At 46.1% G+C, this 72,089-nt stretch overlaps 4 non-coding genes across 4 annotated transcripts; 3 read left to right on the forward strand and 1 right to left on the reverse strand.

Annotated features, from left to right (window-relative positions):
* Positions 1-13,942: 13,942 nt before the first annotated feature.
* Positions 13,943-14,031, reverse strand: trnar-ucg (transfer RNA arginine (anticodon UCG)). Its single transcript is given in 2 exon segments — positions 13,943-13,978; positions 13,995-14,031. It is a non-coding gene; the product is annotated as a tRNA-Arg (tRNA).
* A 10,839-nt stretch (positions 14,032-24,870) lies between these two features.
* trnai-uau (transfer RNA isoleucine (anticodon UAU)) lies at positions 24,871-24,965 on the forward strand. The gene is made up of 2 exons: positions 24,871-24,908; positions 24,930-24,965. It is a non-coding gene; the product is annotated as a tRNA-Ile (tRNA).
* A 21,166-nt stretch (positions 24,966-46,131) lies between these two features.
* trnai-uau (transfer RNA isoleucine (anticodon UAU)) lies at positions 46,132-46,226 on the forward strand. Its single transcript has 2 exons — positions 46,132-46,169; positions 46,191-46,226. It is a non-coding gene; the product is annotated as a tRNA-Ile (tRNA).
* Positions 46,227-66,191: 19,965 nt separating this feature from the next.
* trnar-ucg (transfer RNA arginine (anticodon UCG)) lies at positions 66,192-66,281 on the forward strand. The gene is given in 2 exon segments: positions 66,192-66,228; positions 66,246-66,281. It is a non-coding gene; the product is annotated as a tRNA-Arg (tRNA).
* Positions 66,282-72,089: the final 5,808 nt, after the last annotated feature.

Below are 72,089 nucleotides of genomic sequence, written 5' to 3' on the forward strand. Positions count from 1 at the left end.
GCTGTTAACAGTTTCATTTTGTGTAACTATCCTGTCCTGGAATATTTTTTCATGAATGTGTTTTCAGTGATTGATGATGAGACAGCTCATCGTCTCAATGTTGCAAGGAAGCAGCGCAAAGTCCTCCCTCCCCAGTAAAAGGTTTCAGATCAACTGGGGTTCCAAAGTATTTATTGGTTATTACTGTATGAAATATTATTTCATTATGTGTGTATCTGACGCCGCTTCAGATGTCTGGTTACTGAACTGAGTTTGCTGCTGACTCTTTCACACATCTCCTTCTTTGTGTAGACTGAATCTGAATATTAATTGATCCCAATTCAGGCAAACTCATGGGTGCACAATGCAAAAAGTTTGTGTAATGGCCGGGAATCGAATCCAACTGACTTGCAAAAGAAGTGAGATTTCTCCTGCTTAAACACCAATGCCTGAACGGCAAAAAATTACATTTGTCGCTTTGGAAACCTGTCTGAAAGAATTTAAAGTCTGCCAGATCGCCTGTGATAACCGTACGCATTCTAATGTACACTCGTGCAGCAATGGTTGAATGGTTAAGCCGTGGGACTTGTAATCTAATGGGGTTTTCCTCGGGATTTTCGCATTCTCCTTGCATCGCAGCTGTTTGAGTTCAAACTGAATGATCACTTTTCCAACTCGAGGAGAGATGCTCCGCAACATGGACACTTTGAATTGAAAGCCCGATGGTCTCTTGCAAGATTTCAAAATACACGAAGGAATTGTTCCCAGCTCCATCTTAAATTCTGCTAATTCGCAAAAGTTGACATTTACACTCTTTTTTCCTGTACTTTAATCTCTCTATCTCTCCCGGTCTCAGTCTCTTGACTCTTTGTATTTTCCCCTGATGGACTTCTCAGGCTTCCTTGAACGGCCAAGGCTGATCGAACCTGCAAAACCAACAGAGAAGGGTAAAGAAAGAAAGACTGAGACGGTCGGAGAAGCAAAAGTGCATCCCAGATGATGAATTCGAAGCTCATGTCTCCACATTTATCTCTCTTCTCCCTCAACGTGAAAAATTACCATTTTAATTTTACTCATGGTTCAGTGTGTAACCTGCGGATACCGTGACAGATGACAATGCAGCTTTTGAGCAGTAAATTCTGCAAAGTTTTACTTGATAAAACAAGTCGTTCATTCAAAACGAATGTGGTAAAGAGAGCCTAATATTGGTGACTTGAAATAGTCCGTGCTCAACTTGACACTGCTGAACATCGGAATAGAAAACGAGATTGGATAAGCAGATATGGCCTGAAAGGCTGGCTGGTCGGCTGTGGCTGGTTGCGAATTGCACACTGGTTGCACGGCCCCATTCTTGGCGGCTGGTGTGTCGAGGGGAATAATCCTCGCTGCGGGCGGTTTTGCTGATCATTTATGCGAGAGGTCTCGGGTTCAAATCCCAATCGAGCGGTGTTCTGGCGCCACTTTTGTTGAAAATTCACTCATTTGCTTCTCACATCGTTTCAGCGATGCAGAAGGCAGGATTGACTTAATTCCAGAACCTGTTTCAGCTCTCGAGGACAGAATGACGAGGTTTCGTCAACGCAACACACGTGGAGAAAAAAGAAGTCTCAAGATGTTGTGCAGATTGAAGCTGAATATGAATTTATCCCAATTCACGCGATTTCATGAATACCGAATGAAAATGCCCCTGCATTGGGCGGTAATCGAACCCCAGCTTCCATGTGAGGCAGGCGAGAATTCGACCAATGAAACACCAATGGCCGAACGGCAGTTTGCTGCATGTGTTCAATTGGAAACAGACTGGAAGAACAGAGAGTCTCACAGGCGCGCAATACCTACGTGGGGCTCCAGTAACGCAATCGGTCAGCGCGCGGTACTGAAATAACAGTATTCGGTTCGAGCACTGCCGAGGTTGTTAGTTCGAGTCTCACGTGGAGCCTTTTTGCTTCTGAACATTTCCACCCGAGTTCAAGATTCAGCTGGTGTGTTCCATGAAGCATCTCCTTCTTCGTGTTCTCCTGTGGGCACTGAGGGTTCTCTGGTTGGCCGTATTACAATCGCAGGTGTGAATTTACTTGTAAATAGGCGGGAGAGGGGCGATTGGCGTCAAAATGAAATGGCAAAGGAGGCGGCACGAGATCTCTAAATTTAATGAACCGAACACACAATTCTTCTTTTCGTGAAACAGACATTCTTCTGTTTGAAATGTCGTGTAGGAAAATTCGGAAGGTTAATGTGTTGCCCGGTGTCACTGAGTAACGGGTGGAATTATTCCGCTTTCAGTTGTTGATCCTTTGACAGGTCGGGAGACCATTTCCAGCTCCCGTGTGGGACAAGTTCAGCTTTTGAGGCACTGGGTAAAGTGTTTTTTTAATTAGTGCGAACGAATGACAGGACATTTGGCACAAACAAGAAGAATTGTAAACTCACGAGTTTCCTCTCCATCATGTTCAACACAAACGAGGATTCTCCTCAAAACGTTACTGAGAATTTTGCAAAACGGACCCCATGTCGACGTTACTCAAGGGAAAAGACCAGCCATGAATCTGTATGATGGAGGAATAAACATCGGGCGGCCTGGAAAGCTCAGTCGGTGGAACATCAGACTTTTTAGCAAAGTAGTGATCTGAGGGTCCAGGCTTCAAGTCCCTGCTCAGGCTATCAATTTTTGAACAGCTGGCAAGTTCTGCCTTTCCAGCGGAATAATAACTGTGTGAGAGTCGATCCCTGCGATGTTTTGTCAATATGTTGACCATTGTTGAGCATTCTCAGAAAAGGGCTTTGTTCTTCTCTGATCATTATTTCACCAGAGACATTTGGACAGTAGAATATCAGTTGGAAAGCCCACTGATTGCCCGTTTGCACCACCCGTCCCTTGTCTGTACAGAGATTGCTTTGTGTCGAAACTGCTTCAAAGTGAGTCTCTTCCATAGTTACCTGGAAATGTTTGGATTGGTGCAGTTATCTGCAGCTTGTCAATTGGATGGTTAACACTGAGTTTAGTTGGGCTGATCTGATTTCTTTGCTCGAATAAATTAGGAACAGAGGAATCTCGGAACAGGAGTAGGCCATTCAGCCCCTCGTGCCTGCTCCGCCATTTGATAAGATCATGGCTGATCTGTGAACTAATTCCTTATACCTGCCTTTGGCACATATGCCTTAATACCTTTGTTTGCCAAAAAGCGATCTCTCTCAGATTTAAATTTAGCAATTGAGCGAGCATCAATTGGCTTTTGCAGAAGAGTGTTCCAAACCTCTACCACCCTTTGTGTGTAGAAATGATTTCTAATCTCATTCCTCAAAGGTCTTGCTCTAATTTTCATAATGTGCCCCTTACTCTGAAAATCCCCAACCAGCGGAAATAGTTTCTCTCTACCCACCCGGTTTGTTCCCCTAAATATCTTATAAACTTCGATCAAATCACGTCTTGACCTTCTAAACTCGAGAGAATACAACCTCAATTTGTGTAATCTCTCCTGGTAACTTAATCCTTGAAGTCCGGGTATCATTTTAGTAAACTTACCCTGCACTCCCTCCAAGGCCAATATGTCCTTCCGAAGGTGCGGTGCCCAGAACTGCTCACATTACTCCAGGTGCGGTCGAACCACGGCTTTGTGCAGCTGCAGAATAATTTCTGTCCGCTTGTACTCCAGTCCTCTCGATATGAAGGCCGGCATTCCATTAGCCTTCTTGATTATTTGCTGCACCTGTTTATGACACTTCAATGATCTGTGGACCTGAGCCCCGAAGTCCCTTTGGACATCCACTGTTTTTAACGTTTTACCATTTAGAAAGTAAGCTGTTCTATCCTTTTTTGATACAAAGTTGATGACGTCACATTTGCCTATATTGTATTCCATTTGCCACAGTTTTGTCCATTCATTTAATCTATCAATATCCCTTTGTAATTTTATGTTTTCATCTATACTGCTAACAATGCCATCACTCTTTGTGTCATCGGCAAACGCAGATATGAGACTTTCCATGCCTTCATTTAAGTCGTTGATAAATATTGTGAATTGTTGAAGCCCGAAGACAGATCCCTGCGGGACTCCACAAGTCACATCCTGCCAATGTGAGTACCTCCCCATTATCCCTACTCTCTGTCGCCTTTCGCTCAGCCAACTTCCGAACCAAGTCCGTATTTTTCCCTCGATTCCTTGGGCTTCTATCCAAACTAACAGTCTCTTATGTGGGACTTTATCAAATGCCTTCTGGAAGTCCATATAAATAACATCCATTGACACTCCCCATCTGGTCCAGGGGATTTGTCACTCTTTATTGCTATTATTTTCTTCATTACTGTTATTTTACTTATATTAATTTCATTGAGTCCCGGTCCCCGATTCAATATTAATTTTCTTGGGATTTCCAGGATGCTATCCTCTTTTTCTACTGTAAATACTGACGCAAAATAATTAATCAACAGGTCCGCATTTTCCCATTGTCAATGATCTTATCCCCACTTTCAGTTTTTAAGGGGCCAACACTGCTCCTGACCAGCCTCTTTTAACGAATATCACTCTAAAAGTTCTTTGTATTGGTTTTGATATCCCTTGCAAGTTTCTTTTCATTCTCTTTTTTGTAGCTCTTACGATCTGTTTTGTGACCCTGTGTTGATCTTTGTATCTTTCCCATTCGCTAGGATCTGTGCCATTTGTTGCTTTTTTTGTGTGACCTTTCCTTATGTCTTATACTGTCCCTTACCTCTTTAGTTGTCCATGGCTGGTTTGTTTTGGCAAGTAGAGTTGTTGCCCCTCAGGGGTATAAACTGATTCTGTATCACGTTAAATGTTTCTTAAAACATTTCCCATTGATCATCAGTCGTTTTACAGATTTGCCCAGTTTACTGTGGACAGTCTCTGATTCTCCTGCCCTTCTGTGTCACGCTGTGATCCTTCCCCGCTGTGATTCTCGCGCGCTCTCACTTGTTTGATGTCGAGTTGTCGGGGTTTATCCTCCAATATGACCCTTGCGATCCGTCAGCAAACACTGGGTCGCTGTCCGTCAGATCAATGGAACCAATTACAACCTCGACTCCAAGCTGAAGTCACTCAGCCCTCATCGGCGGCTATGAAGGGGTTGAGAAGCATGGGATAGGGGATGAGGTGAGTCTGTCAGTAACGCCTCTGTGTGACAAACTGTATCTCCACTGATGTTAATTCTTCTCACTCAGGAAACCGCTCTCCCCCCAGAGCCCTGTATCTCCACTGATGTTAATCCCGCACTTTCACTCACGGAACCCAGCGCCCTGTGATACTGACTGTATCTCGACTGATGTTAATCACACTGCCTCTCAGTAACCCCTCACCGCCAGCACCCCGTGTTACTGACTTTTTCTATTCTGATTTTAATCCCTCTCCCTCACACTGTCAGTCAGGAAACCCTCTCCCCCAGCGCCTTGTGTTACAGACTGTATCTCTACTGATGTTAATCCCCCTCTATCACCCTGTCACTCAGTAACCCCTCTCCCCCCAGCGCCCTGTGTTACTGACTGTATCTCCACTAATGTTAATTGCTCTCCCTCACACTGTCACTCAGTAACCCCTCGCCACCCAGCGCCCTGTGTTACTGACTGTATCTCGACTGACATTGATCCCTCTCCCTCACACTTTCTCTCAGTAAACTACCTCCCCCCAGCGCCCTGTGTTACTGACTGTATCTCCACTGATTTTAATCCCTCTCCCTCACACTGTCACTCACGTTCCACTCTCAGCCCAGAGCCCTGTGTTACTGACTGTCTCTCTACTGATGTTAATCGCTCTCCCTCAAACTCTCAATCAGTATCCCCTCGCCAACTTTACTCTCTTCTGACTCCCCGCTCAGGTTACCATCCCCCTGTCACTCTCGTTTAAACCCTCGCCAACAGCAGTAGCAACTCCCCCTGCGAGGCTATGAGTCCCGGATCTGTTGAGGTGCAACCCGTCCGGCTTGTACAGTTCCCACCTTCCCCAGAATCGGTTCCAATTCCTCAGGAATCTAAATCCCTCTCTCCTGAACCAACCATCCAGTCACGCATTCACCTGATCTATTCTCCCATTCCTATACTCACTAACACGTGGCACTGGGGGTATTCCTGAGATTACTACCCTTGAGGTCCTGGTTTTTAACTTAATTCCTAACTCCTTATATTCAGATTGCAGGACCTCATCCCTCTTTTTACCTATGTCGTTGGTACCGATATGGACCACGACCTCTGGCTGTTCACCCTCCCCCTTCAGAATGTCCTGCAGCCGCTCAGTGACATCCATGACCCTGGCACCAGGGAGGCAACATACCATCATGGAATCACGTTTGCGGCCGCAGAAACGCCTCTCCGCTCCCCTAACTATCGAATCCCCGATCACTATTGCTCTCTTGACCTTTCTCCTCCTCCCCTTTACAGCTGAGTCACCCATGATGCTTTGGACTTGGCTCTGTCTGCACTCCCCAGAGGAACCCTTTCCCCCACCAGTACCGAGATCTGAACACTGGTTGAAGATTGTGATGCCCTCAGGGGACTCCTGCACTCGCTGCCTGGTCGTCCTTTTCTGTCTGGCCCTCACCCAGTCCCCCTCTGCCTGCACTCTCTTAATCTGCGGGGTGACCACCTCCTGAAACGTGCTGTGCACGAAATTCTCAGCCTCGCGGATGCACTGCAGTGACGTCAGCTGCTGCTCAAGGTCCGAAACCCGGAGCTCGAGCTCCACCAGCTGACGACACTTCCTGCACATGTGCTTGTCCAGGACACGGGAAGCGTCCTGGAGTTCCCACATGGCACAGGTCGTGCATTCGACAGGTTTGAGCTGCCCTGCCATGCCTTAATTTATTAGATTAACGTAAACAAAGGAAAAACCTTAAATCCGGCTTTTTTTGGTTATATTACTCCAGTTAAGTAGTTTAAGCTTTAATTTTAATGAGCTTCCAGGAGTTTTACACTTCATGCTTTTCATTCAATTTTATCCAATTCGCGAAATCAGAGAGAAAAACGAAGACTCGCCAACCAATCACCGACCTGCTGTCCTGTGACGTCACTCCTTGTTTTTTTTCACCGATTGCCTCTGTGCCGCTCGGAGTGCGGGTCGGCCTTCGAGTCTGGGCCTTGAGCAGTCTCCGAGTCCTGCGCTCTCTCCCAGGTCTGTTTGAACTGATGTGTCGGAACATTTTAATTTATTTGCTCGAATAAATCAGATACTTTTTAACCCCAACCCACTCCTTGCAGACACTTCCAGCATCATCTACGCGGGTGGTAGAATGCAGAGACATTCAGCGCTCCAAATCAATCCGTGCCGCCTCTTACCGAAACTCGTGAACAATGTTAACCATTTCAGCCTCTCAGATGCCGATGTTTCCAATTTCATCTTGTGCAGCAAGAACCCCTGGTGATTTTACAGTCACTGAAGTTCGCTTCACTTTCCCCAAAGTTTGGTCTAAAATAGAACAACGAAAAATAAAGGAAAAGTGAGCGTTTCTTCATTGGTGGCGAAGCAAAATCGCTGCTTTCATTCCTTCCACCGCTGGTCTTCCTGCGGGCGATGAACCTTTTTCACTGCGCTATTTTTATCACATGACCAGGGACTGGAAACGAGTTGAATGTGAAAGTGGGAGCAACAAACTGAACCAAGCGGATAGGTGGGGCGGGATATTGCAAAACAAACAGCGAAGCCACCAGGAGCAGGTCAGCTTTAAAACAAAAACAAAAGAAATAGGAGCAGGAGGAGGCCTTACGGCCCCGCGAGCCTGCTCCGCCATTCAATAAGATCATGGCTGATCTTCGACCTCAACTCTATTTTCCCGCCCGATCCCCATGTTCTTTACACGACATTTCAAACAGAAGAATGCCTGTTTCACGAAAAGAAGAATTGTCTGTTCGGTTCTTCAGATTTAAAGATCTCGTGCCGCCTCCTTTGCCATTTCATGCTGTCGCAAATCGCCCCAATCTCCCGCCTATTAACAACTAAACTCACACCTGCTATTTCAATACGGCCGGCCAGAGGACCCAACGTGCCCACATGAGAACAGTAAGAAGGAGATGCTTAATGGAACAGACCAGCTGTACCTTGAACTCCGGTGGAAATATTCAGAAGCAAAAGGTTAAAATGCTCCAGGGGAGGATCGAATTCAACACTTCGGCATTCCTCGAGCCTGATACTATTATATAATACCGCGTGCTGACCGATTGCGCTGCGAAAGCCGCGTGGTATTAATACTCTCATTAAACACCCTCATTTTCGGTCTCGAAGGTTGTATGTTTTTTCAGACAGGTTTCCAAGTGGACACATGCAGCCATTTGCCGTTCGGCTATTGGTGTTTTCGTGGTCGAATTCTTGCCTGCCACACAGGAAGCGGGGGTTCGATTCCCACCAAATGCAGCAGCATTTTCTGCATTCATGACATCGCGTGAATTGGGATAAATTCATATTTAGCTTCAATCTGCAAAACATCTTGAGACTTTTTCTTTTCTCCAGGTGTGTTGCGTTCACTTAACCTCGGCTTCTATACGCAAAGGGTGGGAGACGTTTGAAACGCACTTCTGCAGATGGTATTTGATGGTAGCTCACTTGTGAATGTTAAATCTGAGATTGATAGATTTCTGTGAACCAAGGGTATTGAGGGATATTGGGCTAAGCCGGGTATATGGATTTAGGTCACAGGTCCATATCTAAATGCCACTGCCACTTGCTGCCTCCTGATATGCGCCACCTTCACCTGCAAGAAACCGGGACGTGTGTCTGGGTGATGTGCCTGTCATTGTTAAATAGCTGCCAGTGTGTGTGGCCTATGAGTTGTGGGTGGACGGCTTGCAACAGTGGTCATGTGTAAGAGTGAGAGGAAGCGTCTGGTTACAAGAGTTGAGTACTGATGGAAAGAGTTTGTTGGTATGTGGGGAATGGGGGTGTATTGCATGGTACAGTTGGTAGGAGATGCCACTTGTGAGTTGCCCTCACTCAACTTGACCGCTCATGTCAAAGCAATGAACTTCTCCCTGCACTGCATCCATGTTCATGATGATGTGCGCCTGGCATTGACTACATCCCCCGCTGCTCCCACTGCCTATTGGATAAATGTCTGGAGGACCTCTTTCCCGCACCCACCCCTGCGGATATAGCATGCTCCTCCTTCTGTTCAACTCCTGCACCACAGTCTCTCAGCATCAGCAGAGAACCTTGGTGCATGGAACCTCCAGATCTGGTACCAATTCAGATCGGCATGTTGGTGAGGTCTGGCGTGCAGATTGGAGGATGTGGGATTGAGCAGTGTATATCTTTTATACAATGTTTTAACATAACTCATCAGTGTGCAAACATAGGGATGGAACCTGCATCTGTGTTTTACATGTGCAATGTCTGATCTCCGTTCAGACTCCGTTTTTACAGTGGACTGTCATTTTAAGCAAATAACAGGTACCAGCTGCCTTTCAGCGATTTCCAAGAAACATCCTCCCTTTAAGAGATTGAGCTCCCCCGGGCGGTGGAAAGTGTGAATTGCAATGATTCCACGTGCAAGGCCCGGAATGGAACACTGAATGCAGGTGCGTTTTAGAGCCAGCAGGATCTTGCGTCCTGCGTGCCCAAGGCTCATTGGGCGCGGAGGAACAGCGCATCACGCTCCCGGCGCCCCAAAACGGCACTGATCCAATTTTTCCCCCAATGTTTCCTGTGTGCGCCAGTCGACAGGATTCGGATAAGGTACCTGGCACATGGGGCCACAGGAAGAAAGATTCCATTTATATTGCGCTCTTCACCAACTCGGACGTTCCAAAGCGCTTTACAGACAACGAACCACTCTTTGGAGTGCAGTCACTGCTGATATGTCGGAAACGAGGCAGCCAATTTGCACACAGCAAGATCCCAAACACAGCGATGTGACAATGACCAGATAATGTGTTATAGTGATGTTACTGGAGCGATAGATATTGATCAGGGTAGCAGGGAGAACGAATTATCCTTAAAGGTGAAGACAAGGTGATTGTATCAGTTCGAGTTTGGACCTTTGTAATGTTTTTCTTTCCTCATTTTTATCTTCTTCAGATTCCAACTGATCAGAAAACTGACAACTGAACTCTCAATGAATTTTCGATAAATCTGTCACTCAAAATAAATAATGTTAGAAATAAAGAAATAACCGGATTGAGACGGTTCACTTCACTTCACTGAAACGTCGAATTCCGGTTTAACCGGCGCGGCGCAGTCACAGCAGCTCATCGCTGATCTGCACCTCAACTCCATTTAGCGAAATAGAAACTGGAAAACTCATGTTTCGAGACGAGTTTACTAATTTCCTGAAAAATGAATATCACGAAACCAGCAAAATATTCCCTGCCCTGATTAAACACACAGCAAGGGATGTGTTGAATATCTCGCAAGAAACCCGCGAGTTTATTATTACACGGATAGAATACCGTGCTCGATATTAACATTAACACTGAGCGCCAGGTCTGGATCTGACCCGTTTACCCCGTGGTGCGGGACCCCGTCCGAGTTTATATTTACCAAAAAAAGAAAATCAGTAAATAATATATCTCACCCAGCAGAATTGGAGATTGTTCGTATTTTACAGGACAGGATGAGGCCACTCGGCCCGTCTTGCTTGGATAGTAAATTCTGTTCACATTCTCCGCTCGGTGTTGTTCTCCTTGCTTATTTTTAGTTTACCGATTTGTCTTTTGTTGTATTTGCCCTCATTCTGCAAGAGAGAAAACAATAAATGAACAACATCAGCAATGTGGACGAAGAGAATGATACAAGCAGAGTCTTAACCACCCAGGGTTTAAGGTCATTTGGTGAAGCAATTTATTGTCGGCCGCGTGGCCTAATGGATAAGGCGTTTGACTTCGGTATTAATCGCGTGGTCATCAAACGATTGCAGGTTCGAGTCCTCTCACGGTCATTTGATTTGTTGGGTGCAAATGTGTCCGACGTGTGCCCAAGCCGTTTTGCACCCGACCGTCTCGAACAGTCGGATTGAACGGAAATCCGTAAATTGCTTTGCTTTCAGAAATTGACTCCACATTTTCAACATTGTCGATCTGGGTGCACGGGCAGGACACAGTGCAAAAGTGACTTTATTTCTACTGTTTGGATTCAGAAATGTGCTCTGTCGGTTTGGGTCCGAATACCATCCGTGCTGTTATTGTATTGAACTTTTGTTGCGGCGCAACGTAAGTTTTGTACAATCAAAATGGGCTTGAAAGCTACTAATACCAATCCGACACCGGTGTTTTCAGTCTGTATCCCTGGATTGTTTCTATTTTGTTGAAATGGAGAGGGACAACTTGCCTCATCAAGTAAGTCTTTCTAAAATTTAAATGCTCTGAAGCAACATTGCCGTTTGTGTGAGACCAGACGCACCAGGTGGACGAGCGCTCATAAACATTTCCGAATGTAAAACACACACACATTAAACTATTGTGCAGTATTTGTCGGAGGTCACCCACAGGAGGAGGTCAGGGCCTGGTGTATCACAGACATTACTCACCAACATTTTGTGGGAAGAGATGATAAATGTAATAGGATAAGACCAGATAGTCTGGAGAGAGTGTGGGAATACAACATGAATGAATAGAGCCAGATATAAGATGTACTGACAGGGGATAAGGAAGAGAAGAACATGACTGATGCCCATTGTTTACCATTCAGAGACCGATGATCAAAAGATAGATGTTGTTGCGCAGACATATTGAGGGAGAAGGCGCAACAAAATAGCTTGGAAAATGTATCAATACCATAACGTTAGAAAATAATTCAACTTATGTGGGCGCCGTGGCTCGGTGGTTAAAGCACCTGCCTTGCAAACAAAGGAGTGTTGGGTTCAAATCCCTAACAGTGCCTTTCGCCAAACTCCACCACTCTAATATTTGGGGACTTGTGGCAGAGTTGTCCCGGAGCCTCATAAACCACAAACCGAACGCTGCCATACTCACAGAATCATCGCTTTCAGCTGATGTCCCAGACTCTTCCATCACCCGCACTGGGTGGACCCTGTCCCACAGACAAGACAGCGATGGTCCTACAGTCATATACTCCGAGGAGGGAGAGGCCCTGCGCGTTCTCAACTCAGACTCTGGACTCCAACATGGCATCGGCCCGAAGGTGGGGAAGGGGTGGAGAAAGACAGCCGATCTCTGGCAGAGGGGAGGGTGGAGTCTGGATCGTCTGTGTGGGAGGTTGGGGGTGAGCGCATTCACCGTCTGTGGGGGAGAAGCCACTGTGTCAGAGGTAAGGGGCGGGGGGCGAGTCTGGATTATCGGAGGAAGCCAGGGTAAACGATGGGTGGGGACTGAGGGCCGTGAGAGCGGGCCAGTGTGATAAATGGGGGAATCAGACCTCCGGCCCCCGTGCATCAGTGCGATTTGTGTCTCTCCGCTCCCTGTGATTCTCCCCCGACCCGTATCTCTCTTGCTGCAACATTCACCGTTCGATAATGCCGCACGCCGTGAATGCATCATTGTGGCTCGAGGTCCCAGCAATTGCAGGACTGCAATGATCGTGAAATAATTCTCGTCTGTCTTAAAGTTGGACCTTGTTCTACTGCGGGTACCAAAAGCCTTCGCTCTGTCCACTTATCCAAGTTAAATGAGGCCATGTCGGTGGATGTTAATAGAAGCGCAGCGAATTCTCCCGCTCTCTTGTCCAACATTCCTGACTCGCGAACTGAAGGGTCCAAGTTCAAGGGATTGAAACCAAAGCCCTCACGGCATTCCTCAGTCACCCATCGGCACTCACACTTCGATGGCATCCACTGTCCGATCATTGAAAAACACGTCCCTCCTCCGCTTGGCTCCGCCCTTTGTGGGAATGGGAATTGGAAGGTTTCGACCGACTGAATGAAGTGTCCCTGGAACAGAATGAACAGCATTCCCTGTGTCTCGGGGTTTCAGTGACGGATTCTTGTCTGTCTGTCTGTCACAGGGCTGATCAGAACAGTGCATCGTCTTTTGCAGAAACCGAGAGAGAACAGGAACGGAGAAGGAAACAAACTGCGGACTGGATTCCAATTGCGCTCCCGCGGTTATTGTTAACTTAAGGCACCGTGGAATGGGATCAACAGGCAGATTGTTGGGGATTTAAATGTTCGGGATTTAAACCCAGGCTTTCTCCCATGTTCCCAAATACTGATCGAATAATCGGGAGATGGTAAAATGCAGGAGATGCAGGAGGGACCGAAGTCCTTCAATCTCGGCAGCAGTTACTGGGAACCGAGCCATGGGTGGGATTCGAGTTCAAAACGGGAGACTGTTAACAATGAGACAGATCCTGGGCTCAAATCTGGACGGGAGCTCCCTCCAGATTTAATTTTTCTTGATGAAGAACGGGTGGAGGAATTAAATTTAACAGAAAAAATGTACAGACTTGGTGTAAATCTCATAACTGGACAGGTTCAAGATTGTTAAAAAGTTTTTAAATTAGATTTCTTCCCGATGGTTAATGTTAACCCTTTATGTTCCACCTCCCTTATCATTTGCTGTTCCCGTTAATCTTTCATTCGCTGTAAACCCCAGAGGCAGCAAGGAAGGACAGAAAGATCTCTCTCCGATCCGTCCTCTCGACTCGACCTTTATCCCATTACAGCAGGTGAAAAATTCCAATTATCCGTCTATATTTAAACAAAATATAAACAATCTCGGGACACAGCCTTAAAGCTCCGGTGTCGGATTGATAATAATAGCATTCAAGCCCATTTTGATTGCACAAAACTTACGGAGGGCCGCAACACAAGTTCAATACAATAACGACACGGATGGGGTTCGGGCAAATACATACAGAGCACAATGGATCAGCCGACCATTTCTGAATCCAAACAGCAGAAATAAAGTCACTTTTACACTTTGTCCTGCCCGTGCACCCAGATCGACAATATTGAAAATGTCGAGTCAACTTCTGCAAGCAAAGGGATTTACGGATTTCCGTTCCATCAGGTCAGTTCCTGCAAGAAACGGTCCGGTGCGAAACAGTTGCGGCGCACATTGGAACAAGTGTAAAAACGACCGCGGCAGGAATCGAACCTGCAATCTTCTGATAACTTCACGATCAACATCGAAGTCAGACGCCTTATCCATTAGGCCACGCGGCCGCTGTTACAGCGGTTCAGCAAAAGATCTTAAACCGGGGCAGGTGTGGTGAAGACACTACTTGCTTCTTTCTCTGTTGTCCATTTGTTGTTTTCTCTCGCAGCAAGTTGGCTCTGCTGTTTCCGAATTATCAGGATACGACAACTGAACTTCCACTGGGTCTCCAAGAAACCTACAATCAGAATAAACAAATCTTTGATCAAAATGTTTTGCCTCCAAAGCGAATCACTTCCGCACTCAGTCTGCAAAATAGAGAGAGGGGAAATAAAATAAAAGACAAATCGGTAAACTGAAAATGTGCACGGAGAACAACATCGAGCGGAGAATGTGAACAGAATTTACTATCCAAGCCCGACGGGCCGAGTGGCCTCATCCTGTCCTGTAAAATACGAACAATCCCCAATTCTGCTGGGTGAGATTATTATTTTCTGATTTTCTTTTTTTGGCAAATATAAGAGCGGACGGGGTCCCGCACCACGGGGTAAACGGGTCAGATCCAGACCTGGCGCTCAGTGTTCGTGTTCATATTGAGCACGGTATTCTATCCGTGTAAAAATACAATCGCGGGTTTCTTGCTTGATATTCGACAAATTCCCTTGTTGTGTGTTTAATCAGCGGAGCGAATGTTTTGCGAGTTTCGTGATCTTCATTTTCAGGAAATTAGTAAATTCGTCTCGAAACATGAGTTTTCCAGTTTCAATTTCGCTAAATGGAGTTGAGGTGCAGATCAGCGATGAGCTGTTGTGATTCCGCCGCGCCGGTTTAATAGGAATTCGACGTTTCAGTGAAGTGAAGTGAACCGTCTCAATCCGGTTTATTTCTTTATTTATAACATTGTTTATTTTGAGTGACAGATTTATCGAAAATTCTGTGAGAGTTCCGTTGTCAGTTTTCTGATCAGTTGGAATCTGAAGAAGATAAAAATAAGGAAAGAAAAACATTACAAAGGTCAAAACTCGAACTGATACAATCACCTTGTCTCCGTCTTTAAAGGTGATTAGTTCTCCCCGGAGATCTGTTCAATCTTTATCCCTTCAGCCACATCACGAGAACACATTATCTGCTCATTATCACATCGCTGTGTTTGGGATCATGCTGGGCGCAAATTGGGTGCCTCGTTTCCTGCATGACAGCAGTGATTACACTTCAAAATGTGTTTTATTGTCTGTAAAGCGCTTTGGGACGTCTGAGGTGGTGAAGGGCGCTATCTAAATGCAATCCATTTTCCTGTTGCCCAATGTGACAGGTACCATATTGGAATCGTGTCGACTGGCGTATGCAGGAAATTTTCGGGGAAAATTGGATAAAGGCCTTATTTCGGCGCAGGTAGCGTGACGCCCTGTTTCCCCGCGCACAATGACCTGGCGCAGGCAGGACGCAAGATTCGACTGTCCCGAAGACTCACCTGCATTCAGCGTTCCATTCCGGGCCTTGCACGTGGGATCAATGCAATATGCGCTTTCCACCACCAGGGGAGCTCAATCTCTTAAAGGGAGGATGTTTCTTCGAAATCTGTCAAAGGTCGCTGGTACCTGTTATTTGCTGAAAATAACAGTCTACTGTCTGCACGGAGTCTGAACTGAGATGAGACATCACACAGGTAAAACACAGATGCAGGTTCCATCCTTCTGTTCACACGCTGATGAGTTATGTTAAAACATTGAATAAAGGATGTACACAACTAAATCCCACATCCTCCAATCTGCACGCCAGTCCTCACCAATTTGTCGATCTCAGTTGGTACCAAGCCTGGAGAGTGCATGCAACAAGCTTCTCTGCTGATGCTGAGAGACCTTGTTGCAAGAGGTGGGCAGAAGGAGGGACATCCCATATTTGCAGAGGTTGGGCGGTGGGGGTGGGCAAGAGGCCCTCCAGACATATATCCAAAAGGCAGCGGGGGACGAAGTCATTGCCAGGCGCACAGTAGCATGGACTTCGATGCAGTGCAGGAGGAAGTTCAATGCTTTGACATTAGTGGTCAAGGTGAGTGAGGTCAACTCTCAAATGATGTCACCTACCAATTGCACCACGCACGACATCCCCATCACCCAGATACCAACAAACTCTTTCCATCAGTACTCAACTCTTCAAACCAGAGACTTCCTCTCACCCTTACACGTTATCACTGTTGCAAGCCGCCCACCAACAACTCACAGGTCACACACACTGGCAGCTATCAGCCATCACACAGACACAGGTCCCGCTTTCTTGCAGGTGAAAGTGGCGCATATCAGGAGGAGCAAGTGGCAGCGGCATTTAGCCCGTCGAACCGGTTCCACCAGTCATCGTGGAGCTGTGACCGAGCTCTATATATCCGTCTTAGCCTCATATCCCGCAATAACATTGGTTCACAGAAATCTATTAATATCAGATTTAACATTTACAAGTGAGTTAGCATCAATTACCTTCTATAGAAGAATGTTCCAATCGTCTCATTCTTTCCTTGCAGAAGCCGAGGTTAAGTGGATACAACACACCTGGAAAAAAGAAAATGTCTCATGATGTTGTGAAGATTGAAGCTGAATATGAATTTATCCCATTTCACGCGATGTCATGAATGCAGAATGAAAATGCTCCTGAAATTGGGCGGTAATCAAACCCCAGCTTTCTGTGTGGCAGGCAAGAATGAGACCACGAAAACATCAATTCCCAAGCGGCAGTTGGCTGCATGTGGCCTCTTGGAAACCTGTCTGAAAGAACATACAATCTTACAAGTCGAAATTGAGGCTGTTTGATGAGAATTCAGCAACTATGCGGTTCCAGTGGTGCAATCGGTGAGCGTGTGGTACTTAAGTAACAGTAATTCGGTTCTAAAAATGCTGAGGTTATGAGTTCGAGTCTCACGTGGAGCAGTTGAACCTTTTGCATCTGAATATTTCCACCGGACTTCAAGGTCCAGCAGGTCTGTTCCATTCGGCATCTCCTTCTTCGTGTTCTCAGGTGGGCACTTTGGTTCCTCTGGCCGGCCGGATTACAAAGCAGCTGTGAGTTTAGTTGTGAATAGGCGGAAGAGAGGGGCGATTGGCGACAGCATGAAATGGGAAAGGAGGCGAGACGAGATCTGAAAATCTAAAAAAACGAACGCACAATTCTTCTTTTAGTGAAACAGGCATTCTTCTGTTTGAAGTGCCGTGTGGGAATATGGGGATCGGGCGGGAAAATAGAGTCGAGGTCGAAGATCAGCCATGAATGGCGAAACAGGCTCGAGGGGCCGGAAGGCCGACTCCTGATCCAATTTATTTTGTTCTTTTGAAACAGCTGAGCCGCTCCTCGTTCCTTGGCTGTTTGATCAGCAATATCCCTCCCCGCCTATCCGCTTGATCCAGTTTGTCGCTCCCACTTTCACATTGAACTTGTTTCACTTTCTGGTCATGTGATAAAAATAGCGGAGTGCAGAAGGTTCATAACCCGCAGGAAGATCAACGGTGGAAGGAATGAAAGCAGCGATTTTGCTTCGACAACAAAGAAGAAACGCTCACTTTTCCTTCATTTTTCGTTGTTCTCTCTGAGAGCAAACTTTGGGGAAAGTGAAGCGAACTTCGGTGACTGTAAAATCACCAGGGGTTCTTGCTGCACAAGATGAAATTGGCGACATCGGCATCTGAGAGGCTGAAATGGTTAACATTGTTCCCGAGTTTCGGTAATAGGCGGCGCGGATTGATTTGGAGCGCTGAATGTCTCTGCATTCTGCCGCCCACGTAGATGATGCTGGAAGTGTCTGCAAGGAGTGGGTGGGGGTTAAAAAGTATTTAATTTTTTCGAGCAAAGAAATCAGATCCGCCCATCTAAACTCAGTGTTCACCATCCAATTGACACGCTACAGATAAATGCACCAATCCAATCATTTCCAGGTAAATATGGAAGAGAATCACTTTGAAGCAGTTCAAACACGAAGCAATCTCTGTACAAACAAGGGACGGGTGGTGTGAACGGGCAATCAGTGGACTTTCCAACTGATCATCTGCAGTCCGAATGTTTCTGGTAAAAATGGTGATCAGAGAAGAACAAAGTCCTTTTCTGTAAATGCTCACCAAAAGTCAACATATTGACACACATCGCAGGCATCGTCTCTCCCGCAATTGTTCCTCCGCTGGAAAAGCAGAACTTCCCAACTGTTTTAAACTTAACAGCCTGAAAAGGGACTTGCATCCTGGATCCTCAGATCACTACTTTGCTTAAAAGTCGAATGCTTTACCGACTGAGCTACCCAGGCTTACAGTTTTATGCGTCTCCATCATAAAGATTCATGGTAGGTGTCTAAATTATCTCCATGGGCGTCGAACAAGAGTGAGGTTCCGTTTTATAAAATTCTCAGTCATGTCTTGAGGAAAATCCTTGTTTGTTTTGAACCTGATGTGAGAAACATGGAGAGGTAACTCGTGAGTTTACAATTCTTCTTGTTTGTGCCAAATGTCTTGTCATTCGTGAGCACCAATGAAAAAAAACACTTTTCCCAGTGCCTCAAAAGCTAAACCTGTCCCACACGGGAGCTGGAAAAGGTCTCTCGCCCTGTGAGAGGATCAACAACTGAAAGCGGAATAATTCCACCCGTTACTCAGTGACACCGGGTAACACATTAAACTTCCGAATTTTCCGACACAACACTTCAAACAGAAGAATGTCTGTTTCACGAAAAGAAGAATTGTGTGTTCGGTTCTTTAGATTTAAAGATCTCGTGCCGCCTCCTTTGCCATTTCATGCTGTCGCCAATCGCCCCCTCTCCCGCCGATGAACAAATAAGGTCACACCTGCTATTGCAATACGGCCGGCCAGAGGACCAGAAGTGCCCACATGAGAACACGAAGAAGGAGATGCTTCATGGAACAGACCAGCTGTGTCTTCAACTCGGGTGGAAGTGTTCAGAAGCAAAAGGTTCAACTGCTCCACGTGAGGGTCGAATGCACAACCTCGGCGTTTACTGGAGCCTAATACTGTTATTTAAGTACTGGGCGCTAACCGATTGCACCATGAACACGGCGTACGATTTATTGCCACCAAACTCCGTCATTTTGGGCCTGTGAGATTGCATGTTCTTTCTGACAGGTTTCCAAGTGGAAACATGCAGCCAACTGCCGTTCGGCCATTGGTGTTTTCGTGGTCAAATTCCTACCTGTCACACAGGAAGCAGAGGTTTGATTACCGCCCAATGCAGGAGCATTTTCATTCTGCATTCATGACATAGCGTGAATTGGGATAAATTCACAATCAGCTTCAATCTGCACACCATCTTGGGACATTTTCTTTTCTCCACGTGTGTTGTGTTGACGAAACCTTGGTATTTTGTCCTCTGGAGCTGAAACTTGCTTTGGAATTCAGTCAATTCTGCCTTCTGTATCGCTGAAAAAATGTGCGAAGCAAATGAGTGAATATTCACCGTAAGTTGCGAAACAGCCGTGCTGGATTAGGATTTAAACCCGGGACCTCTCGCCCAAACAATCATTAAAACCGCCGTAAGCGATAATTATACCCCAAGACCAAACTGCCGCCACGAACAAGGCCGTGCAGCCAGTATACAATTCGCAGCCACCCACAGCCGACCAGCCAGCCTTTCAATCTCTTCTGTTCATCCAATCTCGTGTTTTATTCCGATGTCCAGCAATGTCAAGTTGAGCACTAACTATTTCAAGTCACCAATATTGGACGAGCTTTACCACATTCGTTTTGAATGACCGACTTATATTATCAATTAAAGCTTTGCAGAATTTACTCCTCGAAAGCTACATTGTCATCTGTCTCGTCATCCGCAGGTTATACACTGAACCATAAGTAAAATAAAATTGCTAACTTTTCACTGTGAGGGGGAAGAGAGATAAATGTGGATACATTAGCTCCGAATTCATCAGCTGGGATGCACTTTTGCTTTTCCGACCGTCTCAGTCTTTCTTTCTTTACCCTTCTCTGTTGGTTTTGCAGGTTCGATCAGCATTGGCCGTTCAAGGAAGCCTGAGAAGTCCACCAGAAGAAAATACAAAGATTCAAGAGACTGAGACAGGGAGATTAAAGTATAGGAAAAAAGAGTGCAATTGTCAACTTTTGCGAATTAGCAGAATTTAAGATGGAGCTGGGAACAATTCCTTCATGTATTTTGAAATCCTGCAAGAGAACATTAGATTTCCAACTGAAAGTGCCCGCGTTGCGGAGAATCTTTCCGAGAGTTTGAAAGACGATTATTTCGCTTGAACCCAAACACTTCCGATGCAAGGAAGATATGAACATGCCTCGGAAAAGTCGATTAAATTATTAGCCGAAAGCCTTAACCATTCAGCCATTTCTATACGGTTATGCATCAGAATGCAAACGGTTATCACAGGCGATCTGGCAGACTGTAAATTCTTTCAGACAGTTTTCCAAAGCGATATATGTAACGTGCTGCCGTTTAGAAATTGAGGGTTAAGTGGTGGAAATCTCGCTTTCTTTGCGATTCAGTAGGTTTCGTTTCCCAGCCATTCCGGAAACTTTTAGCATGAAGCACCCATGAGATTGCCTGAATTGGGATCAATTCAAATTCAGATTCCGTCCACACACCTTTTTGAGACATTTTCTTTTCTGCTTGTATGTTGCGTCGATGAACACTTTGCATTCTGTCCTTTGGTTCTCAAACATGCTCTGAATGTAAGTCAATTCTGCCATCGGGAACGCTGACAGGATGTGAGAAACCAATTGGTGATTTTTGATTAAAATTGTGACACAGAGGGGGCTCGTCTGGCATTTGAACCAAATGCTCGTCTGGCATTTGAGACTCTCCCATTTAAATCTCCATCTACGGGCTGAGTCTGAATAAATCCGTCAGCTTGTGATTCTTTGCGAGATAGCGGGAGATGTTGAGAAATGTGCTGAAGATTTCCGTGGATTCATTAATAGTGCACATTCTCACAAAGATTAGAATATGGACTTTCACACAGACGTTCAACAATTTTTATTTATTGATCACAGCCTGCTGGAGGGAGGAACGCATTGGGACATCCGGGTTTGTTGGAAAGACTGTGCTTGTGCGGGGAGCAAAGGGCCAAATGGCCGAGCGGACCTTTTTGTTCCCCGAGTCCATCACAGCCTCAGACTGACGAAAGGAAGCAGAGGTTCGTGAAAAAATGGGCGAAGAGCAGTTATTGAGTAGATTTTGTGGGCCGGAGGGTGAGTTAGCAAGGTCACTTTTCCCAGTTCTGTCACTTCCTTTGCTGTTTACATACCGTTCGTTTATTTAATGTTGAAATCAGTAGAGCCGAAATTAAAATTGCCTCTTCTCTCCGCGATATTGAATGACCCGCCGTGTGTTTTTGTATTGTATATTTTAGTTTAAAGCTCGGTTTTATCATAAACCGATGGACGTCAAAGTCTGCCGTGGATGGAGGACGGGTTGATTTTCTTGAAGGGGCAAATCTCACTGGGCAGGAAAAAGGACCTCCAGCCGAATGCACAGAAATAACTCCGTAAGTGAATAAAAATGACAATGTTCTAAGTGCAATTTAAACCCACATCTACAGAAGAAATCGTGAACTAAACACCGCGTTTTAGATCGCTCGACCACCTGAGCCAATACTGGAGACAGCCTTCCTGACTGAAATCTGTGTGTGGGAGTTAGTCGTGTATCGATCCCCTTCCGTGCGACGAGGCCCGGCAGGCGGCTGGCAGACACGGCTCGGAATGGGACTCGCTTCACTCCGGCATCAGCGGCTGGTTTAGAAACCGCTCTGGCTGCTGCTCTTACTCGGCCACCCAAACTCTGGGTACTCCGCAGAGGTCGGTCCTGATTTCACTCTTCTGGATCCGGCTCCAACTCTTTACTGTTGACGGGAGCGCGTCTGGTACCAAGTGAGTCAGAACCGTGTGCAAATCACGACACGAGTACATCGACTCGGGGACTGGCGATTGGTTTTATATTGGGTCATTCTTTAACGTATAGGCTGTTCAAAGTTTGTGTAATAGTAATTACCATGATTATTTCCAGCTCCTCCTGCTCACTGGTGCTCGGTGCTTCACCCTGTGATTTACACTCAGTCTCACCAGACACATCCTCTCGAGAGCGTGCATCTGGGCTGTTGATGGAAACGGTGAATCGGGTGCAGCAACAGACGCTTCGGAGTTACCAAGCTTACTGTCATATCCTTACTTCTTTAAATGGTGGGAGACCTTACAATTAACAACAACTTACATTTATATCGGGCCTTTAACACAATAAACTGTCCCAAGGCGCTTCACAGGAGCGTAATCCGATAACATTTGACACAGATCCACAAAAGGAGATATTCGAAAAGGTGAAATAAAACTGAGTGAAAAAAAGGTCGGTTGCAATGAGCGTCATAAAGGAGGAGAGAGAGGCGAAGGGGTTTAAGTCGGGTATTCCAGAGAATCAGGGCCAGGCAGCTGAAGGCAAGACCGCCAATGGTGGAGCCATTAAAATCAGGAGTGCAAAAGGGGCCATAATTTGAGGAACACCATGATCTCGGAGGGTTGTAGGGCTGGGGGTGGTTTCATCAATAGGGAGAGGCGAGGCCACGGAGGGATGTGAACACAAGGATGAGGATTTTAACGTCGAGACATTGGCGAACTGGGAACCAATGTAGGTGAGCGAGCACGGGGGTGATGGACAGTTGAAAAGCGAAGCAACGTGTGCAGGATTGGAGGGACAGTGTGACTCGGGATAATGGGTCTTCGGCAGTGACAACATCTCTTGAGCATTAAGTTATTAAGCAGCTGGAAGAGGCGGGGAGATGAGATATTTGTTTCTATTTATCCTGTCATCTGCAAAATCCATCGTCTCTCAGTGACCTTGCAAACTGACCCACCTCCCTTCAAAATCTACTCAGTAACGACACCTTCGCCCATTTTTTCACGAACCGCCCCTTCCTTTCGTCAGTCTGAGGCTGTGATGGACTCGGGACCGAACAGGTCCCCTCGGCCATTTGGCCCGTTGCTCCCCGCACAAGCACAGTCTTTGCAACAAACCCGGAGCCGCTCCTCCCTCAAGCAGCGTGTGATCAACAAATAAAAAGGGTTTAAAGTCTCTGTGAAAGTCCATTATCTAATGTATGTGAGAATGTGCACTATTAATAAATCGAGGGAAATCTTCAGCTCATTTCTCAACATCTCCCGCTCTCTCGCAAAGAATCACAAACTGACGGATTTATTCAGACTCAGCCCGTCGATGGAGATTGAAATGGGAGAGTGTTCAATGACAGACGAGCATCAGGTTCAAATGCCAGGTGATCTCCCTCTGTGTCACGATTTTAGTCAAAAATCAGCAATTGGTTTCTCACATCGTTTCAGCGTTGCCGATGGCAGAATTGATTCATATTCAGAGCATGTTTGAAAACCAAATGACAGAATGCAAAGTGTTCATCGACGCAACATCCGGGCAGAAAAGAAAATGTCTCAAAATGGTGTGTGGACGGAATCTGAATATTAATTGATCCCAATTCAGGCAATCTCATGGGTGCACAATGCAAAAAGTTTCTGTAATGGCCGGGATTCGAATCCAACTGACTTGAAAACAAGTGAGATTTCTCCTGCTTAAACACCAATGCCTAAACGGCAAAACTTTACATTTGTAGCTTTGGATACCTGTCTGAAAGAATTTAAAGTCTGCCAGATCGCCTGTGATAACCGTACGCATTCTAATGTACACTCGTGCAGCAATGGTTGAATGGTTAAGACGTGAGACTTGTAATCTAATGGGGTTTTTCTCGGGATTTTCGCCTTCTCCTTGCATCGCAGCTGTTTGAGTTCAAATTAAATGATCACTTTTCCAACTCGAGGAGAGATACTCCGCAACATGGACACTTTGAATTGAAAGCCCGATGGTCTCTTGCAAGATTTCAATATACACGAAGGAATTGTTCCCAGCTCCATCTTAAATTCTGCTAATTCGCAAAAGTTGACATTTACACTATTTTTTCCTGTACTTTAATCTCTCTATCTCTCCCTGTCTCAGTCTCTTGCCTCTTTGTATTTTCCCCTGATGGACTTCTCAGGCTTCCTTGAACGGCCAAGGCTGATCGAACCTGCAAAACCAACAGAGAAGGGTAAAGAAAGAAAGACTGAGACGGTAGGAGAAGCAAAAGTGCATCCCAGATGATGAATTCGAAGCTAATGTGAATGCAGCTTTAGAGCAGTAAATTCTGCAAAGTTTTACTTGATAAAACAAGTCGTTCATTCACAACGAATGTGGTAAAGAGAGCCTAATATTGTTGACTTGAAATAGTTCGTGCTCAACTTGACACTGCTGAACATCGGAATAGAAAACGAGATTGGATAAACAGAAGTGGCCTGAAAGGCTGGCTGGTCGGCTGTGGGTGGTTGCGAATTGCACGCTGGTTGCACGACCCAATTCGTGGCGGCTGGCATGTCGTGGGGAAGAATCCTCGCTGCGGGCGGTTTTGCTGATCATTTATGCGAGAGGTCCCGGGTTCAAATCCCAATCGAGCGGTGTTCTGGCGCCACTTTTGTTGAAAATTCACTCATTTGCTTCTCACATCGTTTCAGCGATGCAGAAGGCAGGATTGACTTAATTCCAGAGCCTGTTTCAGCTCTCGAGGACAGAATAACGAGGTTTCGTCAACGCAACACACGTGGAGAAAAAAGAAGTCTCAAGATGTTGTGCAGATTGAAGCTGAATATGAATTTATCCCAATTCACTCGATTTCATGAATACCGAATGAAAATGCTCCTGCATTGGGCGGTAATCGAACCCCAGCTTCCTGTGAGGCAGGCGAGAATTCGACCAATGAAACACCAATGGCCGAACGGCAGTTTGCTGCATGTGTTCACTTGGAAACAGACTGCAAGAACAGAGAGTCTCAACGGCCGCAAATGAGGCTGTTTGCTGCGCGACTTACCGACGTGGGGCTCCAGTAGCGCAATCGGTCAGCGCGCGGTACTTATATAACAGTATCCGGCTCGAGCAATGCCGAGGTTGTGAATTCGAGCTTCACCTGGAGCAGTTTTACTTTTTGCTTCTGAACATTTCCACCCGAGTTCAAGATTCAGCTGGTGTGTTCCATGAAGCATCTCCTTCTTCGTGTTCTCCTGTGGGCACTGAGGGTTCTCTGGCCGGCCGTATTACAATAGCAGGTGTGAGTTTAATTGTTTATAGGCGGGAGAGGGGCGATTGGCGTCAAAATGAAAAGGCAAAGGAGACGGCACGAGATCTATAAATTTAATGAACCGAACACACAATTCTTCTTTTCGTGAAACAGACATTCTTCTGTTTCAAATGTCGTGTAGGAAAATTCGGAAGGTTAATGTATTGCCCGGTGTCACTGAGTAACGGGTGGAATTATTCCGCTTTCAGTTGTTGTTCCTTTGACAGGTCGGGAGAACTTTTCCTGCTCCCGTGTGGGACAAGATCAGCTTTTGAGGCATTGGGCAAAGTGTTTTTTTAATGACTGCGAACGAATGACAGGAGATTTGGCAGAAACATGGAGAATTGTAAACTCACGAGTTTCCTCTCCAAGTTTCTCACATCAGGTTCAACACAAACAAGGATTCTCCTCAAAACGTTACTGAGAATTTTGCAAAATGGACCCCATATCGACGTCCTCAAGGGGAAATTCAGAGACCAACCATGAATCTGCATGGTGGAAGAATAAACATCGGGCGGCCTGGAAAGCTCAGTTTGTAGAACATCAGACTTTTTAGCAAAGTAGTGATCTGAGGGTCCAGGGTGCAAGTTCCTGCTCAGGCTATCAATTTTAGAACAGCTGGCAAGTTCTGCCTTTCCAGCGGAATAATAACTGTGGGAGAGTCGATTCCTGCGATGTTTTGTCAATATGTTGACCATTGTTGAGCATTCTCAGAAAAGGGCTTTGTTCTTCTCTGATCACTATTTTTACCAGAAACATTTGGACAGGAGAATATCAGTTGGAGAGACCACTGATTGCCCGATTACACCACCCGTCCCTTGTATGTGCAGAGATTGCTTTGTGTCGAAACTGCTTCAAAGTGAGTCTCTTCCAGAGTTAACTGGAAATGTTTGGATTGGTGCAGTTATCTGCAGCTTGTTAATTGGATGGTGAACAGTGAGTTTAGTTGGGCTGATCTGATTCCTTTGCTCGAATAAATTAGGAACACAGGAATCTCGGAACAGGAGTGGGCCATTCAGCCTCTTGTGCCTGCTCCGCCATTTGATTAGATCATGGCTGACCTGTGATCTAACTCCATACACCTGCCTTTGGCACATATGCCTGAATACCTTTGGTTGCCAAAAAGCTCTCTCTCTCAGATTTAAATTTAGCAATTGAGCGAGCATAAATTGACTTTTGCAGAAGAGAGTTCCAAACTTCTACCACCCTTTGTGTGCAGAAATGATTTCTAATCTCATTCCTCAATGGTCTGGCTCTAATTTTTAGAATGTGCCCCCGACTCCGAGAATCCCCAACCAGCGGAAATAGTTTCTCTCTATCCACCCTATTTGTTCCACTTAACATCTTATGAAATTCGATCAGATCACGCCTTAACGATCTAAACTCGAAATAATACAACACCAATTTGTGTAATCTCTCCTCGTAACTTAATCCTTGAATTCCGGGTGCCATTCTAGTAAACTTACGCTGCACTCCCTCCATGGCCAATATGTCCTTCCGAATGTGAGTTGCCCAGAACTGCTCACAGTACCCCAGGTGCGGTCGAACCCGGGTTTTGTATAGCTGCAGCATAACTTCTGTCCCCATGTATTCTAGTCCTCGAGATATAAAGGCCAGCATTCCATTCGCCTTCTTGATTATTTTCTGCACCTGTTAATAACACTTCAATGATCGATGGACCTGAACCCCTAAGTCCCTTTGGACATCCACTGTTTTTAACTTTTTACCATTTAGAAAGTAACCTGTTCTATCCTTTTTTGATCCAAAGTGGATGACCTCACATTTGCCGATATTGAATTCCATTTGCCACAGTTTTGTCCATTCATTTAATCTATCAATATCCATTTGTAATTTTATGTTTTCATCAATACTGTTTACAATGCCACCACTCTTTGTGTCATCGGCAAAAGCAGATATGAGACTTTCCATGCCTTTATTTAAGTCGTTAATAAATATTGTGAATAATTGAAGCCCCAAGACAGATCCCTGCGGGACTCCACAAGTCACATCCTGCCAATGTGAGTACCAACCCATTATCCCTGCTCTCTGTCGCCTTTCGCTCACCCAACTTCCTAACCAAGTCCGTATTTTTCCCTCGAATCCATGGGCTTCTATCTAAGCTAACAGTCTCTTATGTGGGACTTTATCAAATGCCTTCTGGAAGTCCATATAAATAACATCCATTGACAATCCCCTGTCCACTGCTTTCGTCACCTCTTCAAAAAATGCAATCAGCTTTTTCAGGCACGACCGACATTTCACAAATCCATGCTGGCCCTCTTTGATTAACTGAAAATTCTCGAGGTGTTCAGTCACCCCATACATAAGTCTAGACTCCAGCATTTTCCTCACAACAGATGTTAGGCCAACTGGTCGACTATTCCCTGGTTTCCCGTTCTCTCCTTTCTTAAAAAGCGCAGTGACATGTGCAATTTTCCAAAGGTAGATGGACAGTTCCTGAATCTAGAGAACTTTGAAAGATTATAGTTAGGGCATCTGCAATGTGCTCACCTCCTTCCTTTAAAACCCTGGGATGGAAACCTCCTGGTCCTGGGGATTTGTCACTCTTCAGTGCTATTATTTTCTTCATTACTGTTATTTTAGTTATATTAATTTTATTGAGTCCCTGTCCCCGATTCAATATTAGTTTTCTTGGGATTTCCAGGATGCTATCCTCTTTTTCTACTGTAAATACTGACGCAAAGTAATTGTTCAACACGTCCGCATTTTCCCATTGTCAATGATCTTATCCCCACTTTCAGTTTTTAAGGGGCCAACACTGCTCCTGACCATCCTCTTTTACCTAATATAACGATAAAAGTTCTTCGTATTTGTTTAGATATCCCTTGCAAGTTTCTTTTCGTACTCTCTTTTTTTGCTCTTACTATCTGTTTTGTGAACTTTTGTTGATCTTTGCGTCTTTCCCATTCGCCAGGATCTGTGCCATTTTATGCTTTTTTGTATGCCCTTTCCTTATGTCTCATACTGTCCCTTACCTCTTTAGTTGTCCAGGGCTGGTTTGTTTTGGCAAGTAGAGTTGTTGCCCCTCAGGAGAATAAACTGATTCTGTATCACGTTAAATGTTTCTTTAAACATTTCCCACTGATCATCAGTCGTTTTACCCATTAACAGAGTTGCCCAGTTTACTGTGGACAGTCTCTGTCTCATCACATTGAAGTCGGCCTTACCCAAATGTAGAATCTTAGCAGGTGATTCACTTTTTTCCCTTTCAAATATTACCTTGAACTCGATCCTGTTATGATCGCTTTTGGATAGATGTTCACGCACAGTCAAGCTGTTAACTCAATCTGGTTCATTTCTCATTACAAAATCTAGTATGGCTTGCCCCCTTGTTGCCTCTCGGACATACTGCTGTAGAAAACTATCCCGGACATACTCATTGAATTCACTACCTTTCTGACAGTTGCTGGTCTGATTTTACCAATCTATGTGAAGGTTAAAATCCACCATTAAGACCACTATGCCTTTGTTAAACGCTTGCCTAATCTCTGCATTTATACAATCTAGCACTTCAGAGCTGCTGCCAGGGGTCCGATACACAACTCCCACTTTAGTCTTAGATCCTTGCCTATTTCTCAATTAAACCCATAAGATCTCTTTTGGCTGTATACCCCTCGTTATATCCTCCTTTATCATTAAAGTGATTTTATCTTTAATCACTATGGCTTACTCCTCCACCTCCTCCATTTTCCCTACCTCGCCTGTAGACCTTACAACCTGTTATATTTAGTTCCAAATCCTGACCATCCTGCAGCCATATCTCAGTAATAGCTATCATGTCATACCCTCCAATTTGAATTTGTGCCTGTAGTTCATTTAATTTATTCCTTATACTCCGTGCGTTCGTATATAAAACTCTTAGTTGGGCCACACCCGAGCCTGACGTTCAGCTTTGATGCTTGGTTAATCGCTTTACACCTTCTAGTTTTCACTTTATCTGTAGTGTCTAAAATACACTTTATTTCTTCTGCTCCACGCTTTCCCTTTCACTTGTTCTTGAACAACTATTTGTACTTTTTTTAATGTAAATTTCCCCTGGGTCCTCCACTCTCTTGCTTCTCTCAACTTTACTCTCTTCTGCCTCCCCGCTCAGGTTCCCATCCCCCAGCCACTCGAGTTTCAACCCTCGCCAACAGCAGTAGCAACTCCCCCTCAAGACGATTAGTCCTGGGTCTGTTGAGGGGGAACCCGGTCGGCTTGTACAGTTCCCACCTTCCCCAGAATGAGTCTCAATTCCTCAGGAATCTAAATTCCCCCTCTCCTGAACCAACCCTCCAGCCACGCATTCTCCTGATCTATTCTCCCATTCCTGTACTCATGAACACGTGGCACTGGGGGTAATCCTGAGATTACTACCCTTGAGGTCCTGCTTTTTAATTTATTTCCTAACTCCTCATATTCAGCTGCAGGACCTCATCCCTTTTTTTTTACCTGTGTCGTTGTTACCGATATGGACCACGATCTCTGGTTGTTCACACTCGCCCTTAAGAATGTCCTGCAGCCGCTCAGTGACATCCATGACCCTGGCACCAGGGACGCAACATACCATCCTGGAATCACGTTTGCGGCCGCAGAAACGCATGACTGCTCCCCTAACTATCGAATCCCCGATCACGATTGCTCTCTTGACCTTTCTCCTCCCCCCCCACTTTACAGCTGAGCCACCCATTATGCTTTGGACTTGGCTCTGTCTGCACTCCCAAGAGGAACCCTTTCCCCCACCAGTACCCAGATCTGAATACTGGTTGAAGATTGAGATGCCCTCAGGGGACTCCTGCACCAGCTGCCTGGTCGTCCTTTTCTGTCTGTCGGTCACCCAGTCCCCCTCTGCCTGCACTCTCTTAATCTGCGTGGTGACCACTTCCTGAAACGTGCTGTCCACGAAATTCTCAGCCTCGCGGATGCACTGCAGTGACGTCAGCTGCTGCTCAAGGTCCGAAACCCGGAGCTCGAGCTCCACCAGCTGACGACACTTCCTGCACATGTGCTTGTCCAGGACACGGGAAGCGTCCTGGAGTTCCCACATGGCACAGGTCGTGCATTCGACAGGTTTGAGCTGCCCTGCCAAGCCTTAATTTATTAGATGAACTTAAACAAAGCAAAAACAAATTAAGCCTTAAATACGGTTATTTTTGATTATATTACTCTAGTTAAGTAGTTTAAGCTTTAATTTTAATGAGCTTCCAGGAGTTTTACATTTCAAGCTTTTCATTCAATTTTTTCCCAATTCCCTCAATCAGAGGAAAAAAACGAAGACTCGCCAGCCATTCACCGACCTGCTGTCCTGACGTCACTCCTTGTTTTTTTTCACCGATTGCCTCTGTGCCGCTCCGAGTGCGGGTCGGCCTTCGAGTCTGGGCCTTGAGCAGTCTCCGAGTCCTGCGCTCTCTCCCCGGTCTGTTTGAAGTGATGTGTCAGAAAATTGGATTACTTTGCTCGAATAAATTAGATACTTTTTAACCCCCTCCCACTCCATGCAGACACTTCCAGCATCATCTCCGTGGGCGGTAGAATGCAGAGACATTCAGCGCCACAAATCAATCCGTGCTGCCTCTTCCCGAGACTCTGGAACAATGTTGACCAGTTCAGCCTCTCAGATGCCGATGTTTCCAATTTCATCTTGTGCAGCCAGAACCCCTGGTGATTTTACAGTCACTGAAGTTCGCTTCACTTTCCCCAAAGTTTGCTCCAAGAGAGATCAACGAAAAATAAAGGAAAAGTCAGCGTTTCTTCATTGGTGGCGAAGCAAAATCGCTGCTTTCATTCCTTCCACCGCTGGTCTTCCTGCGGGCGATGAACCTTCTGCACTCCGCTATTTTTATCACATGACCAGGGACTGGAAACGAGTTGAATGTGAAAGTGGGAGCAACAAACTGGATCAAGCGGATAGGTGGGGCGGGATATTGGAAAACAAACAGCGAAGCCACGAGGAGCAGGTCAGCTGTTACAAAAAAAACCAACGAAATAGGAGCAGGAGGAGGCCTTACGGCCCCTCGAGCCTAATCCGCCATTCAATAAGATCATGGCGGATCTTCGACCTCAACTCTGTTTTCCGCCCGATCCCCATATTATTTACACGACATTTCAAACAGAAGAATGTATTTTTCACGAAAAGAAGAATTGTCTGTTCAGTTCTTCAGTTTTAAAGATCTCGGGCCGCCTCCTTTGCCATTTCATGCTGTCGCAAATCGCTTCGCTCTCCCGCCTAATAACAACTCAACTCACACCTGCTATTTCAATACGATCGGCCAGAGGACCCAAAGTGCCCACATGAGAACAGTAAGAAGGAGAAGCTTAATGGAACAGACCAGCTGTGCCTTGAACTCCGGTGGAAATATTCAGAAGCAAAAGGTTAAAATGCTCCAGGGGAGGATCGAATTCAACACTTCGGCATTCCTCGAGCCTGATACTATTATATAATACCGCGTGCTGACCGATTGCGCTGCTAAGGCCGCGTGATATTAATACTCTCATTAAACAGCCTCATTTTCGGCCTCGAAGTTTGGATGTTTTTTCAGACAGGTTTCCAAGTGGACACATGCAGCCGATTGCCGTTCGGCAATTGGTGTTTTAGTGGTCGAATTCTTGCCTGCCACACGGGAAGCGGGGGTTCATTGCCGCCAAATGCAGGAACATTTTCTGCATTCATGACATCGAGTGAATTGGGATAAATTCATATTTAGCTTCAATCTGCAAAACTTCTTGAGACTTTTTCTTTTCTCCAGCTGTGTTGCGTTCACATAATCTCGGTTTCTATACGCAAAGGGTGGGAGACGTTTGGAACGCACTTCTGCAGAAGGTATTTGATGGTCACTCACTTGTGAATGTTAAATCTGCGATTGATAGATTTCTGTGAACCAAGGGTAATAAGGGATATAGGGCTAAAACCGGGTGTATGAAGTTAAGTCACAGGTCCATATCTAAATGCCACTGCCACTTGCTGCCTCCTGATTTGCGCCACCTTCACCTGCAAGAAAGCGGGACGTGTATCTGTGTGATGTGCCTGTCATGGTTAAAAAGCTGCCAGTGTGTGTGACCTATGAGTTGTGGGTGGGCGGCTTGCAACAGTGGTAATGTGTAAGAGTGAGAGGAAGCCTCTGGTTACAAGAGTTGAGTACTGATGTAAAGAGTTTGTTGGTATGTGGGAGATGGGGGTGTATTGCATGGTGCAGTTGGTAGGTGATGCCACTTGAGAGTTGCCCTCACTTACCTTCACCACTCATGTCAAAGCATTGAACTTCTTCCTGCACTGCATCCATGTTCATGATGATGTGCGCCTGGCATTGACTTCGTCCCCCGCTGCCTCCAACTGCCTTTTGGATATATATCTGGAGGGCCACTTGCCCGCACCCACCCCTGCGGATATAGCATGCTCCTCCTTCTGTTCAACTCCTGCACCACAGTCTCTCAGCATCAGCAGAGAACTTTGGTGCATGCACCCTCCAGGCCTGGTACCAACTCAGATCGGCAGATTGCTGAGGTCTGGCGTGCAGATTGGAGGATGTGGGATTTAGTCGTGTGTAACTTTTATTCAATGTTTTAACATAACTCATCGGTGTGCAAACATCGGGATGGAACCTGCATCTGTGTTTTACGTATGCAATGTCTGATCTCCGTTCAGACTCCGTTTAGACAGTAGACTGTTATTTTAAGCAAATAACAGGTACCAGCTACCTTTAAACGATTTCCAAGAAACATCCTCCCTTTAAGAGATTGATCTCCCCCGGGCGGTGGAAAGTGTGAATTGCAAAGATTCCACGTGCAAGGCCCGGAATGGAACGCTGATTTCAGGTGAGTCATCGGGCCAGCCGGATCTTCCGTCCTGCTTGCCCAAGGGTCATTGGGCGCGGACTAACAGCGCATCACGCTACCTGCGCCCCAAAACGGCCCTTGTCCAATTTTTCCACCAATGTTTCCTGTTTGCGCCAGTCGACAGGATTCGGATATGGTACCTGGCACATGGGGCCACAGGAAGAAAGATTGCATTTCGATTGCGCTCTTCACCACCTCGGACGTCCCAAAGCGCTTAACAGACAACGAACCTCTCTTTGAAGTGTAGTCACTGCTGATATGTCGGAAACGAGGCAGTCAATTTGCACACAGCAAGATCCCAAACACAGCGAAGTGACAATGACCAGATAATGTGTTTTCGTGATGTGACTGGAGGGATAAATATTGAACAGGTTAGTCGGGAGAACTAATTACAATTAAAGGGGAAGACAAGGTGATTGTATCAGTTCGAGTTTGCACCTTTGTAATGATTTTCTTTCCTTATTTTTATCTTCTTCAGTTTCGAACTGATCAGAAAACAGACAACTGATCTCTCAATGAATTTTCGATCAATCTGTCACTCAAAATAAACAATGTTAGAAATAAAGAAATAAACCGGATTGAGACGGTTCACTTCACTTCACTGAAACGTCTAATTCCGGTTAAACCGGCGCGGCGGAGTCACAGCAGCTCATCGCTGATCTGCACCTCAACTCCATTTAGCGAAATAGAAACTGGAAAACTCATGTTTCGAGACGAGTTTACTAATTTCCTGAAAAATGAATATCACGAAACCAGCAAAATATTCCCTGCCCTGATTAAACACACAGCAAGGGGATGTGTCGAATATCTCGCAAGAAACCCGCGAATTTATTATTACACGGATAGAATACCGTGCTCGATATCAACATTAACACTGAGCGCCAGGTCTGGATCTGACCCGTTTAGCCCGTGGTGCGGGACCCCGTCCGCGTTTATATCTACCAAAATTAGAAAATCAGTAAATAATAAATCTCACCCAGAAGAATTGGAGATTGTTCGTATTTTACATGACAGGATGAGGCCACTCGGCCCGTCTTGCTTGGATAGTAAATTCTGTTCGCATTCTCCGCTCGGTGTTGTTCTCCTTGCATATTTTTAGTTTACCGATTTGTCTTTTGTTGTATTTCCCCTCACTCTGCAAGAGAGAAAACAATAAATGAACAACATCAACAATGTGAAAGGAAGAGAATGATACAAGCAGAGTCTTAACCACCCAGGGTTTAAGGTCATTTGGTGAAGCAATTGATCGTTGGCCGCGTGGCCTAATGGATAAGGCGTCTGATTTTGGTTTTCATCGCGTGGTTATCAGACGATTATAGGTTCGAGTCGTTCCGCAGTCGTTTTACTCGTTGGGTGCAAATGTGTCCGACGTGCGCCCAAACTGTTTTGCACCCGACCGTTTCTCACAGTCGGATGGAACGGAAATCCGTAAATTACTTTGCTTTCAGAAATTGACTCCACATTTTCAAAATTGTCGATCTGGGTGCACGGGCAGGACACAGTGTAAAAATGACTTGATTTCTACTGTTTGGATTGAGAAATGGTCGGCGAATCCATTGTGCTCTGTCTGTTTAGGTCCGAATACCATCCGTGTCGTTATTGTGTTGAACTTTTGTTACGGCCCTCCGTAAGTTTTGTACAATCAAAATGGGCTTGAAAACTATTAATATCAATCCGACAACGGTGTTTGAAGTCTGTGTCCCTGCATTGTTTCTATTTTGTTGAAATGGAGAGGGACAACTTGCCTCATCAAGTAAGTCTTTCTAAAATTTAAATGCTCTGAAGCAACATTGCCGTTTGTGTGAGAATAGATGCACCAGGTAGACGAGCGCTAATACACATTTCCGAATGTAAAACACAAACATATTCAACTATTGTGCAGTATTTGTCGGAGGTCACCCACAGGAGGAGGTCAGGGCCTGGTGTATCACAGACATTACTCACCAACATTTTGTGGGAAGAGATGAGAAATGTAATCGGATAAGACCAGATAGTCTGGAGAGAGTGTGGGAATACAACAGGATGAATAGAGCGAGATATAAGATGTACTGACAGGGGATAAGGAAGAGAAGATCATGACTGTTACCCATGGTTTCCATGCAGAGACTGATGATCAAAAGATAGATGTTGTTGCGCAGACATCTTGAGGGAGAAGGCGCAAAAAAGAGCTTGGAAAATGTATCAACACCATAATGTTAGGAAATCACTAAAATCATGTGGGCGTTGTGGTTCAGTGGTTAAAGTACCTGCTTTGCAAACAAAGGGTTTTCGGTTCAAATCCAAGCAGTGCTTTTCGCGTCATGTTAAAAACCGGCATTGCTTTTCACTTCATCCTTCAATCTAACATTTCGTGACTTGTGGCAGAGTTGTCCCGTTGCCTAATAAACCACCAGCAGAACAAAACCATGCTCACAGAATCAAAGCTTTCAGCTCGTGTCCCAGACTCTTCCAATTACCAGCACTGGGTCGATCTTGTCCCACCGACAAAACAGACCCACCAGCGATGGTCGAACAGTCATATACTTCGAGGAGGGAGAGACCCTGCGCGTTTTCAACACAGACTCTGGACCCCAACATGGCATCGGCCCGAAGATCGGGGGAGAGAAAAACAGCTTATCTCTCGGATAGGGGAGGGTATCGTCTGTGTGGGAAGTTGGGGGTGAGCGCATCGACCGTCTGTGTGGGAGGAGCAGCTGTGTCAGAACTAAGAGGCGGGGGGCGAGTCTGGACTGTCTGAGGAAACCATGGTAAACGGTGGGGGAATTAGACCTCCTGCCCCCATGCATCACAGCGATTAGTGTCCCTCTACCACCTCTGTATCACCGTGATTCTCCTCTCAGTGTCCCTGCCATCACTGTGATTCTCCCCGTCAGTATCCATCTCCATCACTGTGTTGATCCCTCAGTATCACTGTAATTCTTCTCCTCACGAACCCTCAGTATCACTGTAATTCTTCTCCTCACGATCCCTCGGTATCACTGTAATTCTTCTCCTCACGATCCCTCAGTATCACTGTAATTCTTCTCCTCACGATCCCTCAGTATCACTGTAATTCTTCTCCTCACGATCCCTCAGTATCACTGTAATTCTTCTCCTCACGAACCCTCAGTATCACTGTAATTCTTCTCCTCACGATCCCTCAGTATCACTGTAATTCTTCTCCTCACGAACCCTCAGTATCACTGTAATTCTTCTCCTCACGATCCCTCAGTATCACTGTAATTCTTCTCCTCACGATCCCTCAGTATCACTGTAATTCTTCTCCTCACGATCCCTCAGTATCACTGTAATTCTTCTCCTCACGAACCCTCAGTATCACTGTAATTCTTCTCCTCACGAGCCCTCAGTATCACTGTAATTCTTCTCCTCACGATCCCTCCGTCTCCCCCTCAGTGTCCGTGTATCATTGTGATTCGCCCCCCTCAGTATCACTGTGATTCTCCCTCCCCTGTGGACATGCATAAAAGGATACTTGACCATATTAACTGACTAGCTATTTCAATTAAACTCACAGAATAAAGTTTCTCACGAAAACACACAGAAGCACAATTGTGTAATTAATTTGAGTTTTCTCATGCTGATACCTGTCCTCCCTTCAGATCGAGAGGTAGCTGACTGACAGGAATAAATGACCATATATCCTTGAGACTAGCTACAGATTTACTGATAATAAAGACAGTTTCTTAGGGAAAAAGCACTTTCCCAGGCCTTTGTTCAAGATGGCTATGGGAACGCGAGGGTGGGTTCCCTATTTTGATTGACCAACTACCTGAGCCAATAAAGAATATCCGTGTCCGCCCATATTCTGTGACAGGTGGGCGTTGTTACTGAGCTGTTTCAACGTGAGCTGTTTCCTGAACTCGGCGAAGATGTATCCTCAACCATTGTCTTGAGGTGCTCTTCCACTTGCACAATTAAAATAATAAATTCTCTCTTGTACTACTTTGTTAGGGTGTTAATGCATTGTTTTCAATAAGTAATATTAACTTTCCACAGTTTCATGGAGGTCCCACCGTGATCGCTTGTGATCCCCGGTAAGTACGGACACAGGTTGTCTGAGCAAGCCGCAGACGCACTGCGATTAGTAAATGTAAGCATTAACTGACGTGACTCACTCTTCTGTTTGCCTTTAGGAATCGAAAGGCGATCATAGGAAATGTGTTTTTTGACAAGGGGAAATAAAAGTTAAAAAAAGGAACTTGTCAGATTACTCGATATTGTCAGCTGCGGTGTTGTAGTCACAGGCTGAGAGAGAACAATATCGGAGTAGATCTCTGAAACCGGTAAAGTAACTCGAGTGAGGTTGAGGCTGCTCTATATAGCCGACAGACAGTCACTGCTAGAAAGGCGCCAGAAAAAAAAGGTAACAAAGTTACATACTTTTAGAGTAAAATTAAGATTCGGAACTGAGTGAAATTGTAATTTGAACAAGTCTGTACTGGCGACAAGCGCAGACTGGTGTTAATGTCGCGTAGTTTTAAGGTGTACAAGAATCTTGTGTAAGTCAGCTGATCCAACCAATTGCAGACGTTTCTCTCACGCACCTTGCCTGAGCTGGTTATTAAGAGGGTTTTAACCCCACGTGAAGGCCAGGAGCCTGAAGTAGGTGCAGAGAACACATGACGTCTTGTCCAATCGGCTGAATCATCAAGTATAGAATTGCGATAGTTCAGATAGGTATTGATTATGATGTCCAATCGCAATTCCGGGTGACGATCCGGAGGGGTAAAGGGGTGTCCAACGTGTGAGTGTTTGTCTGGTACCGACGGAGGAGTAGCGACCCTCAGTCAATTCAAAGTATAAGTGTTTGTCTGATCAGAGAATAAGTGTTTGTTTGTTTAAAGTTTAAAGTGTAAACGTGTGTCGGTTTAAAGTATAAGTCTTGTGTCGTTCCGATAAAGTATAAGATTGGATCCTTGGGAGTCACAGAGTGATCGACACGGACAAGGGTGGTGGTTTTATCTCAAACACCTCGCCTGAGCCTGAATTAAGAGGAAGCCAAATTGCCAAGTAGCTGAAAAAAAAGGTGTTTAAATTTGCTGAGCGTCTAGCAGAGTAGAATGAAATATGGAAACTTTATCTCAGAGGGAGAAGTGTCAAATTACTGCTACCACGAGAGCCAGTTAATGTTAACCCCTTTCATTCCAAGAAGCCAGACTGTCATGCCACCTTATCAGCCAAGAGCAGTTCAAACAGATAGGAATGACCCAGTCGGTTGAGAACTGTCTGAGGCTTCCCCAGAACACAGGTGAACATGAGGTAACAGTTGGGATAGGCAATGCGATTTAAATTGACCCAATTACTCGGGAATGCCAAAGGCTACAACTTGACTGATATATAAGTTTCCGCACAAACAATGCTGCAGTGAAAAATTGACAACAAAGGTGAATGTAAAACAAATCGTTTGAAGAGAAAGCATAGTTTGGAAAATTGGAAGTCCATTACTTGGGCTATGTATTGACACAGGGTACGAAACGCCTACCAGAAGATAGGAAATTGACAATTTTAAATTTACCCCGCCCACAGTACGTTAAGGAAGTTCGACAAGTTCTGGGACTATTCAACTACTGCCGCAATTTTATTTTGAACTATTCACGAATAGAAGCTCCAATACAAGATCTGACCAAAGGGGGGAGACCTTCCCTGACAAATTAAGGGAAGGCGAATGGACCCCACAGTGTGAGGAAGCTTTTATCCAACTCGCATTGAGAGTGTAATGTATGATAACGTGCAACATGAGCTTGTACCGGTAGTACTAGATTTAAACGATCCGGCCCCACCCACATGGTGTTCCAAGAAAACTCAACAATTATATCAACACCTCCTAACTCAAGTGTTAATACAAGGCGCGACATGGAATGGAGGTGGACATCGCAAAAGAGATAGACAGATGTGGAGACCTAAATGGTCTGTGATAAACGATACAGCAACTGCTTTTAATACGGGTGACTCAGTTGTTAACACCATTGATTTGGCAACATTAGATCAAAAGGTTAGAGATTTAGGGTCTCGCATTAAAGATATATTACAAAAAATAAATGAAAATACAGATAAGGAATTGTCTCAGGATCAAACGCTGACCATATATTTGCAAAAGATAGCTACAGTGCTAGAAACACATGCCCAAACCATTAATAAATTAATAAAAGAGGAATATAACGTATCTCAGCAGGCGGCTGCTAATGACATCTGCAGTACATATGGTAACTGGATTGTGGAACAGACACGAGAGAACCTAGCCCAGGTCCAGGCAGGTGAAGTACCCTTTTGGATAACGAATCAACAACTGACGGTGAACCTGACCCGCGGGCATGATGGAGGTGGTACCTCCAAGCGGCTGTTAGCAAACAAGAACATCACCCCTTGCTAATTCAGGGCAATGGTGTGGGTGTACCTCACTCAAGTGGAATTAAAACCTGACGGAGGAGGGCTCCTAGGGTTGGTACTAATAATACCGGTGATGGCACCCGAAACCCAGGGACGAGAGGTGTGCCAAGTACAGAATATTGGGGTAGTGAAGGACGGAATGCACATATTCCATCACAATATGTTACCATATGCTGTAAAAATTAAAGGGAATTTGGCTGGAACAAAATTAGAGGGATGTGTTACTAGACATGCGATCACTGTTTGTCCACACAGTATTGGACACAGCCCAGAAGCACAGTGTGGGTTTAACAATACCGGTACCAATCAGGATATTAACAGCACCATGGAGGCCCGAGGGGTGGATCTAAAACCCACTCAAGTGGTATATGCCGGAAAGGGCGAATACTATGTTACAACTAATTTGAAAACGTTTAAATATCCCAATCCAACTTGTGATATTTTAAGTTTAAAGTTCTGCTTCATTTCTGAAGTCCCGGTTCGGATTGGACCCGGGGAACTGGTCGAGATACACCGGCATAACCTCACCACCTTACAAGTTTCTGAGGATATCAAAAAGGACTTAAAAGAATATCAGGACACATTTGGGTATCTGATACCCCTGTTGCCTGAATACTTGAAAGCATTGCGAATGGAGATACGCCTCTCCCAGAAGGTTTATTATAACCTACAACAGAACAATAAAAACATTAAGCATGACATTGACCAAATTAAAGTCACCACTTGGTGGGATGACCTCTGGAATTGGGGACTGAGTATACAGATCTATCCTTGGATTTGATTAATTTCATATGTATTATTCGTAGTGCAGTTTGTTGTAATGTGCTTCTTGATTTTCATGGCATGTCATAAATGTCGTAAGCAGAGGATGAAGGGTTTGGCAAAGGCAGTAAAACAGAGCCTGGGTGAGAATGTCACCCTGCTCCCCCTGTGTATCACTGTGATTCTCCGCCCCTCACTGTCCCTCCCCACCCGTGTATCACTGTGATTCTCCCCCCACACCCAGTGTCCATCCCCGCCCCTGTGTATCACTGTGATTCTCCCCCTCAGTGTCCCTCCCCCCTGTGTATCACTGTGATTCTCCCCCTCAGTGTCCCTCCCCCCTGTGTATCACTGTTATTCTCCCCCCCCACCCAGTGTCCATCCCCGCCCCTGTGTATCACTGTGATTCTCCGCCCCTCACTGTCCCTCCCCACCCGTGTATCACTGTGATTCTCCCCCCACACCCAGTGTCCATCCCCGCCCCTGTGTATCACTGTGATTCTCCCCCTCTGTGTCCCTCCCCCCACTCCGTGTATCACTGTGATTCTCCCCCTTAGTGTCCCTCCTCCCCCTGTGTATCACTGTGATTCTCCCCCTTAGTATCCCTCCCCCCCGTGTATCACTGTGATTCTCCCCATCAGTGTCCCTCCCTCCCCTTGTGTATCACTGTGATTCTCCCCCTTAGTGTCCCTCCTCCCGCTGTGTATCACTGTGATTCTCCCCCCTCAGTGTCTCTCCCCCGCTGTGCATCACTATGATCCTCCCCCCACTCAGTGTCCATCACCCCGCTGCGTATCACTGTGATACTTCCGCCTCCGTGTCCCTCCCCCCGTCTATCATTTTCCCTCCTCCCCATCCAACCGTCCCCTCCCCCCTCCCTCACTGTCCCTCCCCACCTCAGTGACCCTCCGCCTCCCTCCCTCTCCCTCCCTCACCCCTCACTAACCCTCCCTCCCCCTCACTATCCCTCCCTCCCCCTCACTATCCCTCACTCTCCCCCTCACTGTCCCTCCCCGCCCCTCTGTATCACTGTGCTTCTCGCCCCTCAGTGTCCCTCCCTCCCTCTGTATCACAGTGATTCTCCCCCCTCAGTGTCTCTCGCCCCCTCTGTATCACAGTGATTCTCGCCCCTCAGTGTCCCTCCCCCCCTCTGTATCACAGTGATTCTCGCCCCTCAGTGTCCCCGCCCCCCCCCCCCCGTGTATCATTGTGATTCCCCCCCTCAGTGTCGCTCTCTCCTGTGTATCACTGTGATTCTCCCCCCTTAGTTTCCCTCCCCCACTGTGTATCACTGTGATTCACCCCCCTCAGTGTCCCTCCCCCCTGTGTATCACTGTGATTCTCCCCCCTCAGTGTCCCTCCCCTCTGTGTATCACTGTGATTCTCCCCCCTCAGTGTCCCTCCCTCCTGTGTATCACTGTGAATCTCCCCCCTCAGTGTCCCTCCCCTCTGTGTATCACTGTAATTCTCCCTCTTCAATGTCCCTCTCCCCCACTGTGTATCACTGTGATTCTCCCCCTCAGTGTCCCTTCCCGCCCCTGTGTATAACTGTGATTCTCACGCCGCAGTGTCCCTCCTCCCCCTGTGAATCACTGTGATTCTCCCCGCACAGTATCACTCCCCTCCTTGTGTATCACTGTGATTCTACCCCCTCAGTGTCCCTCCCCCCGTGTATCACTCTGACTCTACGCACTCAGTGTCCCTCCCCGCCGCCCCCCCACCCCCCGTGTATCACTGTGATTCTCCCCCTCAGTGTCCCTCCCCCGACCCGGATCGCACTTGCTGCAACATTCACCGATCGATAATTGCGCACGCCGTGAATGCATCATTGAGGCTCGAGGTCCCAGCAATTGCAGGACTATAATGATCGTGAAATAATTCTCATCTGTCAAAAGTTAGACCTTGTTCCACTGCGGGTACCAAAAGCCTTCGCTCTCTCCGCTCTGTCAACTTCTCCCAGTTATTGATTCCCCAGCCCCAATGAAAGAAGCGCAGGGAATCTCCCGCTGTCTTGACCAACATTTCTGACTCAGTATCACAACCAAAAACAGCTGAACACAAAGAGCGAACTGAAGGGTCCAAGTTTAAGGGATGAAACCAAAGCCCTCACGGCGTTCCACAGTCACCCATCGACCATCGGAACTCACACTTCGATGGGATCCACCGTCCGATCATTGAGAAACACGTCCCTCCTCCGCTTGGCTCCGTCCTTTGTGGGATTGGGAATTGGAAGGTTTCACCGACTTCTGAAGTGTCCCTGGAACAGAATGAACAGCATTCCCTGTGTCTCGGGGTTTCAGTGACGGATTCTTGTCTGTCTGTCACAGGGCTGATCAGAACTCGATTCCTGATCCAAACAGTGCATCGTCTTTTGGAGAAACCGAGAGAGAACAGGAACAGAGAAGGAAACAAACTGCGGACTGGATTCCAATTGCGGTCCCGCGGTTATTGTTAACTAAAGGCACCGTGGAATGGGATCAACAGGCAGATTGTTGGGGATTTAAATGTTCGGGATTTAAACCCAGGCTTTCTCCCATGTTCCCAAATACTGATCGAATAATCGGGAGATGGTAAAATGCAAGAGATGCAGGAGCGACCGAAGTCCTTCAATCTCGGCGGCAGTTAATGGGAACCGAGCCATGGGTGGGATTCTCGTTCAAAACGGGAGACTGTTAACAATGAGACAGATCCTGGGCTCAAATCTGGACGGGAGCTCCCTCCAGATTTAATTTTTCTTGATGAAGAGCGGGTGGAGGAATTAAATTTAACAGAAAAATGTACAGACTTGCTGTAAATCTAATAACTGGACAGGTTCAAGATTGTTAAAAAGTTTTGAAATTAGATTTCTTCCTGATGGTTAATGTTAACCCTTTATGCTCCACTCCCTTATCATTTGCTGTTCCCGTTAATCTTTATTTCGCTGTAAACCCCAGAGGCAGCAAGGAAGGGCAGAAAGATCTATCTCCGATCCATCCTCTCCACTCGACCTTTATCCCATTACAGCAGGTAAACAATTCCAATTATCCGTTTATATTTAAACAAAATATAAACAATCTAGGGACACAGCCTTAAAACTCCGGTGTCGGATTGATAATAATGGCATTCAAGCCCATTTTGATTGCACAGAACTTACGTCGGGCTGCAACAAAAGTTCAATACAATAACGACGGGGATGGGGTTCGGGCCAATATGCACAGAGCACAATGGATCAGCCGACCATTTCTGAATCCAAACAGCAGAAATAAAGTCACTTTTACACTATGTCCCGGCCGTGCACCCAGATCGACAATATTGAAAATGTCGAGTCAACTTCTGCAAGCAAAGGAATTTACGGATTTCCGTTCCATCAGGTCCTGTGCGAAACATTTGCGGCGCACATTGGAACAAGTGTAAAAACGACCGCGGCAAGATTCGAACCTGCAATCTTTTGATAACATCACGATGAATCCCGAAGTCAAACGCTTTGTCCATTAGGTCACGCGTCCGCTATAACGGCGGTTTAGCAAAAGATCTTAAACCGGGGCAAGAGTGGCTCAGACACTGCTTGCTTCTTTCGCACTCAGTCTGCAAAACAGAGAGAGGGGAAATAAAATGAAAGACAAATCGGTGAACTAAAAATGTACACGGAGAACAACACCGAGCGGAGAATGTGAACAGAATTTACAACCAAGCCCAACGGGCCGAGTGGCCTCATCCTGTCTTGTAAAATACGAACAATCTCCAATTCTGCTGGGTGAGATTATTATTTTCTCATTTTCTTTTTTTGGTAAATATAAACGCGGACGGGGTCCCGCACCACGGGGTAAACGGGTCAGATCCAGACCTGGCGCTCAGTGTTAGTGTTAATACTGAGCACGGTGTTCTATCCGTGTAAAAATACAATCGCGGAATTCTTTCTATATATTCGACATATTCCCTTGCTGTGTGTTTAATCAGGGCAGGGAATGTTTTGCTGGATTCGTGATCTTCACTTTTCAGGAAATTAGTAAACTCGTCTCGAAACATGAGTTTTCCAATTTCTATTTCGCGAAATGGAGTTGAGGTGCAGATCAGCGGTTTAACCGGAATTAGACGTTTCAGTGAAGTGAACCGTCTCAATCCGGTTTATTTCTTTATTTCTAACATTGTTTATTTTGAGTGACAGATTTATCGACAATTCTGTGAGAGTTCAGTTGTCAGTTTTCTGATCAGTTGGAATCTGAAGAAGATAAAAATAAGGAAAGAAAAAAACATTACAAAGGTCAAAACTCGAACTGATACAATCACCTTGTCTCCGTCTTTAAAGGTGATTAATTCTCCCCGGAGAACAGCCACATCACGACAACACATTATCTGCTCATTATCACATCGCAGTGTTTGGGATGTTGCTGGGCGCAAATTGGGTGCCTCGTTTCCTGCATGTCAGCAGTGATTACACTTCAAAAAATGCTTCATTGTCTGTAAAGCGTTTTGGGACGTCTGAGGTGGTGAAGGGCGCTATCGAAATGCAAACGTTCTTCCTGTGGCCCCATGTGCCAGATACCATATTGGAATCATGTCGGCTGGCGTATGCAGGAAATTTGGGGGTAAATTTGATAAAGGCCTTATTTCGGCGCAGGTAGCGTGATGCGCTGTTTCCCCGCGCCCAATGACCCAGGCGCAGGCAGGACACAAGATTCGACTGTCCCGAAGACTCACCTGCATTCAGCGTTCCATTCCGGGCCTTGCACGTGGGATCAATGCAATATGCGCTTTCCATCACCAGGGGAGCTCAATCTCTTAAAGGGAGGATGTTTCTTCGAAATCTATCAAAGGTCGCTGGTACCTGTTATTTGCTGAAAATAACAGTCTACTGTCTGCACGGAGTCTGAACTGAGATGAGACATCACACACGTAAAACACAGATGCAGGTTCCATACTTCTGTTCACACGCTGATGAGTTATGTTAACACATTGTATAAAGGTTGCACACAACTAAATCCCACATCCTCCAATCTGCACGCCAGTCCTCACCAATTTGTCGATCTCAGTTGGTACCAAGCCTGGAGAGTGCATGCACCAAGCTTCTCTGCTGATGCTGAGAGACCTTGTTGCAAGAGGTGGGCAGAAGGAGGGACATCCTATATTTGCAGAGGTTGGGGGTTGGGGGTGGGCAAGAGGCCGTCCAGACATATATCCAAAAGGCAGCGGGAGGCAGCGGAGGACGAAGTCATTGCCAGGCGCACAGTAGCATGGACTTCGATGCAGTGCAGGAAGAAGTTCAATGCTTTGACATTAGTGGTCAAGGTGAGTGAGGTCAACTCTCAAATGAAGTCACCTACCAATTGCACCACGCACGATATCCCCATCACTCAGATACCAACAAACTCTTTCCATCGGTATTCAACTCTTCAAACCAGAGACTTCCTCTCACCCTTACACGTTACCACTGTTGCAAGCCGCCCACCAACAACTTACAGGTCACACACACTGGCAGCTATCAGCATTCACACAGACACACGTCCCGCTTTCTTGCAGGTGAAAGTGGAGCATATCAGGAGGCAGCAAGTGGCAGCGGCATTGAGCCCGTCGAGCCTGTTCCACCATTCAATGAGATCATGGTGGAGCTGTGACCGAGCTCCATATATCCGTCTTAGCCTCATATCCCTCAATAACATTGGTTCACAGAAATTTATTAATACCAGATCTAACAATCACAAGTGAGTTCGCATCAATTACCGTCTGAAGAAGAATGTTCCAAACGTCTCATTCTTTCCTTGCAGAAGCCGAGGTTACTTGTATGCAACACACCTGGAAAAAAGAAAATGTCTCATGATGTTGTGAAGATTGAAGCTGAATATGAATTTATCCCATTTCACACATTGTCATTAATGCAGAATGAAAATGCTCTTGGGCGGTCATCAAACCCCAGCTTTCTGTGTGGCAGGCAAGAATTCGACCACGAAAACATCAATGCCCGAGCGGCAGTTGGCTGCACGTGTCCACTTGGAAACCTGTCTGAAAGAACATACAATCTTACAGGCCGAAATTGAGGTTGTTTGATGAGAAGCAGCTAGCCATCCAGCTCTAGTGGCGCAATCGGTTAGCGCGCGGTACTTATATAACAGTATCAAGCTCGAGCAATGCCGAGGTTGTGAGTTCGAGCCTCACCTGGAGCAGGTGAACCTTTTGCATCTGAATATTTCCACCGGAGTTCAAGGTGCAGCTGGTCTGTTCAAAAACATCTCCTTCTTCGTGTTCTCATGTGGGCACTTTGGTTCCTCTGGTCGGCCGTATTGCAATAGCAGGTGTGAGTTTCGTTGTTCACAGGCGGGAGAAGGAGCGATTGGCGACAGCATGAAATGGCAAAGGAGGCGCCACGAGATCTGAAAATCGAAAAAACCGAACACACAATTCTTCTTTTCGTGAAACAGACATTCTTCTGTTTGAAGTGCCGTGTCGGAAAATGGGGATCGGGCGGGAAAATAGAGTCGAGGTCGAAGATCAGCCATGAATGGCGAAACAGGCTCGAGGGGCCGTCGGGACAACTCCGGCTCCTACTTATTGTGTTCTTATGTAACAGCTGACACGCTCCTGGTTGCTTGGCTGTTTGTTTTGCAATATCCCTCCCCGCCTATCCGCTTAATCCAGTTTGTTGCTCCCACTTTCAAATTCAACTTGTTTCGCTTCCTGATCATGTGATAAAAATAGTGGAGTGCAGAAGGTTCATAACCCGCAGGAAGATCAACGGTGGAAGGAATGAAAGCAGCGATTTTGCTTCGACAACAATGACGAAACACTCACTTTTCCTTCATTTTTCTCTCTTGGAGTAAACTTTGGGGAAAGTGAAGCGAACTTGAGTGACTGTAAAATCACCAGGGGTTCTTGCTGCACAAGATGAAATTGGCGACATCGGCATCTGAGAGGCTGAAATCGTGAACATTGTTCCCGAGTTTCGGTAAGAGGCAGCACGGATTGATTTGTCGCGCTGAATGTCTCTGCATTCTACCGCCCAAGGAGATGATGCTGGAAGTGTCTGCAAGGAGTGGGTGGGGGTTAAAAAGTATCTAATTTACTCGAGCAAAGAAATCAGATCAGCCCAACGAAACTCCGTGTTAACCATCCAATTAACAAGCTACAGATAAATGCACCAATCCAAATATTTCCAGGTAACGATGGAAGAGAATCACTTTGAAGCAGTTTAAACACTAAGCAATCTCTGTGCAAACAAGGGACGGGTGGTGTGAACGGGCAATCAGTGGTCTTTCGAAATGATCATCGACAGTCCGAATATTTCTGGGAAAAATGGTGATCAGAGAAGAACAAAGTCCTTTTCTGAGAATGCTCACCAAAAGTCAACATATTGACACACATCGTCTCTCCCGCAGTTGTTCCTCCGCTGGAGGAGAAGAACTTGCCAGCTGTTTTAAATTTAACAGCCTGAAACAAGAATTATGAACTCTGGACCCTCAGATCACGACTTTGCTTATCTGATGCTTTACGGACTGAGCTATCCATGTGCACGGTTTTGTGGTACTCCTTCATAAAGATTCATGGTAGGTCTCTAAATTATCGCTTGTGGGCGTCGAACTCGAGTGAGGGACGTTTGACAAAATTCTCAGCAATGTCTTGAGGAGAATCCTTGTTTGTGTTGAACCTGATGTAAGAAACATGGAGAGGAAACTCGTGAGTTTACAACTCTTCCTGTTTGTGCCAAATGTCTTGTCATTCGTTTGCACCAATTAAAAAAAACACTTTACCCAGTTGCTCAAAATCTAAACTTGTGCCACACGGGAGCTGGAAAATGTCTCTTGACCTGTCAGCGGATCAACAACTGAAAACGGAATAATTCCACCCGTTACTCAGTGACACCGGGCAACACATTAACCTTCCGAATTTTCCTACACGGCACTTCAAACAGGAGAATATCTGTTTCACGAAAAGAAGAATTGTGTGTTCGGTTCATTAAATTTAAAGATCTCGAGCCGCCTCATTTGAGAATTCATGCTGTCGCCAATCGCCCCCTCTCCCGCCTATGAACAAATAAACTCACACCTGCAATTGCAATACGGCCGGCCAGAGGAACATAAGTGCCCACTTGAGATCACGAAGAAGGAGATGCTGAATGGAACAGACCAGCTGTGTCTTGAACTCGGGTGTAAGTGTTCAGAAGCAAAAGGTAAAACTGCTCTCCGTGAGGCTCGAACTCACAACCTCGGTGTTTAACTCAAGCCTGATATTGTGAAATAAGTACCGCGCGTTAACCGATTGCGCGACTTGAGCTGCGCATGATTTGTTTTCCATCAAACACCCTCATTGTCTATTCTTTCTGACAGGTTTCCAAGTGGAAACATGCAGCCAACTGCCGTTCGGCCATTGGTGTTTTCGTGGTCAAATTCTTGCCTGTCACACAGGAAGCAGAGGTTTGATGACCGCCCAATGCAGGAGCATTTTCATTCTGCATTCATGACATCGCGTGAATTGGGATAAATTCAAAATCAGCTTCAATCTGCACACCATCTTGGGACACTTTCTTTTCTCCACGTGTGTTGCGTTGACGAAACCTTGGTATTTTGTCCTCTGGAGCTGAAACTTGCTTTGGAATTCAGTTAATCCTGCCTTCTGTATCGCTGAAAAAATGTGAGAAATAAATGAGTGAATTTTCACCGTAAGTTGCGACACAGCCGTGCTGGATTGGGATTTGAACCAGGGATTTGTAGCACAAACAATGAGGGAAATCTCCGTAAGCGATAATTATACCCCAAGACCAAACAAACGCCACGAGCAAAGCCATGCAGCAAGTGTACAATTCGCAGCCACCCACAGCCGACCAGCCAGCCTTTCAGATCCCTTCTGTTCATCCAATCTCGTTTTCTATTCCGATGTTCAGCAATGTCAAGTTGAGCACGAACTATTTCAGGTCACCAATATTAGGCTCTCTTTACCACATTCGTTTTGAATGAACGACTTATATTATCAAGTAAAGCTTTGCAGAATTTACTGCTCTAAAGCGACATTGTCAACTGTCTCGGCATCCGCAGGTTTTACACTGAACCATCAGTATAATAAAATTGCTACTTTTTCACTGTGAGGGGGAAGAGAGATAAATGTGGAGACATTAGCTCCGAATTCATCTGGGTTGCACTTTTGCTTTTCCTACCGTCTCAGTATTTCTTTCTTTACCCTTCCCTGTTGGTTTTGCAGGTTCGATCAGCATTGTCCGTTCAAGGAAGCCTGAGAAGTCCACCAGAGGAAAATACAAAGAGTCAAGAGACTGAGACAGGGAGATTAAAGTATAGGAAAAAAGAGTGCAATTGTCAACTTTTGCGAATTAGCAGAATTTAAGATGGAGCTGGGAACAATTCCTTCATGTATTTTGAAATCTTGCAAGAGATCATTAGATTCCCAACTGAAAGTTCCCGCATTGCGGAGAATCTTTCCGAGAGTTGGAAAGACGATTATTTCGCTTGAACCCAAGCACTGAACATGCCTTGGAAAAGTCGATTAAATTATAAGTCTAAAGCCTTAACCATTCAGCCATTTCTACACGGTTGTGCATCAGAATGCATACGGTTATCACAGGCGATCTGGCAGACTGCAAATTCTTTCAGACAGGTTTCCAAAGCGATATATGTAACCTGCTGCCGTTTAAACATTGAGGGTTAGTTGGGAGAAATCTCGCTTTCTTTGCAATTCAGTAGGTTTCGTTTCCCAGCCATTGCGGAAACTTTTTGCATTAAGCACCCATCAGATAGCCTGCATTGGGATCAATTCAAACTCAGATTCAATCCACACACCATTTTGAGACGTTGTCTGTGCTGCCCGGAAGTTGCGTCGATGAACACTTTGCATTCTGTCCTTTGGTTCTCAAACATGCTCTGAATAGAAGTCAATTCTGCCATCGGGAACGCTGAAACGATGTGAGAAACCAATTGGTGATTTTTGACTGAAATTGTGACACAGAGGGGGCTCGTCTGGCATTTGAACCAAATGCTCGTCTCTTCATTTGAGACTCTCCTATTTCAATCTCCATTCACGGGCTGAGTCTGAATAAATCCGTCAGCTTGTGATTCTTTGCGAGATAGCGGGAGATGTTGAGAAATGTGCTGAAGATTTCCGTGGATTCATTAATAGTGCACATTCTCACATATATTAGAAAATGGACTTTCACACAAACTTTCAACAATTTTTCTTTGTTGATCACAGCCTGCTGGAGGGAGGAGCGCATTGGTACATCCGGGTTTGTTGGAAAGACTGTGCTTGTGCGGGGAGCAAAGGACCAAATGGCGGAAGGGACCTTTTTGTTCCCCGAGTCCATCACAGCCTCAGACTGACGAAAGGAAGGGGAGGTTCGTGAAAAAATGGGCGAAGAGTAGTTATTGAGTAGATTTTGTTGGTAGGAGGGTCAGTTCCCAAGGTCACTTTTCAAAGTTCTGTCACTTCCTTTGCTGTTTACATACCGTTCGTTTATTTAATGTTTAAATCAGCAGGGCCGAAAATAAAATTGCCTCTTCTCTCCGCTTATATTGAATGACCCGCCGTGTGTTTTTGTATTGTATGTTTTAGTTTAAAGCTCGGGTTTACCATAAACCGATGGACGTCAAAACCTGCCGTGGATGGAGGGCGGGTTGATTTTCTTGAAGGGGCAAATCTCACTGGGCAGGAAAAAGGACCTCCAGCCGAATGCACAGAAATAACTCCGAAAAAAAATGACAATGTTCTAAGTGCAATTTAAACCCCCATCGACAGAAGAAACCGTGAAATAAACACCGCGTTTTAGATCGCTCGACCACCTGAGCCAATACTGGAGACAGCCTTCCTGACTGAAACCTGTGTGTGGGAGTCAGTCGTGTATCGATCCCCTTCCGTGCGACGAGACCCGGCAGGCGGCTGCCAGAAACGGCTCGGAATGGGACTCGCTTCACTCAGGCATCAGCGCCTGGTTTAGAAACGTTCTGGCTGCTGCTGTTACTCGGCCTCCCAAACTCTGGGTGCTCTGTGGAGGTCAGTCCTGATTTCTCTCTTCTGGATCCGGCTCCAACTCTTTACTGTTGACGGGAGCGCGTCTGGTACCAAGTGAGTCAGAACCGTGTGCAAATCACGACCCGAGAACATCGACTCGGGGACTGGCGATTGGTTTTATATTGGGTCATTGTTTAAGGTATGGGCTGTTCAAAGTTTGTGTCATAGTAATTATCATAATTATTTCCAGCTCCTCCTGCTCACTGGTGCTCGGTGCTTCACCCTGTGATTTACCCTCAGTCTCACCAGACACATCCTCTCGAGAGGGTGCATCTGGGCTGTTGATGGAAACGGTGAATCGGGTGCAGCAATAGACGCTTCGGAGTTACCAAGCTTACTGTCATATCCTTACTTCTTTAAATGGTGGGAGACCTCACAATTAACAACAGCTTACATTTATATAGCGCATTTAACATAATAAAATGTCCCAAGGCGCTTCACAGGAGCGTAATCAGATAACATTTGACAGAGATCCACAAAAGGAGCAATTCGGAAACGTGAACTAAAACTTAGTGAAAAAAGGTCGGTTGTAATGAGCGTCATAAAGGAGGAGAGAGAGGCGGAGGGGTTTAAATCGGGTATTCCGGAGTTTGGGCCCAGGCAGCTGAAGGCGAGACCGCCAATGTCGGAGCGATTAAAATCAGGGGTTCACAGGAGGCCATAATTTGAGGAACGCAGTGATCTCGGAGGTTTGTGGGACTGTGAGTGGTTTCATCAATAGGGAGAGGCGAGGCCACGGAAGGGTCTGAACGCAAGAATGAGGATTTTAACATCGAGGCATTGGCGAACTGGGAACCAATGTCGGTGAGCGAGCACGGGGGTGATGGACAGTTTCAAAGCGAAGCAACGTGTGCAGGATTGGAGGGACAGTGTGACTCGGGATAATTGGCCTGGGGCAGTGAGAACATCTCTTGAGCATTAAGATATTCAGCAGCAAAAGAGGCAGGGAGATGAGATCTTTGTGTCTAATTATTCTGGCATCTGCAAAATCCATCGTTTCTCAATGACCAACATCTTTCTCCCCCCTGTCCCTGCTTTCCAGTTAAGCGTTTTATTTTCAGTCGCTGTATTTGCTTCGAACATCTAATTCCCCGGCATCTGGAGAAGCAGAGGAAGCTGGAGGAAAATAACAGACAGAAGCGGAAGGAGGTGGCAGGTGATACTGGCAGAAGATGTGAGTGTCGCTTGCTTCAAATGAGGCATGAGAGGCCGGCGTTACCTTGCACCTTTCAGAGGAGATGCGTTGATCAGGGAGGTGTATTTTGGAAATGGAAACATTTACACCAGCAGCTTGTGATAGTATTTCCCCTCACTATCCATTCCATGTTCAAGCCGACCCGCACTTGGTGATTTCATTCTCTGTACAAGTCTTTCGTGTTCTTACAATAAATGTCATTTTGTCCGAGCAGCTTGTCTGGGGCGAAAGTGACGTCAATTTCAAAGGGACAAGTCGGTAAAGCAGCGTTGGTCGGCTTGCTTGCAGGAAAATTGCACAAGTTCCCTGGTGGTCTGATTGTTAGGATTCGGATACAGGTCGGGTTGGTTTTCTGGAAGGAGCAAATCGACTCCCGACTCCTGGGTACAGGGGTCACATTCTCTCATTTCCAGATTAAAACCCAAAGAAATTTTCACTCATTCCGGACTTCGTTAAATGCTTCTGGAGGGCTGAGCGACTGGGATACAATCTTCCAGGTATTTCCTGCCCATGTTCTCGGTGTATGTGGAGCTTTGAACGGGCCGTGGTTGCTTGTTTGCCATGGAGGGGCAGTAATGCGATGTCAGAGGCTGCATTCACTGCTTTCCGCCGGCAGCGGGTGATTGGAGAGAGCGGGACCGGACAGGCGGCCTCAATGTTACTGCTTGTCGAGGCCTCACTTACTCCGGGAGCTGGGGAACAGAGTAAAACTGATGTCTTTGTTGCCGCGGCTGTAACTGATCCCATTTTCAAAATGCACCTCCCTGATCAACGCATCTCCTTGGAAAGCTGCAAGGTAACGCCGGCCTCTCATGCCTCATTTGAACCAAGTGACACTCACATTTTCTGCCAGTTTCCCCTGCCACCTCCTTCCGCTTCTGTCTGTTATTTTCCTCCAGCTTCCTCTGGTCCTCCAGATGCCGGGGAATTCGATGTTCGAAGCAAATACAGCGACTGAAAATAAAACCTTACCAGGAAAGCAGGGAGAGGGGAAGAAAGATATTGGTCATTGAGAAACGATGGATTTTGCAGATGCCAGGATAAATAGACACAAAGATCTCATCTCCCTGCCTCTTTCAGCTACTGAATATCTCAATGCTCAAGAGATGTTCTCACTGCCCCAGGCCAATTTTCCCGAGTCGCACTGTCCCTCTAATACTGCACACGTTGCTTCGCTTTGAAACTGTCCATCACCCCCGTGCTCGCTCACCGACATTGGTTCCCGGTCCGCCAATGTTCGATTTTAAAATTCTCATCCTTGTGTTCAGGTCCCTCCGAGGCCTCGCCTCTCCCTATCGCTGTCAACTCCAACAGTCCTACAACCCTCCGAGATCACTGCGCTCCTCAAATTATGGCCTCCTGTGAACCCCTGATATTAATCGCTCCACAATTGGCGGTCTTGCCTTCAGCTGCCTGGGCTCAAACTCTGGAATAGCCGACTTAAACCCCTCCGCCTCTCTCTCCTCCTTTCTGACACTCCTTGCAACCGACCTTTTTTCAATAAATTTTAGTTCACCTGTCCAAATGTCTCCTTTTGTGGATCTGTGTCAAATTTTATCTGGTTCCGCACCTGTGAAGCGCCTTGGGACATAATTTTATTCTGTTAAAGGCGCTATATAATTGTTGGTTGTTGTTAATTGTAAAGTCTCCCACCACTTAAAGAATTCATGATACGTCAGTAAGCTTGGTAACTCCGAACTGTCTGTTGCTGCACCCGATTCACCGTTTCCATCAGCAGCCCAGATGCACCCTCTCGAGAGGATGTATACAGTGAGACTGAGGGTATATCACAGGGTGAAGCACCGAGCACCAGTGAGCAGGAGGAGCTGGAAATAATTATGATAATTACTGTGACACAAACTTTGAACAGCCCATACCTTAAACAATAACCCAATATAAAACCAATCCCCAGTTCCAGAGTCGATGTACTCGGGTCGTGATTTGCACACGGTTCTGTCTCACTTGGTACCAGACGCGCTCCCGTCAACAGCAAAGAGTTGGAGCCGGATCCAGAAGAGAGAAATCAGGACTGACCTCCACGGAGCACCCAGAGTTTGGGAGGCCGAGTAACAGCAGCAGCCAGAGCGGTTTTTAAACCAGCCGCTGATGCCGGAGTGAAGCGAGTCCCATTCGGAGCCGTGTCTGCCAGCCGCCTGCCGGGTCTCTTCACACTGAAGGGGTCCGATTCAGGACTCACTCCCACACACAGACTTCAGTCAGGAAGGCTGTCTCCTGTATTGGTTCTGGAGGTCGATCGATCGAAAGCGCAATGTTCAATTCACGATTTCTTCTGTAGATGGGGGTTTAAATTGCACTTAGAACATTGTCATTTTATTCACTTACGGAGTTATTTCTGTGCATTCGGCTGGAGGTCGCTTTTTCCTGCCCAGTGAGATTTGCCCCTTCCCGAAAGTCAACCCGTCCTCCACCCACGGCAGGTTTTGACGTCCATCGGTTTATCGTAAAACTGAGCTGTAAACAAAAATATAAAATACAAAAACACACGGCGGGACATTCAATATAAGCGGAGAGAAGAGATATGTTTACTTTCGGCTCTACTGATTTTAACATTAAATAAACAAACCGTTCGTAAATCGCCAAGGAAGTGGCAGAACTGGGAAAAGTGACCTTGCGAACTGACCCTCCTACCTTCAAAATCTACTCAGTAACTACTTCTTCGCCCATTTTTTCACTAACCTCCCCTTCCTATCGTCAGTCTGAGGCTGTGATGGACTCGGGACCGAACAGGCCCCCTCGGCCATTTGGCCCTTTGCTCCCCGCACAAGCACAGTCTTTCCAACAAACCCGGATGCACCAATGCGCTCCTCCCTCAAGCAGCGTGTGATCAACAAATAAAAAGGGTTGAAAGTCTATGTGAAAGTCCATTATCTAATGTATGTGAGAATGTGCACTATTAATAAATCGAGGGAAATCTTCAGCTCATTTCTCAACATCTCCCGCTCTCTCGCAAAGAATCACAAGCTGACGGATTTATTCAGACTCAGCCCGTAGATGGAGATTGAAATGGGAGAGTCTCCAATGACAGACGAGCATCAGGTTCAAATTACAGACGATCCCCCTCTGTGTCACTATTTTAGTCAAAAATCACCAATTGGTTTCTCACATCGTTTCAGCGTTGACGATGGCAGAATTGATTCATAGTCAGAGCATGTTTGAGAAGCAAAGGACAGAATGCAAAGGGTTTGTCGACACAACATACGGGCAGAACAGAAAATGTCTCATGATGGTGTGTAGACTGAATCGGAATATTAATTGATCCCAATTCAGGCAATCTCATGGGGTCACAATGCAAAAAGTTTCTGTAATGGCCGGGAATCGAATCCAACTGACTTGCAAAAGAAGCGAGATTTCTCCCGCTTGAACACCAATGCCTGAAAGGCAACACGTTACATTTGTCGCTTTAGAAACCTGTCTGAAAGAATTTACAGTCTGCCAGATCGCCTGTGATAACCGTACGCATTCTAATGTACACTCGTGCAGCAATGGTTGAATGGTTAAGCCGTCGGACTTGAAATCGAATGGGGTTCTCCTCGGGAATTTCGCATTCTCCTTGCATCGCAGCTGTTTGAGTTGAAACGAAATGATCACTTTTCCAACTCGAGGAGAGATACTCCGCAACATGGACACTTTGAATTGAAAGCCCGATGGTCTCTTGTAATATTTCAAAATACATGAAGGAATTGTTCCCAGCTCCATCTTAAATTCTGCTGATTCGCAAAAGTTGACATTTACACTCTTTTTTCCTGTCTTTAATCTCTCCATCTCTCCCTGTCTCAGTCTCTTGATTCTTTGTATTTTCCCCTGATGGACTTTTCAGGCTTGCTTGAACGGCCAAGGCTGATCGAACCTGCAAAACCAACAGGGAAGGGTAAAGAAAAAAAGACTGAGACGGTAGGAAAAGCAAAATTGCATCCCAGATGATGAATTCGAAGCTATTGTCTCCACATTTATCTCTCTTCTCCCTCACAGTGAAAAATTAGCAATTTTATTATACTTATGGTTCAGTGTATAACCTGCGGATGCCGAGACAGATGACAATGTCGCGTTAGAGCAGTAAATTCTGCAAAGTTTTACTTGATAATCCAAGTCGTTCATTCGAAACGAATGTGGTAAAGAGAGCCTAATATTGGTGACTTGAAATAGTTAGTGCTCAACTTGACATTGCTGAACATCGAAATAGAAAACGAGATTGGATGAACAGAAGGGATCTGAAAGGCTGGCTGGTCGGCTGTGGTGATTGCGAATTGTACAGTGGTCGCACGACCCTATTCGTGGCGGCTGGGATGTCGAGGGGTCCAATCCTCACTGCGGGCGGTTTTGCTCATCATTTATGCGACAGGTCCCGGGTTCAAATCCCAATCGAGCGGTGTTCTGCTGCCACTTTTGGTGAAAATTCACTCATTTGCTTCTCACATCGTTTCAGCGATGCAGAAGGCAGGATTGACTTAATTCGAGAGCATGTTTCAGCTCGCGAGTGCAGAAAGACGAGGTTTCGTAAACGCAACTCACGTGGAGAAAAGAAAATGTGCAGATTGAAGCTGAATATGAATTTATCCCAATTCACGCGATGTCATGAATACCGAATGAAGATGCTCCTGCATTTCGGCAGTAATCGAACCCCAGCTTCCTGTGAGGCAGGCGAGAATTCGACCAATAAAACTCCAATGGCCGAATGGCAGTTTGCTGCATGTGTTCACTTGGAAACAGACTGGAAGAACAGACAGTCTCACCCGCCGCAAATGAGGCTGTTTGCTACGAATATTATCCTTAAGCGGCTCCAGTAGCGTAATCGGTTCGCGTGCAGTATTTATGTAACAGTATTAGGATCGAGCAATGCCGAGGTTGTGAGTTCGAGCTTCACCTGGAGCAATTTTACCTTTTGCTTCTGAACATTTCCACCCGAGTTAAAAATGCAGCAGGTGTGTTCCATGAAGCATCTCCTTCTTCGTGTTCTCCTGTGGGCACTGAGGGTCCTCTGGCCGGATTACAATCGCAGGTGTGAGTTTATTTGTGAATGGGCGATTGGCGACAGAATGAATGGCAAAGGAGGCGGCACGAGATCTTTAAATTTAATGAACAGAACACACAATTCTTCTTTTCGTGAAACAGACATTCTTCTGTTTGAAGTGTCGTTTCGGAAAATTCGGAAGGTTAATGTGTTGCCCGGTGTCACTGAGTAACGGGTGGAATTATTCCGCTTTCAGTTGTTGATCCTCTGACAGGTCGGGAGACCTTTTCCTGCTCCTGTGTGGGACAAGTTCTGCCTTTCCAGCGGAATAATAACTGTGGGAGAGTCGATCCCTGCGATGTTTTGTCAATATGTTGACCTTTGTTGAGCATTCTCAGAAAAGGGCTTTGTTCTTCTCTGATCACGATTTTTACCAGAAACATTTGGAGAGTGGAATATCAGTTGGAAAGACCATTGATTGATCGTTTACACCACCTGTCCCTTGAATGTACAGAGATTGCTTTGTGTCGAAACTGCTTCAAAGTGAGTCTCTTCCACAGTTACCTGGAAATGTTTGGATTGGTGCAGTTATCTGCAGCTTGTCAATTGGATGGTTAACAGTGAGTTTAGTTGGGCTGATCTGATTTCTTTGCTCGAATAAATTAGGAACACAGGAATCTCGGAACAGGAGTAGACCATTCAGCCCCTCGAGCTTGCTCCGCCATTTGATAAGATCATGGCTGATCTGTGATCGAACTCCATGCACCTGCCTTTGGCCCACATCCCTTAATACCTTTGGTTACAAAAAAGCTATCTCTTTCAGATTTAAATTTCGCAATTGAGCTAGCATCAATAGACTTTTGCAGAAGAGAGTTCCAAACGTCTACCACCCTTTGTGTTTAGAAATGATTTCAAATCTCATTCCTCAAAGGTCTGGCTCTATTTTTTAGAATGTGCCCCCGACTCCGAGAATCCCCAACCAGCGGAAATAGTTTCTTTCTATCCACCCTATCTGTTCCCCTTAATATCTTATAAACTTCGATCAGATCACGCCTAAACGTTCGAAACTCGAGAGAATACAACGCCAATTTGTGTAATCTGACCTCGTGACTTAACCCTTGAAGTCCGGGTATCATTCTAGTGAACCAACGCTGCACTCCCTCCATTTCCAATATGTCCTTCCGAAGGTGCGGTGCCCAGAACTGCTCACAGTACTCCAGGTGCGGTCTAACCACGGTTTTGTATAGCTGCAACATAACTTCTGTCCCCTTGTACTCTAGTCCTCCAGATATAAAGGTCAGCATTCCATTAGCCTTCTTGATAATTTTCTGCACCTGATCATGACACTTCAATGAACTGTGTACCTGAACCCCGAAGTCCCTGTGGACATCCACTGTTTTTAACGTTTTACGATTTAGAAAGTACCCTGTTCTTTTCTTTTTTGATCCAAAGTGGATGACCTCACATTTGCCTATATTGAATTCCATTTGCCCCAGCTTTGTCCATTCATTTAATCTATCAATATCCCTTTGTAATGTTATGTTTTCATCTAAACTGCTTACAATGCCACCAATCTTTGTGACATCGGCAAACTTCGATATGAGACTTTCCATGCCTTCATCTAAGTCATTAATAAATATTGTGAATAATTGAAGCCCCAAGACAGATCCCTGCGGGACTCCACAAGTCACATCCTGCCAATATGAGTACCTCCCCATTATCCCGACTCTCTGTCGCCTTTCGCTCAGCCAACTTCCGAACCAAGTCCGTATTTTTCCCTCGATTCCACGGGCTTCTATCGAAGCTAACAGTTTCTTATGTGGGACTTTATCAAATGCCTTCTGGAAGTCCATATAAATAACATCCATTGGCATTACCCTCTCCACTAATTTGGTCACCTCTTCAAAAAATGCAGTCAGCTTTGTCAGACACGACCGACATTTCTCAAATCCATGCTGGCTCTCCGATTAACTGAAAATTCTCGAGGTGTTCAGTCACTCTATCCTTAAGTATAGAATCCAGCATTTTCCTCACAACAGATGTTAGGCTAACTGGTCGACTATTCCCTGGTTTCCCTCTCTCTCCTTTCTTAAAAAGCGCAGTGACATGTGCAATTTTCCAATCTAGAGGGACAGTTCCTCAATCTAGGGAACTTTGAAAGATTATAGTTCGGGCATCTGCAATGTGTTCACCTCCTTCCTTTAAAACCCCGGGATGGAAACCAGCTGGTCCTGGGGATTTGTCACTCTTTAGTGTTGTTATTTTCTTCATTACTGTTATTTTACTTATATTAATTTTATTGAGTCCCTGTCCCCGATTCAATATTAATTTTCTTGGGATTTCCAGGATGCTATCCTCTTTTTCTACTGTAAATACCGACGCAAAGTAATTATTCAACACGTCCGCATTTTTCCGTTGTCAAAGATCACATCCCCACTTTCAGTTTTCAAGGGGCCAGCACTGCTCCTGACTATCCTCTTTTACCTAATATAACTACAAAAGTTTTTCGTATTAGTTATGATATCCATTGCAAGTTTCTTTTCATACTCTCTTTTTGTAGCTCTAACTATCTGTTTTGTGACCATTTGTTGATCTTTGTATCTTTCCCATTCGCCAGGATCTGTGCCATTTTTTGCCTTTTTGTATGCCCTTTCATAATGTCTTATACTGTCCCTTATCTCTTCAGTTGTCCATGGCTGGTTTGTTTTGGCAAGTAGAGTTGTTGCCCCTCAGGGGTATTAACTAATTCTGTATCACGTTAAATGTTTCTTTAAACATTTCCCACTGATCATCAGTCGTTTTACACATTAACAGATTTGCCCAGTTTACTGTGGACAGTCTCTGTCTCATCACATTGAAGTCGGCCTCACCCAAGTCTAGAATCTTATCAGGTGATTCACTTTGTTCCCTTTCAAATATTACATTGAACTCGATCATGTTATGATCGCTTTTGGATAGATGTTCACGCACAGTCAAGCTGTTAACTAAATCTGGTTCATTACTCATTAGAAAATCTCGTTTGGCTTGCCCCCTTGTTGCCTCTAGGACATACTGCTGCAGAAAACTATCCCGGACACACTCAGTAAATTCACTACCTTTCTGACAGTTGCTGGTCTGCTTTTCCCAATCTATGTGAAGGTTAAAATCCACCATTACGACCACTATGCCTTTGTTAAACGCTTGTCTAATCTCTGCATTTATACAATCTAGCACTTCAGAGCTGCTGCCAGGGGTCCCATACACAACTCCCACTGTAGTCTTAGGTCCTTGCCTATTTCTCTATTAAACCCATAAGGTCTCTTTTGCCTGCCTACCCCTCGTTATACCCTTCATGATCATTGAAGTGATTTCATCTCTAATCACGATGGCTTACTCCTCCACCTCCTCCATTTTCCCTATCCCTCCTGTCGACCTCATCACCTGGCACATTTAGTTCCCAATCCTGACCATCCTGCAGCCATGTCTCAGTAATAGCGGTCATGTCATACCCTCCAATTTGAATTTGTGCCTGTCGTTCATTTAATTTATTCCTTATACTCCGTGCGTTCGTATGTAAAACTCTTAGATGGGCCCACACCCTCGCCAGACCTTCAGCTTTGATGCTTGGTTAATCGCTTTGCACCTTCTAGTTTTCACTTTATCTGTAGTGTCGAAAGTACACTTTCTTTCTGCTGCTCCACGCTTTTCTCTTCCACTTGTTCTTGAACAAGTATTTGTACTATTTTTAATGTAAATTTACCCTGGGTCCTCCCGTCTCTTGCTTCTCTCAACTTTACTCTCTTCTGACTCCCCGCTCAGGTTCCCATCCCCCTGCCACTCCACGCCAACAGCAGTAGCAACTTCCCCTGCAAGGCTGTTAGTCCCGGATCTGTTGAGGTGCAACCCGTCCGGCTTGTACAGTTCCCACCTTTCCCAGAATCGGTCCAAATTCCTCAGGAATCTAAATCCCTCTCTCCTGCACCAACCCTCCAGACACGCATTCACCTGATCTATTCTCCCATTCCTATAATCACTAACACGTGGCACTGGGGGTATTCCTGAGATTACTACCATTGAGGTCCTGCTTTTTTACTCATTTCCTTACTCCTTATATTCTGCTTGCAGGACCTCATCCCTCTTTTTAACTATGTCGTTGGTACCGATATGGACCACGACCTCTGGCTGTTCACCCTCCCCCTTCAGAATGTCCTGCAGCCGCTCAGTGACATCCATGACCCTGGCACCAGGGAGGTAACATACCATCCTGGAATCACGTTTGCGGCCGCAGAAACGCCTCTCTGCTCCCCTAACTATAGAATCCCCTATCACTATTGCTCTCTTGACCTTTCTCCTCCCCCCCCCCCCCCGCTTTACAGCTGAGTCACCCATGATGCTTTGGACTTTGCTCTGTCTGCACTCCCCAGAGGAACCCTTTCCCCCACCAGTACCGAGATCTGAATACTGGCTGAAGATTGAGATGCCCTCAGGGGAATTCTGCACGAACCCGGACCTCGAGCTCCACCAGCTGACGACACTTCCTGCACATGTGCTTGTGCAGGACACGGGAAGCGTCCTGGAGTTCCCACATGGCACAGGTCGTGCATTCGACAGGATTGAGCTGCCCTGCCATGCCTTAATTTGTTTGATTAACTTAAATATAGCAAAAACAAATTACGGTTATTTTTGGTTATATTACTCTAGTTAAGTAGTTTAAGCTTTAATTTTAATGAGCTTCCAGGAGTTTTACACTTCAAACTTTTAATTCAATTTTACCTAATTCCCCAACTCAGAGAAAAAAACGAAGACTCACCAGCCAATCACCGACCTGCTGTCCTGTGACTTGTTTTTTTCACCGATTGCCTCTGTGCCGCTCGGAGTGCGGGTCGGCCTTCGAGCCTGGGCCTTGAGCAGTCTCCGAGTCCTGCGCTCTCTCCCAGCTCCGCTCTTTTTCATCCCACCCACTCCTTGGAGACACTTCCAGCATCATCGACGTGGGCGGTGGAATGCAGAGACATTCAGCGCTTCAAATCAATCCGTGCCGCCTCTTACCGAAACTCGGGAACAATGTGAACCATTTCAGCCTCTCAGATGCCGATGTTTCCAATTTCATCTTGTGCAGCCAGAACCCTTGGTGATTTTACAGTCACTGAAGTTCGCTTCACTTTCCCCAAAGTTTGGTCTGAGAGAGAACAACGAAAAATAAAGGAAAAGTGAGCGTTTCCTCATTGGTGGCGAAGCAAAATCGCTGCTTTCATTCCTTCCACCGCTGGTCTTCCTGCGGGCGATGAACCTTCTGCACTCCGCTATTTTTATCACATGACCAGGGACTGGAAACGAGTTGAATGTGAAAGTGGGAGCAACAAACTGGATCAAGCGGATAGGCGGGGCGGGATATTGCAAAACAAACAGCGAAGCCACGAGGAGCAGGTCAGCTGTTACATCAGAACATAAGAAATAGGAGCAGGAGTCGGCCTCACGGCCCCTCGAGCCTGCTCCGCCATTCAATAAGATCATGGCTGATCTTCGACCTCAACTCTATTCTCCCGCCCGATCCCCATATTCTTTACACGACATTTCAAACAGAAGAATGCCTGTTTCATGAAAAGAAGCTTTGCCTGTTCGGTACTTCAGATTTAAAGATCTCGGGCCGCCTCCTTTGCCATTTCATGCTGTCGCAAATCGCCCCTCTCTCCGGCCTATTAACAACTAAACTCACACCTGCTATTTCAATACGGCCGGCCAGAGGACCCAAAGTGCCCACATGAGAACAGTAAGAAGGAGAAGCTTAATGGAACAGACCAGCTGTACCTTGAACTCCGGTGGAAATGTTCAGAAGCAAAAGGTTAAAATGCTCCCGGGGAGGATCGAACTCAACACTTCGGCATTCCTCGAGCCTGATATGGATATGGCGGGAGGATTAGAGGGGATTTGAGAAAGAACTTTTTCACCCAGAGGGTGGTTGGAGTCTGGAACTCACTGCCTGAGAGGGTTGTGGAGGCAGGAACCCTCACAACATTCAAGAAGCATTTGGATGAGCACTTGAAATGCCATAGCATAAAAAGCTACGGACCAAATGCTGGAATATGGGATTAGATTAGACTGGGCTTGATGGCCGGCGCGGACACGATGGGCCGAAGGGCCTCTATCCGTGCTGTGTAACTCTATGACTCTATGACTCTATGAAACTATTATGTAATACCGCGTGCTGACAGATTACGCTGCTAAGGCCGCATGCTATTAATACTCTCATTAAACACCCTCATTTTTGGCCTGTAAGGTTGTATGTTTTTTCAGACAGGTTTCCAAGTGGATACATGCAGCCAATTGCCGTTCGGCTATTGGTGTTTTAGTGGTCGAATTCTTGCCTGCCACACGGGAAGCGGGAGTTCATTGCCGCCAAAAGCAGGAACATTTTCTGCATTCATGACATCGCGTGAATTGGGATAAATTCATATTTAGCTTCAATCTGCAAAACATCTTCAGACTTTTTCTTTTCTCCAGGTGTGTTGCGTTCACTTAACCTCGGCTTCTATACGCAAAGGGTGGGAGACGTTTGAAACGCACTTCTGCAGATGGTAGTTGACGGTAGCTCACTTGTGAATGTTAAATCTGAGATTGATAGATTTCTGTGAACCAAGGGTATTAAGGGATATTGGGCTAAGCCGGGTGTATGGAGTTAAATCACAGGTCCATATCTAAATGTCACTGCCACTTGCTGCCTCCTGATTTGAGCCACCTTCACCGGCAAGAAAGCGGGACGTATGTCTGGGTGATGTTCCTGTCATGGTTAAATAGCTGCCAGCGTGTGTCACCTATGAGTTGTGGGTGGGCGGCTTGCAACATTGGTAATGTGTAAGAGTGAGAGGAATCCTCTGGTTACAAGAGTTGAGTACTGATGGAAAGAGTTTGTTGGTATGTGGGGGATGGGGGGTGTATTGCATGGTACAGTTGGTAGGAGATGCCACTTGAGAATTGCCCTCACTCAACTTGACCACTCATGTCAAAGCATTGAACTTCTTCCTGCACTGCATCCATGTTCATGATGATGTGCGCCTGGCATTGAATTCGTCCCCCGCTGCCTCCAACTGCCTTTTGGATATCTGTCTGGAGGACCTCTTGCCCTCACCCACCCCTGCGGATACATCATGCTCCTCCTTCTGTTCAACTCCTGCACCACCGACTCTGAGCATCAGCAGAGAACCTTGGTGCATGCACCATCCAGGCCTGGTACCAACTCAGATCGGCAGATTGGCGAGGCCTGGCGTGCAGATCGGAGGATGTGGGATTTGGTAGTGTGTAACTTTTATTCAATGTTTGAACATAACTCATCAGTGTGCAAACATAGGGATGTACCTGCATCTATGTTTTACGTGAACAACGTCTAATCTCTGTTCAGACTCCGTTTAGACAGTAGACTGTTATTTTAAGCAAATAACAGGTACCAGCTGCCTTCAAGCGATTTCGAAGAAACATCCTCCCTGAAAGAGATTGAGCTCCCCCGGGCGGTGGAAAGTGTGAATTGCAAAGATCCCACGTGCAAGGCCCGGAATGGAACACTGAATGCAGGTGAGTCATCGGCCCAGCCGGATCTTGCGTCCTGCGTGCCCAAGGGTCATTGGGCGCGGAGTAACAGCACATCACGACACCTGCGCCCCAAAACGGCCCTTATCCAATTCCCCCCTCCCCCCCCCCCAACGTTTCCTGTGTGTGCCAGCCGACAGGATTCGGATATGGTACCTGACACATGGGGCCACAGGAAGAACGATTCCACTTAGATTGCCCTCTTCACAACTCGGACGTCCCAATGCGCTTTACAGACAACAAACCACTCGTTGAAGTGCAGTCACTGCTGATATGTAGGAAACGAGGCAGCCAATTTGCACACAGCAAGATCCCAAACACAGCGATGTGACAATGACCAGATAATGTGTTATAGTGATGTTACTGGAGGGATAAATATTGAACAGGGTAGCAGGGAGAACTAATTACCATTAAAGGTGAAGACAAGGTGATTGTATCAGTTCGAGTTTGGACCTTTGTAATGTTTTTCTTTCCTTATTTTTATCTTCTTCAGATTCCAACTGATCAGAAAACTGACAACTGAACTCTCAATGAATTTTCGATAAATCTGTCACTCAAAATAAACAATGTTCGAAATAAAGAAATAAACCGGATTGAGACGGTTCACTTCACTTCACTGAAACGTCGAATTCCGGTTTAACCGGCGCGGCGGAGTCACAGCAGCTCATCGCTGATCTGCACCTCAACTCTATTTAGCGAAACAGAAACTGGAAAATTCATGTTTCGAGACGAGTTCACTAATTTCCTGAAAAATGAATATCACTAAACCAGAAAAATATTCCCTGCCCTGATTAAAGACACAGTCGAATATATCGCAAGAAACCCGCGAATTTATTATTACACGGATAGAATACCGTGCTCAATATTAACATTAACACTGAGCGCTTTACCCCGTGGTGCGGGACCCCGTCCGCGTTTATATTTACCAAAAAAAAAGAAAACCAGAAAATAATAATCTCACCCGGCGGAATTGGGGATTGTTCGTATTTTACAGGAAAGGATGAGGCCACTGGGCCCCTCAGGCTTGGATAGTAAATTCTGTTCACATTCTCCGCTCGGTGTTGTTCTCCGTGCACATTTTCAGTTTCCCGATTTGACTTTGTTTTATTTCCCGTCTCTTTATTTTGCAGACTGAGTGCGAAAGCGATTGCTTTAAAGGCAAAACGTTTTGATCAAAGATTTGAACATTGTTTATTCTGATTGTCGGTTTCTCGGAGACCCAGCGGGAGTTCAGTTTTCAGTTTCCGGATCAGTCGGAAACAGTCGAGCCAACTTGCTGCAAGAGAGAAAACAATAAATGAACAACGTCAACAAAGCGAAAGGAAGAGAAAGAGACAAGCAGAGTATGAACCATCTCTGCCCAGCGTTTAGGATCATTTGGTGAATCAATTCGTCATCGGTCGCGTGGCCTAATGGATAAGGCGTCTGACTTCGGTATTAACTCGAGTGGTTATCAGAAGATTGCAGGTTCGAGTCCTGCCGCGGTCGTTTTACTCGCTGGGTGAAAATTTGTCCGACGTGCGCCCGAAATGTTTTGCACCCGACCGTTTCGAACAGTCGGATGGAACAGAAATCCCTAAATTACTTTGCTTTCAGAAATTGACTCCACATTTTCAAAATTGTAGATCTGGGTGCACGGGCAGGACATAGTGTCAAAGTGACTTTATTTCTACTGTTTGGATTCAGAAATGGTCGGCGAATCCATTGTGCTCTGTCGGTATGGGTCCGAATCCCATCCGTGTCGTTATTGTATTGAACTTTTGTTATGGCCCTCCATAAGTTTTGTACAATCAAAATGGGCTTGAAAGCTATTAATACCAATCCGACACCGGTGTTTTAAGTCTGTATCCCTGGATTGTTTATATTTTGTTGAAATGGAGAGGGACAACTTGTCTTATAAACCATGATGTGGAGATGCCGGTGATGGACTGGGGTGGACAAATGTAAGGAATCTTACAACACCAGGTTATAGTCCAACAGTTCTATTTGAAAATAAAACTGTTGGACTATAACCTGGTGTTGTAAGATTCCTTACACTTGTCTTATCAAGTAAGACTTTCTAAAATTTAAATGCTCTGAAGCGACATTGCCGTTTGTGTGAGAATAGATGCACCAACTAGACTAGCGCTAATACACATTTCCTAATACAAAACACACACACATTAAACTCTTGTGCAGTATTTGTCGGAGGTCACCCACAGGAGGAGGTCAGGGCCTGGTGCATCACAGACATTACTCACCAACATTTTGTGGGAAGAGATGAGAAATGCAATAGGATAAGACCAGATAGTCTGGAGAGAGTGTGGGAATACAACACGATGAATAGAGCGAGATATAAGATGTACTGACAGGGGATAAGGAAGAGAAGATCATGACTGATACCCATGGTTTCCCTTGCAGAGACCGACGAACAAAAGATAGATGTTATTGCGCAGACGTATTGAGGGAGAAGGCGCAACAAAGTGGCTTGGCAAATGTATCAATACCATAACGTTCGGAAATAATTAAATTTATGTGGGTGCCGTGGCTTTGTGGTTAAAACACCTGTCTTATCAACCGAAGTATTTCTGAGTTCAAATCCCAGCTAGTGCATTTCGCTCATGTTAAATCCCAGCGGTTCCTTTCGCAAAGTCCTCCTCACCAACATCTCGGGACTTGTGCCAAAAATTGGCCAGAGTTGTCCGACAGACAAGTCAAGTAACAGCCTGACACAGCCATGTTCATCGAATCAGAGCTTTCAGCCAAAGTCCCCGACACTTCCATCACCATCCCTGGGGAGCTCCTGTCCCACCGGCTGCACAGACCAACCAGCGATGGCAGCACAGTCATAAATATCTCGAAGCGAGTGTTCCTGGGAGTCCTCAACATTAACTCAGGACCACATCATGGCGTCAGGTCAAACATGGGGAAGGGAGAGAAAGACAGCCAATGGGAGGCGGGAGAGAGAGAGAGAGAGACAGACAATCTGTGTGTGTGTGAGAGGGGAGGGTCTGGGAGGCTCGGGTTGTGGGGGGGGGGAGAGTGTGTGTTGGAGGTAATGAGCGGGTGGGAGAGCATGGACCGCCTGTGTCTGAGGTAACCGGCGTAACTATGGATGGGTGTGCGCAGATGGCTGACAGACTGGGCGAGAGTATTGAATGGGGGAATCAGACCTCGCCTCCTCAGGCCGCCCACCTCGCTGGGGAGGGTGAGGCTGACCAGCCTTCTGATGGGGTCTTTATGTGCAGGAACCTCAATCTGCAAACGGAACAATATTAATGAGACCCTTCTAGATTAACAGAGTTGTTTTTCAAAGAATTCCAGATGGTCAGCTTGTTTTAACATCACTCGTCGAACCACGAGACCCCTTTATCAAGGTTGTTTTTCAAGGTTGGCCAGTTTGTGTGACCGCGCTCGTCACGATCCCGGCCCACGCGCTTTCTTTGGGTTATTGTTCGGCTCCTTTGGGTCTTTGCGCCTCTTTGGTCACGTGGCTGCCTTGCCTCACACTGGGGGTGGGTGAGACGGGTCAGTCACCAATCAAAGTTTAAGAAAAATACGTCAATATTTCCCTCCTGCCAATATTCTCCCCTGGGTCCCCACTCAGAGAGCCGGGGGACAGCTCCCTCAGACGGCTGGGCTAATGCACCGTCCAGCGCTGATCCCCAGAGATTAGGAAAATCCCAGGCTCGAGCTCGGGCCTGCTGCTGAGGTTCGACTTCTTGCCTTTGACCTCGGCTCGACATGGGCTCAGTGCCCTCGGGCTTGGTAGGGGGCGGGGGTTTGCGGGGACAACATGTGAGGAGGAGAGTGTGCCAGGCAGCTCTTTAAACTGAGGAGTGGGTGACGAGGAAATTGACTAGAATGGTGCCAGGGATGAGGGACTCCAGTTCCGGGGAAAGACTGAAGAAGCTCGGGTTGTTCCCCCGAGAGCAGTGAAGGTTAATTACATGGAATCACTTTGAGAGTACAGAACAGGGACAGGCCATTCGGCCCATCAAGGCCATGCCGGTGTTTAAGCTCCACACGAGCCTCCTCCCTCCCAACTTCATCTCACCCTATTCTTCTATTCCTTTCTCCCTCATGTCTTTATCTGCTGTTCGCCCCAACCACTCCTTGTGGGAGTGAGTTCCACATTCTCACCACTCTCTGGGTGAAGAAGTTTCTCCTGAATTCCCTTCATGTCTTAAATGTCTTCATATCTTCTTCGATCTCTCCTTCCAATGTCCTGCCCACCTTGCTGGTCTCTGTGATCAATAGAAACTTCGAAAATAGGAGCAAGAGTAGGCCATTCGGCCCTTCGGGCCTGCTCCACCATTCAAAATTATCATGGCTGATCGTCCAACTCAGTACCCTGTTCCCGCTTTATCCCCATATCCCTTGATCCCTTTAGCATTGAGAAATATATCTATCTCCTTCGTGAATACATCTAATGGCTTGGCCTCAACTGCCTTCTGTGCGAGAGAAATCCACAGGTTCACCACCCTCTGAGTGGAGAAATTTCTCCTCGTCTCTGTTCTAAATGGCATACCCCGTATCCGAAGACTGTGACCCTTGGTTCTGGACTCCCCAGCCATCGGGAATATCCACCCTGCATCCAGTCTGTCTGGTCCTGTTAGAATTTTATATGTTTCGATGAGATCACCTCTCATTCTTCTAAACTCTATTGAATATAGGCCTAATCGACCCAATCTCTCCTCACACGTCAGTCCTGCCATCCCATGAATCAGTCTGGTAAACCTTCGTTGCACTCCCTCCGTGGCAAGGACATCCTTCCTCAGATAAGGAGAACAAAACTGCACACAATACTCCAGATGTGGTCTCACCAAGGCACTGTATAACTGCAGTAAGACATCCCAATCTTCTCACATTCCCCTTTCCCATCCTTTCCTTTATTGTCGATGTACTCAGCGTCCGCCTTTTTCTTTAGTTTTAATTTTATTCATTATTCGCGGGTGACTCACCTCCTGACTCCACAAAGCCTTTCCACCATCTACAAGGCACAAGTCAGGAGTGTGATGGAATACTCTCCACTTGCCTGGATGAGTGCAGCTCCAACAACACTCAAGAAGCTCGACACGGTGAAGGTTCCCATCTCTCTCTCTCTCTCCTCCCCTGAAGGTGCTGACTCTGACTAGGTTCAGTTCTACACTCACTGGTTCCCCTCCCTCTACTCCCCTGAAGGTGCTGACTCTGACTGGGTTCAGTTCTACACTCACTGGTTCCCCTATCTCTCCTCCCCTGACGGTGCTGACTCTGACTGGATTCAGTTCTACACTCACTGGTTCCCCTCCCTCTCCTCCCCTGAAAGTCCTGAATCTGACTGGGTTTAGTTCTGCACTCATTGTTTCACTTCCCACTCTCACCTATCCCCCTCCCCCACCACGAATGACCAGGCTCTGACTGGGTTCAGTTCTGCACTCATTGGTTCCTCTCCCTCTCTCACCCCTCTCCCCCCAAGCACGATGGTCAAGGCTCTGACTGGGTTCAGTTCCACACTCAGTGGTTCCCCTCCCTCTCCTCTCCTGAAGATGCTGACACTGGCTGGGTGTTTATGCTCTCCCCCTCATTTCGACATTCCGTCCCGCCCGATTGCTGCCGGTAAGCTGTCCATCTGTGGTATCTCCCACTTTTGGCGACGAACTCTCTCTGACCAGTCACCATTTCTCCTTCATTTAAAGACGGTCCCTAATCTGTCACTATTTCTCCTTCATTTACAGACACTCCCTGACCCGTCACCATTTCTCCTTCATTGAAAGACTCTCCCTGACCTGTCACCATTTCTCCTTCATTTAAAGGCTCTCCCTGACCAGTCACCATTTCTCCTTCATTTACAGTCACGACCTGACCCGTCAACATTTCTCCTTCATTTACAGACACACCCTAACCAGTTCTCTCCTCTCTCCGCATCTCCCACCAGATGTCCGTTCACTTGTGAACAAGGACCTTGCCATCCACAACCTTATTGCGGGTGGCTGCATCTGGAAACATCGGAACAGGAGTGAACCATTCCGCCACAGCTTGGTATCATAACCCTTAATACCCTGGCCAAACAAAAATCTATCAATCTCAATTTTCAAATTTTCAATTGACCCCCAGCCTCAACAGCATTTTGGAGTGAGGAGAGTTCCAGATTTCCACTACCCTTTGTGTGAAGAATTGCTTCTGACATCACCCCTCAACGGCCCAGCTCTAATTTTATGGTGATTCCCCCTTGTTCTAGACTCTCCCAACAGAGGAAACGGTTTCTCTGTATCGACCCTATCAAGTCCTTTAATCATCTGAAACACCTCAATTCGATCACCCCTTAATCTTGTATAATCAAGTAAAGACAAGCCTAGTCTATGCATCGATCCTCATAAATTATATAAGTGATCACTGTAAGTACAGGATAGAAATTCAGAACAGACAGTTTCAGTTTGTGTGGAACATTATTTTCTCCATAGTCCCAAGAAGATGCAAATCCCCCGTCCCACACTCTCCCTCTTTATACCTATTAAGCTGTGAATCCCCCGTCCCACACTCTAACTCCTTGTTCCCATTCAGCTGGAAGTCCCCCGTCTCGCACTCTCCCTCCTTGTCCCCATTCAGCTGTAAATCCCCGTACCACAACAATCTACCTCCTTGTTCCCATTAAGCTGTAAATCCCCCGTCCCACACTCTCCCTCCTCGTTCCGATTAAGCTGTAAACCTCCCGTCCCACACTCTCCCTCCTTGCTCCTATTAATCTGTAAATCCCCCGTCCCACACTCTCCCTCCTTGCTCCTATTAAGCTGTGGAGCCCCCGTCCCACACTCTCCCTCCTTGTTCCCATTAAGCTGTAAATCCCCCGTCCCACACTCTCCCTCCTCGTTCCGATTAAGCTGTAAACCTCCCGTCCCACACTCTCCCTCCTTGCTCCTATTAATCTGTAAATGCCCCGTCCCACACTCTCCCTCTTTGTTCCTATTAAGCTGTAAACCTCCCGTCCCACACTCTCCCTCTTTGTTCCTATTAAGGTGTAAATCCCCCGTCCCACACACTCTCCTTCCTTGTTCCCATTCAGCTGTAATTCCCCGTCTCGCACTCTCCCTCATTGTCCCCATTCAGCTGTAAATCCCCCGTACCACACTCTCCCTCCTTGTGCCTATTAAGCTGAAAATCCCCCGTCCCACACTCTCCCTCCTTGTGCCTATTAAGCTGAAAATCCCCCGTCCCACACTCTCCCTCCTCGTTCCTATTCAGCTGTAAATCCCCCGTCCCACACTCTCCCTCCTTGTTCCTATTAATCTGTAAATCCCCCCCACACACACTCTCCCTCCTTGACACGTCCTCGCT

Source organism: Heptranchias perlo, chromosome X (genome assembly GCF_035084215.1).
Source record: "Heptranchias perlo isolate sHepPer1 chromosome X, sHepPer1.hap1, whole genome shotgun sequence".
Taxonomy (NCBI): Eukaryota; Metazoa; Chordata; class Chondrichthyes; order Hexanchiformes; family Hexanchidae; genus Heptranchias; species Heptranchias perlo.